Source organism: Mus caroli, unplaced genomic scaffold, assembly GCF_978045245.1.
Source record: "Mus caroli unplaced genomic scaffold, Mus_caroli_1 scaffold_13, whole genome shotgun sequence".
NCBI classification, from domain to species: Eukaryota; Metazoa; Chordata; class Mammalia; order Rodentia; family Muridae; genus Mus; species Mus caroli.
Window position 1 is genome coordinate 50531221 of NW_028227268.1, and position 50931 is coordinate 50582151.

At 48.8% G+C, this 50931-nt stretch overlaps 1 protein-coding gene across 4 annotated transcripts; it reads left to right on the top strand.

The window, feature by feature from the left end:
* Positions 1 to 3076: 3076 nt before the first annotated feature.
* On the top strand, positions 3077 to 47895 carry Smtnl2 (smoothelin like 2). Of its 4 annotated transcripts, XR_015045031.1 has the most exons (10): positions 3077 to 3559; positions 11108 to 11195; positions 11868 to 12107; positions 12617 to 12692; positions 13592 to 13771; positions 14666 to 14783; positions 15086 to 15237; positions 23733 to 24697; positions 46305 to 47044; positions 47229 to 47895. XR_015045031.1 is itself a non-coding variant. In XM_021177958.3 (8 exons), the coding sequence occupies exons 1-8, from the start codon at positions 3170 to 3172 to the stop codon at positions 23857 to 23859; spliced, it is 1371 nt and encodes a 456-aa protein (XP_021033617.1). In that variant the 5' UTR covers positions 3077 to 3169; the 3' UTR covers positions 23860 to 26249. The 4 variants fall into 4 exon arrangements, 1 of the variants encoding a protein (XP_021033617.1); XR_015045030.1 differs by lacking the exon at positions 46305 to 47044 and having other exon boundaries at positions 47229 to 47892; XR_015045032.1 differs by lacking the exons at positions 46305 to 47044; positions 47229 to 47895 and adding an exon at positions 26276 to 27380.
* The last annotated feature ends 3036 nt before the right edge of the window (positions 47896 to 50931 follow it).

A 50931-nucleotide genomic window follows, 5' to 3' on the forward strand; every position in this document is an offset into this window, starting at 1 on the left:
GGAAGCTGTGGTGGGGTGCCACCAGGCGGGTGGGCAGAGCCTGGGAAACATAAGAGGAGCAACTACTACAGGGGATTTGGGCTTTTAGTCAATCTAGAGAGAAGCATTGCTTAGAACTGGCTGAATCTGATTGTGTCCTGAGAGGTGGGAGGAAAGTTCTCCAATTAGGACAGGGCCCTTCTCAGTTCTCCTTACATCTTCAAATGTCTTGCCCAGCAGCTTTGAGCCATTCCTTGCTCCTCTCCTGGCCTCAGTTTCTCCACTAACTTCTCTAACTTTGTGTTTGGGCCTGGCATGGATTTGATTTTGTGAGGTGGCTGACAGGAGGAACTTTGATGCAGACTAGAACCTGAGCTGAGGGAGGGAGCAGCGGGCTGAGGGGTAGAAGAGGGGAGCTGGAGGGAGGGCAGGTGCCAGAACACTCCGTGGGAGGTCAGCCTTCCCCTGCTTGCTCTGACATCAGGGCTGGTGAATGCAGAGGAGTTCAGCTTGGTTGGTCTTCCCTCATCTCCCTCACAGCCTGGTACAGGCCAGAAGCTGTTGAGGGGAGGTTGAGAGAGGGGTTTCCAAGGAGGAGTTGAGAGGAGCTCAGGGCTGGGAGCAGAACTGCCCCCTCCCATCTGTGTTAGAGTTAGGGTTAGGGTGGTGTTGGTCCTCTGTCCAGGCTCAAGATGCCGGTCTCTCTCACTCCTGCTTTCCTCTTCCTCCTCACCTTCTTCACCTCACTACCATGCCAGGCTTATCTCTAATTTACAGGTGATTTGACTGCTGAGGGATAAGACTGGGGTGGGGGCAGTTGGAGGATGGGTTGAATCCTGTTCTCTCTAACCTTCTGGCCTCAGAAGAAGTCCTGTTCCACCCTCCCATGAAAGCTACTCTTAGGTCTTCTCATAATGTCTCAGGAAGGACCGGACAGCTTAGCTGAGGTTGGAGACTTTGCATCCTTGGCAGATCTCTACATCTTTGGACTTTCTACTCCTTGGGATTCCCACTTTAGAGACCCAGCTACCCACTTTCTCCAGGATGGTCAGACAGAGGGCTGGGCCCCTGATCATTTTCACTCTCAACACTACCCCCCCCCCCCAAAAAAAAAAAACATACTATGCTGGTGCCCAGAGGCCTACTCAGGAGGTCAGGGACTAACCTGTCTGGGTCCTTCTCAGGTATCCTCTGCTTCTCTGAGTTCTGAAAAGGAAAGATTGGACTTCTCTGACTCCAGGGCTCAGACCTGTAGGGTGGGCAGCGCTGTCTGGGACATAAGCCCTCCAAGTGGCCCCTCTCCAGGGCTCTATCAAAGATTCCACCCGGAGAAAGAATGCAAGGAGCGGTTTGGCTCACCCTGTCCAGACGGCTGCTTGGAACACACACACAGACATGCAACATGCACGCCTTTTGGCACTTGACTTTCCCATGAAATAATTGCTGGAAAGCTCCTTGGATTAGGTAACCCAGTGTTCCTTCCTGTCCCTACCCGGGGGAGGGGATCAGCTCTTAGCATCTGTTAGGCTAACCCAGCTCCTGGGAGAAGGAAAAGGCAATCTAGGAGGGTCTGGGGGCTCCCAGACATCCTTGGAAGCAGAACAGTATGACCAGAACAAGCCTTTGAGCCTGTTCCTATGGATCATCTCACTAGGCCGCTCCAGGCTTTGAGCCACTTTCCATAGCCCAGGCCCAGAGAAAGCGAGTTAGGAAAGCCTTTTAGCACAATGAATGAGATGGTTTTTTCTTTATTTTAAATGTTTACAACATCTATCATATTGTTATCCTGAGCAACAATTGCCTCCATCCCTCCTTCTTTGGTGGTGTTTGCGGTTTCTAGGCTGGGAAAGGGGACTTTCTGGAATAAGAGGAGTGCTGGAGAAAAAAAGAGGTTTGAAGGTTGTCAGGTGGATCGAGGTTCTTGACTGAGCTTGGGGAGGAGGGGGCAGCAGCGCACATCCTAGTGTTTGATCCCAAAGTTGCTCATAGCAAGATTTTGGAAATTGGGTCCCAACCTTCCTGTTCATCTTTAACACACACACACACACACACACACACACACACACACACACACACACACACACACAGAGCAGGCCTAGGAGGACAGGAGGGGCATTTTACCACCTACATAGCTCTTCCTGATCTCAGAACTGGTGCAAGAAATCCCAGGCAAAAGTGTCACAGGTGGGGGCTGAAGTGTGGGCTCAGCAGTTTAGAACACTTTTGCTCTTTTAGAGAAACCCCAGAGTTCGGCTCCCAGCACACACATGATGGCTCCCAACTATTGGAAACCCCAGTTCTAGAGGATCCTGACACCACTTTGTGATTTATGTGGGCACCACACATGCTGTATAGATACAGACAAGCAGGCTCACACACATAAAGTCAAATAAATATATATATTTTTAAAGATTTATTTATTTATTTATTATATGTAAGTACACTGTAGCTGTCTTCAGACACTCCAGAAGAGGGAGTCAGATCTCGTTACGGATGGTTGTGAGCCACCATGTGGTTGCTGGGAATTGAACTCCGGACCTTCGGAAGAGCAGTCGGGTGCTCTTACCCACTGAGCCATCTCACCAGCCCCAAATAAATATTTTTAAAAAAAGTCTCACAAGTGAGTATTTGCGAACTGCATGGTACCGGTGGTGACCGGAGGTGTGTGTGTGTGTGTGTGTGTGTGTGTGTGTGTGCAGTTGCTGCGGTTCCCTGAACAGGGGGAGAGTCCAACCAAAGTGGACCTACAGGGAAATGTATAACTCTTTTAGTTGTTGTTCCTAGAGTAATGTCCTTCGAGTGTCTTCTTCCCAGATCTTTCCCCGGGTCGCACACCACTCCCTGGGGTCAAGCGTGTATGGGAGTCCTTACTCCCCCAGGGATCCACATCCCCGCAAAACAGAGAAGGCGAGCTTTTCGCTAGTGCCTTCGGGGCCAGGCATCCCGCACCGACCCGGCCAGTCCCCAGGGGCGGGGTGTCCTGGAACGGGCTGTCCCGCCCCCTCGGCCCCGCCTCCTCACTCAGCGCCCAGTCCTGGGGCTCTAGGGGTCTGCCCCGCCCTGCTCCCGCCTCCTCCGGCCGCCCCTCGGGCTCAGCCAGCCGCGGCCCGCCAGTTGTCCCTAGGAGCTGCGGATCTCTCAACGTCTCCCGCGTTCTGCCCGCTGGCCGATCGGTGTACTCCACTTGGCCATGGAGCCGTCCCCCGACGCCGAGGAGGCGCACACAGTGCGCGAGGCGCTGGGCCGCTACGAGGCGGCGCTGGAGGGTGCGGTGCGTGCGCTGCACGAGGACATGCAGGGGCTGCAGCGCGGCGTGGAGCGGCGCGTAGCAGAGGCGCTGCGCCTGGCCGGCCCTTTGGCTCGCACTGTGGCCGAGCTGCAGCGGGACAACCAGCGGCTGCAGGCACAGCTCGAACGCTTGACGCGCCAGGTGGAGGCGCTGGGCTTGGCGACTGGTGTGTCCCCTGCACCCGGCACGCCCAGTCCCCCTCCGGCAGCCACAGTTACCGACCGCGCCCCCCGCTTGGGCACTGCACGCTTCTCCAGTCATGCCACCTTTTCGCTGTCCGGTCGAAGCCCGGTGAGCCCCGGGGGTGCGGCGCGAGGGATGTGAGCGACTAGGAGCGTGCCTGGGGTGTAAGGTTGGGAAGTTGGTGCCGCCCATCAGCTCCGAGTGCGTGCGCTGGCGAGCGTCCTCTAGTAAGAGAGCTATACCTCCACCTGCCGCTGGGACTTGGTAGCCGGGATTACACTTAAGCTCTCCAGAGCTGGAAAGGACAGGAGAAACATTGTTTTAGTAGGCCTGCTGCACCTGCTTTGCACTTCTTTCTTGGATCCGGGTGGTGTTTTTGCCTTGAGATCTGTCCTCTCCCATCTGTCCCATGACTTTTAAGAGTTTGGACGCCAAGGTTCAGTCTTTGATAGTTCACTGTCGTCTGGGTCCTCAACCTGCAAGTTGGAATGGTCAGCGTCCTCTACCTGCCCCCTACAACGTTTTTGTTCACGCGCACTGTGTTGCTGCTTCACTGAGGCCTGACCGTTCCGGTTGTAGATTAACCCCGACTGAGTTGCGTGTGTGTGTGTGTGTGTGTGTGTGTGTGTGTGTGCGCGCGCGTGCGTGCGCGCTTGCTTGCTTGCTTGCTTGCATGTGAGCGCACTCTGGTCTGGACTGGTCAGTAACTGGGAACTTATGTTGCAGAGGGCAGACCCTTTACTGGAAACGGAGAGGGGGAATGGGCCTTTAGCAGTGTCTAGATTTCTGGGGTCAGTGACTGGGCAGAAGCTGGTGTGGACCAGTCTTACCACTGGTCACGACCTCCTGGAGTGACAGAGCCTGGTTAGAATGTTTCTATGGTGTGTGCAGTGGCCCTTAGGTGGGATTTTCCATCCTGACCCGGAATTTGCTTGAGTGGGGGGGAGGGAAGTGGGGGATGGGGGAGAGGAGTGGGAGGGGTTGGAGGAGTGGGAGGGGTGGGAGGTGCTTTTCAAGGGCCAGGGTCTGAGTACACTGCCTCTGCCCCCTGCCTTGGTGTATTCCCAAGGCCCTTAGCTCTACTGTGGGCCTCAGCAGGAGGACATCAGATAAGTCCTTGCCCCTGGAGGTCTCAGCCTGGGTGGAGGTGACCCCAGACTTGAACAGTGGCAATAGAGTGAGCAGAGACACCTTGCTCCAGACTCTGCTCCTTTTGCATTGGGGATTTGAGGAGGGTGTGCTGTGCTTGTTGCAAATGGCAGCACGATGCATGCTGCCTCGGAGTGGCCAAAAGTGCTCACAAGCCAGAGTGCAGCCTTCAGGTGGACAAGGGAGGCTTGAGTTGTGAAGGCCCTCCGAGTTAGGCAGAGGAACTGGGCTTTGGGGATGGGGGGTTGAACTCCGGGTGTTCCAGTGTTCCAGGCGAAGTGTCTAGAAATATGGAAACACTTGACTCTGTCCTATGAGTCTGCATGTCCGTAGTCTAAAACTGCTCCTGGGAGTGTCACATGCGCCTAATAGACTGGGTCTTCATTTGCTGCTGAAGTTTTAATGTCTATTTGTAACTTGTGGAGGCAGCTGTTCAAGTTTTAAGAAAAACAATCTGAGTCCGGTGGGGATTCGAGCATGTGCAAGTGTGGGTGTGTGTACGCAGGCGTATGTGTGTGTGTATGCATGTACATGCATGAGTGTGTGCGATGTGAGTGTGTGTGTATGTGTGGGTGCGTGCTTCTCCAGCTGTGACTTTTTTTTTTTAAGATTTATTTATTATATATATAAGTACATTGTAGCTGTCTTCAGACACACCAGAAGAGGGCATCAGATCTCATTACAGATGGTTGTGAGCCACCATGTGGTTGTGAGCCACCATGTGGTTGTGAGCCACCATGTGGTTGCTGGGAATCGAACTCAGGACCTCTGGAAGAGCAGTCAGTGCCCTTAACCGCTGAGCCACCTCTCCAGCCCCCAGCTGTGACTTTTTAAAGTGGGAACTTGACCTTAGTCACCAGGTAGAGGAGTTGGGGAACTTGGTGGGGAGGAGCAGGGTCCTCCTTGATCCTAGAATCTACCCTTCCTCAGGGATGGATGGTGGGTTAGAGAGGGTGACTGGAGATGAGTTTGTGACTCTTTCCTGGGAGATGTGAAACAAACATCTCTTCACGGTACCCAAGACTGGCTCGGTGAGCCAATTAGTTTATTGGGGTTATTTACAGGAGCATGGGTAACTCAAAGGCCTCTGTAACATCAAAAGCCCACACTAGCAAGGGTGGCGCCTCCTGCAAGCTGCACCACAGGCAATCAGCTCCCCCCAGTCTTCCCTCTCCATCCGTTGTTTACTGTTCATCTAACCTCAGGGAAGGGACTTGGTGAGTCGAAACCTTCTGAATTTCCAAGCCCCCTGAGTTCAGTGAGTTTTATGAGCCCTCCCTTCCCCTCTAAGAGGGAATGTCTCAATTCTAAGGAATGAGGCCCTGTAGGCAACTTAACTGTGATGGTCTGAGCAGTAGGGACGAGTCAGGTGAGCTGCCTGGGACAGGAGCTTCAGAGAAGGAGTCTGCAGACGAGGTGCTGGTGCTCGTTGGACATGAAACAGGTGTAGAGACTTAAGCTGGGGGAGACTGATGGGAGAGAGAGAGGCTCCAGCCTCTTGGGACTGAGGACAGAGGCTCAGGAGCTGCACAGTCATCCGAGGGCCTGAGGAACGTCCTGGGGCAACAAGTAGCAACTGTAGCTGAATTTATGGGTTCAGCTCTTCTCTTAAGAGATGGCTCTTCTCCAATTGGACCAGAGGGCCTAAGGCTAATTAATGACCCTTGCCTGACCCCCAGATGTACTCCTCCCAGGAGCACCCACACAGGCTCTGAGCTGATTTGTGGTAGTGAGTACTGTTTGTCTAGGAATAAGGAGGATGGACAGAGTCCCAGATGGGTGCTTGAAAGAGGACTGTCTGGTTTCTCATATTCTGTGTATGTGGCAGGGCCCTTGGTGTGAGAGTCCCATCCTGTGACTTCAAGCCAGTGGTGGCTGCCCCCCTTGGTTTGTAGCCAGCTCTTGTGAAGATAGGTATTTTACACACCCCCCCCCCCGCCCCAATATGGGGACTAGAGGTGGGTTGAACCCAGCATGTAAATGTTCGGAAGGGGTTGATCAGCTTACTCACTTTTGAACACACAGACTTTAAAAGCATGTGCCTAGGAGGTGGTGGGATGGTCCCAGAAGCCTTGGAAGAGGAAGAGACCATCCAGGTCAGTCTGGGGAAATAGCTAGGGAGAACTCTGCAGTAGGCTTGAGGGATGAGTACTTAGCTTAGAGCCGACAGGAGATACTTTGAGATATCTACTCTCAGCTGGGCCTCAGTTTCCCTGCATTTAAACCAAGGCTCGAGGAGGCTGGGGTGATGGTGGGGGTGATGTAGAGGTGGAGAGATTGCTCAGGGATTGAGAGTGCATGCTGCTCATGCCAAGGACCTGGTTCCCATTTCCAGCACCCAGGCCAGGCCACTCACAATTGCCTGTAACTCGAGCTTGGGGAGGGAGGGGATCCAGTCCTCTGCAGGCACCTGCACCTCAACCACAAGCAGATCATTCAAAGTAAAATAATAAACCAAGGGGGGTTGTCCTGGCCCCTTTGGGCCCAGTGAGCAGGCTAGGCAATTAGTGCCCAGCTGATCCGATTAACAAAACCGTCCAAAGAGCCACTGCTGTTGTTGTCTGTCTGAGAGAAGGGAAGCAGGAGGAGGCTGGGGTCCAGGGGAGGCCGGCTGCAGCCTGAGGTCAGACCTGGGCCTGGGAGGCTGGCAGTGCATTGCTCCCTGGAGCTGTCATCCTCAGCTAAGCTGGAGCCTCTGGCTCCCCTCCGTCAAAGCAATACAGTCCCTCAGTAATAAGTGCCAAGAGCCGCCGAGTGTCAGAGGCCCCATAGTGAGAGAAAGCAGACTCACCTTATCTGCTTGCCTTTCCCAGAGCCAGTGTGATAAGGGGGCTTAATGCTTTGGGGAGAAGTTTGGATCGGAGTACTCAAAAGCTGTGGTGTGAGTGGAGATGAGCTGGCCAGCCATTTTAACCATTCTAAGGAGGGGGTTTTGCCCTGTGTGGGTTGTGCAGAGCCCACATATGAGCTCCCATGTTCCCGTAGATCAGTCTGGCAATGCTGTTCCTTCCCTCAAAAGAAAAAAAAAAACTTTCCAATAAGAGGGTCTCATCTCTCAGTCCCCAAAGCCACATTTATCTCATCCCCTGCCTCCCCCTCTGAATTCCCAGACCCCGGCTCTCTCACAAGGCACCAACCACCCTTTCTCTAAAGCAGAGCTGAGACAGGAGACTGTGGGAGGAGGAGGCCAGTGCTACAGGACCCAGCCCCAGGGCTCTACTGGTGCAAGCACAGAGTGGGCTCTCCCAGCCATACAGAGCAAGACAGTGGCTACCTGGAACAGATCAGCAGCCTCAGCGTGGGAAAGGGCTTAGGACAAGATCTTGCTCCAGCCCAGCTGGGCTCAGCCCTTTCCTTTTGTGGCTTTGCCATCTGTGAAGGTCCCACTGGGTGTTCATCTCAGGTTTTATGCCTTTTCCTTCCTGCCATCTGGTTGAGATGGGTCCAGTGGGGCTTATCCCCTGGGATATAACACTTGCTATGAGTTATCCTCTGCAGGGACAAGGTGCTTTGTGGACAGAGCCCTGGGTGGCAGGAAGAGACCTCAGGCCTCAATTGTTAACTTGATCACTGTCTTTGGCCATTGTTTAAGTTTGAGAACCTCCTTCTACTACACCAGGCATGGTTTCCTCTCTGTTTAGTGATGGGTTAGGGGTCATTTTAGAGTAGCTCCTTGGCCTGAAACCGAGCCCCTTTTCCGAACCAAAAGTGGTTGCAGTTTGGGGCTGGAGGAGTCAGAGGCAGGGGAACCTGGGTCAGGCCCTATACCTGACCCTCCTCTTTGTAGAGACCCCTTAGCAGGAATCAGGCCAATCCTGAGATCTAGGAGCTACTTGTGTCGGGTCCCCTGGGGTACTGTTGGGGGTGGGGGTGGGGAGTGGGGGCAGAGACTTGTAATGTGCAGCGACAGGTGTCTATGGGTGGCGGTGTTGTTGTAGATACTCGCATTCCTGGGAAAATGATTTCACCATCAGTTTGCCCTTTGAGGCCCTTGTCTAGACCTGTGGAACCTGTTGGACAAGAGTGGGGTGGGTCAGGGGTAGGAGGGGGGGGGGGGAACAGAGACCCCAGAGCTGCCGCTTGGGCTCTGTGACAGTGGAGGATGGGTTTCCAGCTGGAAAGGCTGCTGACTTAACACTAAGGCTTCTAGAGGTGCCCCTCCCACAAGTTCTGGAGTGTAAGAGGCATCAAATATCTTGTGAACCTGAGGGTGGGCTTGCCTCTCCCATGTCCCCTCTTATCAGAAATTGAAGGGGGGGTCTCCTGTCCAAATGCCAGGGGCCGTGGGCTCTGTCCTCTGTTGCCTTCCCGGGACCCTATCTTACAGATGGTTGCCTCACCCCACCAGAGTCTGTTAGCCTGTTGGTGTGGCCCTGCCTCTTCATACTGGGAGAACAGGGGTCCCCTTCCCTGGCTCCTCACATGATCAGGACTTGCCAGTTGGAGGAAGGGCTGCATGAGAGGCTTAGATTCCCCCCCCCCCCCCCAGCTTGTCCCTTGCCCTGTCCTCCATACCTCTGATCCAGTTTCTGCCACCATCACCAGTGACCTCTCCTTGGCTAAACACAAAGGACACATTTTCTCATCTTGACTTTCTTTTCCTTGACCTCAGGCTCCCTTTGGCCATGCTGCCTTCCCTGGCTCTCTCAGCCTCCTGCTGGGTTTCTTCCCACCTCCCTGGCTGACAGCCTTCTCTGTTCCCTGAGATGCCCGCTGCTTATCTTCAAGGCTCCCAGGAGGTGGTGGAGGCCATCCATGTTTCTTTCCTTGTTTTACACTAGGTCTCAGATATGCCACCTGATGTCCCCGGTGCCTCTTACACCATCTTCCCAAAAATGAAAACTTGGCCCACCCCTCCCCAATATTCCTTTCTTGTTACTCAGGCTTGGGTTTAGAAGAGGTTTGGCATCCTCCCTCCCTCCCTCCCTCCCTCCCTCCCTCCCCTTCCTCCCTCCCTCCCCTTCCTCCCTCCTTACCCTTCCTCCCTCTACCTTTGCTCACTCTTGCCAGCCATTTTCCTTCTTCTTCAGAGCATAGAACTCTTGCCCTTGCCCTTCTCGAGTCTTTGTACTCATAATTCCTCCCTAGTTCTCCTTCAGGGACTGTGGGCTTGACTTGTGATCTGTCTCCTTTAACCCCACCTTTGCTGGCTTCTGAAGTATGTTCCTAAATTGTGCTGCAGGCTCCTTGTTTAAGTCCAGACAGGCAGGCAGCTTGAGCTGCAGTGTCGTGTGGGATCATAATACCAGGGCCATTATGCCTATCTGCTCTTGCTGTCACCAGCTGTTCTCCTGGGAATAGCTTCTGTCATTGGGTACCTAGCACACTGAGGACCTGATGTGGGTGCATTGCTTGGAGAACTCTTTGCCCCTGGGAGGCAGACTGCCCAAGGTATCACAAGCTGACTCAGTAACCATCTCTGGACCTGCTTGCCCAATTCTCACGTTGGATGGGTGGACAGGGGCCTCCAGACCTGGCTATAGGAGGACTTGATTCACCTGGAGTCAGGGACCAACTGTCGTCTTGGAAGCTTGAATATCAGAGGCGCAGCCTGGAACGATCTGGGACAGGCACAGCCAACCAACCACTCAAGCTACCCAGGATGGACTTGTAGCAGGACTCCAGGTTACGGACAGCTCTGTCTCCCTTTGCTAGGCTGATTGTCCTAACCTTAGCATCATAGTCACTCTAAGCCCGTCCATCACACCTTTGCTGGGAAGGGGGAGGGTTCATTCTCCTCTGGCTACATGTTCTGGCTGCCTTCCCCTTCCCCCAATCACTTCCACATGCAATGGGTACCTTCTTGGAGCCCGGAGGATAGCATCTATAAAATGGGCCTGATGTTTGTTTGATGACCAAATTCCATTTGCATAACTTGCCCCTGCTCTTGATCTGAGATCCAGAGGACGTGGGCTATGACCCAGGCCACTGGGTGGGTTGGCATCTCAGCCAAGATCCCAGGATTTCCCCTGACACACCCCCTCTTGGTGTTTGTTCCTGTACCCCAGAGTTACTGTAGCCCTGGAAGATGTGTGGAGTCAGCCAGATCTGCACACACTATATGTCTAGGGAACTCTTGTGTTGCTGTGTCTGACAGAAAAGCCTCAGGGTGACTTGGCTCCATATCCCTTTTTGACCTTGCACCTCACCCTATCTGTTTCTTCCATGTGAACAGTCCTAGCTGTGGGGGACAGGGACCTAGCCTCCCACACATCATCTGGTGTGTGTGTGTGTGTGTTCTCTTCAGAACTTGCAAACATGATCTTTATCTTTAGCCTTCTTGAGCTCTGGGACGAGCCTCTCAGGGTTCGGGAGTCCCTGGCGTTAGGTTTCTCTGGACCATCGCTGACCATTCTACTTTCTATGTGATCCTTTCTTTCCCAAATGAGTGAAGTTTTTGCCACCAGAACCAGCAGAGATTTTGGGAAGTGACTTTAGGGTGGGCAGCTGATGGGATGGGCATCTGGCTCCCACCGACAGGGTTCAGTAGTGTTGGTGTCTCCACAGAGCGTGGAACATGATGAAGCCAGTGACCTTGAGGTGAGACGCGCTTCAAACTCATGCATCATGGAGAACGGACACCAGCTGGATGCAGGTAGGAGCCTACGGCAGAAGGGAGGTCGATTGGTAGATCTGAGGTTTGGGGCCTCAGCCAGGCATCTGTGGCAGCCATCTCTTGGCTTTGGGGGCGGGTGCTTGAGACTGAACTCCACCAGGAAGAGACACTTCAGGGGAGCATCCTCATTCAGTGTGTAGTAGAACTCTTAAAATACAGAGAGCCTGGTGCAATGGCACACGTCTTTAATCTCAGCACTCAGGAGGCAGAGGCAGGCAGGATTCTGTGAATTTGGAGGCAAGCCTGGTCTACATAGCGAGTTCCAGGACAACCAGAGGTACATGGTAAGACCCTGCCTTGAGAAAACAAAACAAAACAAATAAAATACACAAAGAAATGGGGGGGAGTTCAAGGTAGAGATCTTCCCTGTTTCTGGAAGAAAGCAAGCAGAGGCTGTGTAATTGTCAGTTCATAGAAGTGGGTAGAGTGGCCCAAGCTGGTGCAGGGGAAGTTGAGGAGAATCAGGTCTGAGGGGTGCAGTAAGATGTACATGGTAATGGAGGTAAGGGAGGCTGAAGTGGTCAGAAGGCTTCCTGGAGGAGCTGGGAGCAATGTTCAGAGATGCAGGAGTCCTCTTGGACTGAGTGTAGGGGAATCTGAGGCATCTGTGGCTGCCATAGCTGATGCACCCTGGTTGGTCATGTGTTACAGGTCCAGCCAACGGATCCTCTGAGGTCCAAACCTCGTCAGCCCAGGAGCCCCCGAGGCCACGCCCTGTGAGCCTCTCCTTGCGGATGCCCCACCAGCCCGTCACAGCTGTCACCCGAGTCTCCGAGAAATTCTCTGGGGAGACCTCAGCTTCAGCTCTGTCTCCCACATCTGCTGCCATTGTGGGGGGCTTCACCCCAAGCCCTAGTGAGGCCATCAGCCCTTGGACTCCCAGTCCCGCTGGTATGACAAGGGGGTGGTACAGGGGCCGACCCCCCCACTTCAGGGTGGGTGAGAGAGGACAGGGCTTGGGTGGGGGTTGGCAGGAGACTCAGGACACCCAGGTCAGACCCCAGCCCACCATATTCCCTGACCCAGGGGACCTGTCCTTACCACATTCCTTTCCAGAGATACCATTAAGTGGGAGTTCATGGCAGGTTGAGACCATGGTTTACCTTGTATATTTGATACAGTCCCCTCAGCATTAACAGATCTTTATTGGGTTTATCCTAGTATATGACTTGGGCTGGCACTATCCTGGCTTCCCAACGAGGGTTTGGGGCAGTACTTGGTCACACAGTGTTGGAGACCCTGGGCTTTGTGCCCTCAAGAGCAGGGAGGGGACAGTTGGAAGGACTTCTTGGATGTCACTGTCCTGAGATGGTGCCTACTGAGCCCTAGATCTTGTTGGTCTACAAAGTGATGCTGAGTAGAACCAAGTCTGTTGTTTCTGTCTTTCCTTGGTCTTATAGAGAAAAGTTCCTCTTTCACTCGGTCTTTGTCTGGCTCTGGGTATGGAGCAGTGACGGCTGGCAAACACAAGGACAGGTGAGTCTGTGGCTGTGAAGGCTGCTCTGCCTGGGACCTGAGCTGCAGGCCTCTCACTGGGCCGACTGTCTAGGGAGACTCTGTGGAACTAGAGCGGCGGGCTGGCTGGCAGGCGGGGTTGGAGCTGGGAAGGGAGGTGACCAAGGTTGGTATGTGGAGGCTTGGTTGCTGCTTGGCTTCTTTGACCTTCAAAACAAGTCTATTAAAAGGTGGCTTGTGTGTGTTGGGCAGGGATGGGGTGGTGTGGGGAGTGGGGGAGTCTCTCTGGGAGGAAGGTGGGCAGGATGACATTTGACTTTATGTTTTCCATTCTGGCTGGGGGACCTCCAAGTGAGGTATTTGCTGCCATGGGAAGAGCAGGTGCCTAGAGAGGCTCAGGGTTAAAAGCTAACTTTGGCTGACTAAGTAGATGTGAGGATGGGGGAGGGGTAGCAAGATGGAATTTTTTTTTTAAAATAATAAAAGGGGAATTGTGACTTCCTGGCAGATTGTTCCAGGGGGAGAACAAAGAGGGTCCTATCTAGAAGTGGTGGAGGAGGGGGCCTGGTCTGGCTCTGGGTATACCCCTTGCCCTTCCCAGGCACTGACACTTATCAAGGGGTGCTAGTTGTGCCTTGAGAGGGGCTACTCTCCCTCCCTCATTGGGCGCACTGGCCAGGTATGCTACCAACTGTAGCTCCCGTGCAGAAAACCTGCAAAACCAGTTGGGACCTGAGCAGGTGGGACTTGCTCCTCCACTGCTCCTCCAAGGTCTAGGGGTCCCCCCATAGGTATAAGCTGTCTGCCTCGCTGTCTCACGAACACTCACTCAGGGTGGGCTTTTCACCAGGGACCCAGGGGAGTGCCTAGCGAGGGCCAGTTGGTTCTGTGTTCCTGACGTCATCAATTTTTCTCCTCAGCCCTCCACTGGTGACCCCACCACAGTCACCCCCATCCTCGCAGCCCCCAGCTATGACTCAGGCCCCTCGCCAGGGAGAGCGTCGCAGGGAACTGGTGAGGTCGCAGACGCTGCCTCGTACTTCAGGGGCACAGGCTCGAAAGGCGCTGTTTGAGAAGTGGGAGCAGGATACAGCGAGCAAGTATGGATATTCCACCCTGAGTTAGCCCAATGAGCTCCTAGAGCAGGCTCAACTATGGCCATGGTCATTCAGCCATAGCGTAGGCGAGGCTGGGCCCTGACTATTTCCCAGGATCAGATTTCTCAGGCAGAGGTCAAGGTCAGGGCTGTTTTACAGAGCTGACTGAGGTTGAGGACTTCCTTTGGTAGGGAGAAGAGGGCTGTGGGGCCAGGTTACTGAGAGATGCTCCCCTCCATTTGCAGGTACCCCAGTCTTCCACTTCCTCAGTGTTCTTAGGCCATCCTTGCCTCTGAATAACTGCTTCTTCATTTTCTGGCCATGGCCTGGGAGTCTGAGAGGGGAGGCCCAGCAGTGGGGCTGGTCTTGCTTGAGGAAATGACACAATGGGACCCAGGGGCTCACCAGTCACTCCCTATTAGAGATTACAGCTCCCTTTGCAGCTCCCTTAGATTACAGCTTCCTTTGCAGATTTATGTCAGTGCATGAAATTGATGCCTGCTAAGTGCAGGTTACTGCTCATGCCTCTGGGATGATATTCAGCTCTAATGAAAGAATCAGATCCAGGAAGCTCCCACTGCCCCCCCGCAACTTGCTCTTCGGTACTACCAAAGCCAAGAAGGAGGGCGGGATGAAAAGAATGGAAAGGATATTCAAGAAGAGGGGTAGGGGTCCATGCCACCTAGGTCTTCTGTCTCAGGATTACCCAGTGATCTCTCCTTCCTGTAGGGGTACTCACAGGGGTGCTAGAAAGCTGGGTGTGGATAGGAGGCTGCATGGCTGATGGGTGTCACTGTGCTGTGACCACAGCTATAGCCTGTGGATTGAGTACTGACCAGAAGGTGTAGGAACGTTCTCTTCATTGGCTCCCTCAGCAGGCTTGCCCTCTCTCCACAGGGGCAAAGGTGAGACCAGGGCCAAACTGAAAAGGTCACAGAGTTTCGGTGTGGCCAGTGCCAGCAGCATCAAACAGATCCTGCTAGAGTGGTGCCGCAGCAAAACTGTGGGCTATCAGGTGAGTGAGCTGAGACAAGCCAGGGATAGTGCCTGCCCTGGACTTGCTAGCAGGGCAAGGTCCTGCTAGGCTGGGGGTGGGGGGATGGGAGGCAGGGAGCTTAGGTCTTCTGAGTGGTATCCAAGCTATCCACAACACATGCTTAGAAATTCTACCTGAGCAGACTGGTGTAGTGCACCTTAAGAGGTGAGCTCCAGCATGGTTGACTGTTCAGTGGGTCGGGGCTGGAGAACCCGTGCAGAGAGTTGAATTAGGTGTCAGGAGTGGGGTTCCTGTTGACCTCTACTTTTCTCCGCTTGCAGCATGTGGACCTGCAGAATTTCTCCTCCAGCTGGAGTGACGGCATGGCCTTCTGTGCCCTTGTGCACTCCTTCTTCCCTGATGCCTTCGACTACAATGCCCTGAGTCCCACACAAAGGCAGAAGAACTTCGAACTGGCCTTCACCATGGCTGAGTAAGTATGGCAGGTCCCCGCTGGCTACTGGTCCCAGCCGAGACCCTGAATACAACTTCTACCCTGGTTAGGATCGGGACACACAGACAGCTTTCCAGCGAGATTAGGGGCCTTGAGGCCATCCAGGCTGTCTTTCTCTTGTCTGAATGGGAAGACTGAGGCCGATGAAGGATGTGCCCAGAATCACACACAAACAGCTTGGGGATGGAGCTCTTTCTGCTCTTCCCGCCCCCTTGCCAGGTGCCCAGCCTTTGCTGTGCAGTCTGGGAAAGCAGCCATAGACAGAACCCAAGGAACAGTGGGGCAGGGGCACTGTGGACATACTCTCAGGCTGGTGTCAAAGTCCTCAGCAGGAAGCTGGGGTTGCCTGGTGTATTTTAAGTGTAGATTATGTTTCCCTAAATGCTGTCACAGCATGGGCCGTGGAATTACCTCGGCCTTCAGGCTTGCTTTCTGCTATTGTAACAGAACATTAGAGGTTAGGTGGTTCATAAAGAGGTTGATTTTGGCTCCTGTGTCTGTAGGCTGGACGCTCAGGAGCCAGGTGTTGGGGTCCACTTGGCTTCTCATGAGGATTACGTGAATGAAGTGTTCGTGATGGAAAGCTGAGGGCCAAGTGTCACCTGTGTCAGCGAGTGGGGGAAAGGGAGGGGGACAAAGGGTTGTTTTATAACAACCTCTTCTTGGGATAACTCACCCACTCTTGTGAGAAGCAGGTTAATCCCTTCATCAGGGTGGATTCCTGATGATCTAAGTGACTCTTAAGAGCCCCACTACCTTTCAACACTATCATAGCAGGGATCAGGCCTCAACATGTGTTTGGGTGGGGGCAAGCCATATTCAAACCATGACACTTGTCTTGTATGTCCCACTCGTAGGGAGAGGATCTGGGGGAGGGGAGCGCACTTCTGGGATCAGGCTGTGCTTGGAAAACCCGTTTGGGATCTGGTTTTTGGCTAAGAGCAACCCTCAGATCATGAGAATTGTCAGGACCCTGTGGGTCACAGGTGTGGGTATTCCAGCTGGGCAGGGCGTGTATTCCAGGTGGGCAGGGTGTGTATGAATTGCTTTTTTTTTTTTTATTGCTATGACAAAATATCTGATAAAAACAACCAAGGAAGGAAGGAAGGTTTTAAAGGGATTGTGTGTGTGTGTATGTGTGTGTGTGTGTGTATGTGTGTGTGTCTCACTCAGGGGAGCAAGGCAACAGAGTATCAGGTGGCTGATCATGTACCACAGGCAGGAAGCAGAGGTAGATGGATGGAGAGAGGGGGAGGGGGAGGGAGAGATGCTGGTTCTCCAGCATATTCTCCTTTTCATTTGGTACAGGGCTCAGCCCACAAGACAAGCCATCTGCCATCCATTCAGGATGGGTCTTCTCTTCTCAATTAAACCTCTCTGGAAACATTCTCACAGACACACCCAGAGGTGTGCTTCCATGCTGATTGTAAATCCAGTCAATTTAAGGACAGAGAAGAACAGTCATGGGGTGTGTTTCTTATAAAGACTCTGAGGGCATGGGTAGGAATGTGAGAAGGGGCAGGCACCGCTGGTGGGGTAGCACCCTCTCAATTAGCCACACTGCCTCTCAGCACCGTTATGTTAAGGACTGTACCTCCGCACAGTTTCAGTGAGTGTGGGTAAATACAAGCCATATTCAAACCCTGGCCCCTGTCTTCTTTGTATTACTCCTGGGGATGCATTGAGGCCGAGTGCTATAAGCCCTGGGCTTGCTGTCGCTGGAGCTTAGTCTGCCTGAGAGGAGCCAAGCCATGGACTGGAGGATACAGCCAGCTCACTGTGACCTGGCAGGGAGGGATGCCCAGATGTATGCTTTGACTCCATTGCCCCTCCTGTCCTTGCCCTAGGTCCATTTGTCAGACCTAGTCAGACTCTTGTCAACCTTAGTCAGAGGGTCAGGGCATTACCACACGGTGGCACATCACAGCTCCTGAAGAAGAGAGCAGGATGCAGACAGTAACACTCAGGGCTTCTGGGCGCTTTCTGAAGAGTAGAGAGAAGGAAGGCCAGCTCCAGAGTTGCTATTCGTTGTGCCTTTGTGCCTCCTCTTGCAGCCTCTGAGGACTATGATCCTCCTGGTTGTGCCCTCAGGTCCCACATCTTCACTTGACCTCAGTAATTGCGCTGGGGGAGGTCCCACCCCAGGATTTCCTTGCTATCTTCATTCTATGTCCTGTCTGAGTACCTAGTCCTGGTCTTCCACACTAGGACCTGAGCCTGGACCGAGGGGATGGAGACAAAGGGTCTCATAACCCATGCTTGGTATTGGAAGCCTGCCTGGATCCATAGCCACTGTCCTTCCTAGGGGCAGAATGGGGGCTCTGGCTTGCGGCTCCCCAACCTGAGGCTTGGGGATAGGAGTCCAAGCCTGTTGTGTTTATTGGGATTCTAGGTCCCTTTGGGGTCAGGGGAACGCCTTGTGTACTTTTCAAAGCCTTCCCTTTCTTGGCTGCTTGGGATTAGCTGTCATCCTAATAGCAGAAACAGCTTGGACGAGCGTGTTATGCAACTGGATCCAGACGATGGTGGACTCGGGCCAAGTGTCGCGGCATGATGTCGGGAGGGGTGGTTCATAGGAAGAGGCCCAGCTGCTTGAAACTCAGGAATGACGGCTGTCAAAAATCAGACAAGAATGTGTGGGATCAGGGTTCCCACTTACATACCCCCAAACTCAACTGAGTCAAAGAGGCTAGGTTTGGCTTGCAGAATTCTGTCATGAAGCCTAGAGGGCTAAGCAGTGCCAGTTTATGCTCTGGCCACCATGGTCACCTATAACCAACGATCCAACTGGGTTGAGAGGGACAGTCTTGGGCAATGTGGTGGTGGCCCTGTGCCCCATGTTCTGAGGAACATGGCTTCCCTAGGCAGTTAGGGCCGGAGTTACTCCAGGATGTGCTTGCCCAGCAGGACGGTTTGAGAGCTTGGAGTCTCCAGACTCCACACAGATGTTTCTTCTATTCTCAACCTGGGGGGAGGGTGGTGGCTGGGCTGGCTTTGGCTCCCTTCTCTCCCCAAGCAAACAGCAGGATAAGACCTTGGCCTTACCTCCCTACGGCCCAAGTCTGCTCCCGGCTGGGGAGGGGAGCAGGATGTGATGGGGCCTCTGAGCTGACTGCTGGCTTTTTTGCTGACTGCAAAGAGTAGGGAAGGCCATCAGAGGCAGGTCTGTGTTGGGAAGCTTACTCTGAGCCTGGGAAGGTACCTCCCCTTGTGACTCATCTGTGGCATTATCTCTCAGGTACAAGGGAGAGAGGGCTGTGGAGGTGGGCTTGCTTCCCAGGACCTTCTGGGAAGGCAATGTGCTTAGATGTCTGGTTTCTTGGACAGTAGCTGGCTAGAAAAGCTACATGGGACACTTGCCTGAGGATGTTGGAGTCAATGTCAGCATCTTAGGTTAGCCAGCAACAACTGAATAGATATGTGGTACCCTTGAAAGCCATTGGGAGCCACCCATGCAGAAGGTGTCTCAAAAGACAGACAGCCTGAGCTGAGAAAAGCCTGGTGTCCAACCGAGGCACAACCTTTGGAAGAAAAAGCATGCACTGAGAGTGTTCTCAAAGTATTCATCCAGGAAAGGAGTGCTTCCAGAACTTTCCACGAGCAAGTATCTTCAGGGCATAAAATATACCAGGAACCTTGAGAGTAAATGTGTATTCTGCCCCTACTCTCTAATTTCTGGGCCCTGAGGTTCCTTGTCTCCTAATCTGTGTGAGTGATGTCTTGCTGACAGCAAAATCGTCCCTCGCCTGACAGGTGTTTAGGGCCTGGAACAAGGGCAGACCAGCTCCTTTTATGGAAGGGGCAATGTAGGGTGGGTGCCTGACCCTTCTGCACCTTTCCTTCCCACTCCAGCCAACAGCACAGGAAGCCACAGGCTATGCAGCCCAAGGCTTCCCACTTGCCCTGCGCGGAATGCGCCTGCTCTCCAGTTACACAGAGCAGAAGGGGCTTGAGCGCTATTTGTAGTGCCCATGTGTCTCTGTCTAAAACCAGATGGGAGGCAGCGGTCCCACCCCTGGTCCGCTTTTAGGACAGTCTTTTTTTTTTTTTTTTTTTTTTTTAAAGATTTATCTATTTATTATATGTAAGTACACTGTAGCTGTCTTCAGACACACCAGAAGAGAGGGCATCAGATCTCATTACGGATGGTTGTGAGCCACCATGTGGTTGCTGGGATTTGAACTCTGGACCTTCGGAAGAGCAGTCGGGTGCTCTTACCCACTGAGCCATCTCACCAGCCCCTAGGACAGTCTTAAAACTTACTCCCAACCCCTCCTCCATGGCCTGGGGTAGCTGAAGATACAATAAAGAGGGAAAGTGTGTAGTAGTAAGCCATTGTCACCCCTGCTTCAGGCTGTGGGTGACACTTGAGCTTTGTGGACTTCTCCAGGTCATTTCGATTATTTAAACCAAGTTTAGATCATTGTAACAAGAGCACATTTTTTAAAGTATAAAGGCCAATTGGGGCCTCTAGTGCTTTGAGACTTATATATTTTAATAAAAGTCAGTCGTAGCTGTCACTGTCTTATAGTCTGTCTCCTGGGAGACAGATGGCTGGCAGCAAAACACACAAGCAGGTGCCCCCGTGCTTTCCTGTTTGGCAGTTCGAGGAATCTTGTTGCCGTTGTAGCTGGCCCCACAATGTCTCTGAAGGAACACATTCCATCTGCAGGGACAAACTGGGGTGAAAGCAAAGTGTCCCTAAGGGCCAGCTATGGGCCAGACAGTGGCATCAAAGGCAGGGATACTGTTGGACCTGTAGGCTGGAGAATTTGGAGCTCCATAGAGAAGGGAGCGAGTGAAGGGCACAGTCCAAGAAAGAGAGTGCTCAGAGATGTCAGCTGCATGGTGTGCAGTGATTCTCTGTCTTAGAAACTGCATTCACAACCTAGGAACAACACTGGAGTAGGGTGGGGACCAGTTCTCTGTCTGCCTGCAGGCAACACTAGCACCTTGTCCGTGATTTGCCGTCAGGGCAGTGGAGGGTGACACCAGGGGAGGCCTTTACTTCCATCTTTGTGGCTACCCTTATCTGGAAGTCTTGCTTCCTGGGCAGGGCATTGGGGAGTGTGCTGGAGCATGTCTGAAGTTTCTAGAAGTAAGGAGGGCTTTGCCTGATGTCTTCTGCACAGGTCAGGGACATCTGGGACAAGCCAGCAGTTCTGAATAACCTTGAAGTGGCCTAGAGAGGAGTCAGGATGACCTCAGGGGAGAGGATCCTCCCTACCCTGTGAGAGGACAGTGAAAAGAGCAGACTTCAGGTGAGGGAGAGACAAGGGTGCAAAGGTGTATTCTAACAGAAGGGCTTTCTTGTCGAGGGAAGTTAGCTGAGAGGAGTTAGTCTTGGGAGTGAGAGGTGAACTGTACCAGGAAGCCGAGGAACATTTGTGACCTGAGGAGCAGTTTCCTGGTGGCCAGAGGCTCCTGCAGAGCGGTCAGAATACTTCTGGACCTGGGGGAGGGAGGACAAGTGGAGGGAGAGAGCCTTCTTGGGGACAAGGTAGCGTCTGAGTTCTCTTCCAAAGATGAGGTCCTAGGCTTCTAGTGCGGTCCTCAGGATGCTTAAATGCTTCTTCTAGTGCTGTCCTTTCATGAGAGACCATCAAAGGGATCATGGAAGCTACCACTGTCAGTGATGACCCTATAGGCTCATGTGGCTGGTTTGCCTACACCTGGGGGTTTTTGAATAGCAGGCCAGAGAGAGAGAGAGAGAGAGAGAGAGGATGTGGAAGCTGAGGTTCTCCCTGCAATGTCGGGGTGGCGTACCACATGACAAGTGACAGCATCTCAAGGTGAACCCAGGTCCCCAGCCTCCAAAGGACTCAAGAATTTTTAAATCTTGGCTACAGGGCACCTTTGTATGCTGACATCTCTGACACCAAGCCCCACCTTGGTCATTTTTGGTGAGAAAGGGTGCCAAACCCACTTGTCACCATCATGTAACCTCTGGGTTCCCTTACAGGTCACCCTCTGCAGCCCCAGTGGGAGACGGGAGGCAGGAATGGGATCCGGGACAGATGTCTCCATTTCGCCTTGACATTTGGTTTCTGGCCAGCTCTCCAGAGCCGAGCCCAGCTGGTGCTAATGTTACAGTCTTTGTCTGGGGAGCAGGCAGCCCAGGGAGCTGTTCTGTAAAAGTGTTGCATGAATTGTGCTAAGCTGGCTGCAAACTCTGGGATGGGATAGGGGATCCCTGGCTTTCCTGCTGGGGTCTCCCATCTGGCTGGGCTCTGGGGAATGGAGCAAGGTGTATAAAGACAATATGAAGGCATAGCCTTTCAGCAAAGCCTCCTGGGAGTCAGGGGTGAGCAGAGGTGGATTCTGCCTGACTGCCCAGGAAATGGGTACTAACCGGTGACAAGATTGCCAGCGTTGGCATCTGAGCTAGCAGTTCATATTTCATATCCAGGCTTCTTTTTCCCATTATCTGCTCTGCAGTGTGTGTGTGTGTGTGTGTGTGTGTTGCATGGGTGCATGCACATGAGTGTGTGGGTGTGTATACCCATGTGTGTGCATGCAGATGCCAGAGGAAGATAATGAGTGACTTCCTCTATTGCTTTCTGACTTAGTGACTTGAGACAAGATCTCACAGAACTGTCAGCTCACCATCTCAGCTAGGCTGGTTAGCCATCAAACTCCTAGATCTGCCTGTCTTCACTCCTGTGGTCCTGGGGTTAAAGGTAGCCCTGGCTATCCTAGAACTTGTTTTGTAGGTAGCCCTGGCTATCCTAGAACTTGTTTTGTAGATCAGGCTGGCTTCAAACTCACAGAGATCTTCCTGCCTCTGCCTCCCAGCTACTGGGATTTAAAGGGTGCACTACCATGCCTGGCCATGCTCAGCTTTTTATGTGGGTGCTGGGGATTTGAACTCAGATCCTCAAAGCAAACACTGTTACCCACTAAGCCATTTCCCTAGAACTATTCTAATGGGTTTACATTTTTAGTTCTGAGATTTATTTTATTTTTATCTGTGTGTATGTATGTGTTTTTATGTGTGTATGCTCATATGTATGCAGGCACCCAAAGAGGACTGAAGAGGGCGACAAGTTGTTAGTACTTTTTATATGAAGTTTGTTGAATCTATGAATGCAGCATCTGTGGTTACAGAGGGTCAACAGCATGTATGTGTTTGCTGAATCATGGTTAAACTCACCCTCCTTTCTGTGGGTCATGTATGTATGCGAATGTATGTAGGTCAAAGGCCAATTCAGGTCCCTGCAGCTTATCAAGCAGGCTGGTCAGTGAGCCTCAGGGATTTGCTTGTCTCTGACTGCTCTCCCCTCCCCCTGAGACAGTGCTGGGATACCATGCCTGGCTTTTTTTTTTTTTTTTTTTTTTTGGATTTTGAGGATTTTATCAAGTCTTTGTGTTTGCAAGGCAAACACTGAATGAACTACCTCTCCAGCCCTATGAGTCATGGTTTTATTTCTGTTATTGTTATTGTTTTGTTTTTAAGACACGGTTTCATTGTGTAACTCTGGATGGCCTAGAACTCACTAGGTACACTAGGCCTGCTTTAAACTTAGGAATCTACCTATGTCTGCCCCCCAAGTGCTAGGATTAAAGTCGTGGGCCACAGTGCCTGGCTGGATCATGGTTTTTGCTTATTTGTTTCTTTGTTTTATTATGTATAGATATGTCTGTCTACATGTGTATACACATGGCTATGTGCCCATGAGTTCCAGTGTCGTAGAACTGGTCAGATTCTCTGGAGTTACATCTGGTTATGAGTCATTTGATGTGGGAACTGAGCTCGGACTCTCAGGGTAGAAGTAAATGCTCTTAACTGCTGAGCCATCTCTCCATCCCCTGTATTGTTTTGTTTGTTTGTTTGTATTTTAAGTTTAAAAACTATTTCAGAGCTGTGCATGAAGGTACATGATCATAATCCCATCATTTTATAAGACCCAGTCAGGAGAATCGTGAGTTTAGGACTATGCTGGGCTATACAGCAAATTCCCACCTCAAAAAAACAAAACTAAGCCGGGCTGTGGTGATGCACGCCTTTAATCCCAGCACTGGGAGGCAGAGGCTGTTCATCTCTGTGAGTTTGAGACTGGCTGGTCTACAGAGCAAGTACCAGGACAGACAAGGCTTCACACAGAGAACAAACAATAAAATAAAATAAAAAACAAGCATACAGTGAGAGGAAGCAGATGGGTGAAGTTATCATTTTGCCTCAATTTTACATTTGCTTTCACAGTTCTTGCCAATTGTCACAAGATATTGACTTGTGTCATCTCCTTACTTCTGTGTGAACTGCTTACGTGGTTTGTGTCTGTGGGAGTCTGGGCAACGCCCCACGGACTCAGCAGCTCTCAGGGTTCTCTTGGAGACCTTGAATTCCCTTCTGGTGTGCACTTGAGCACCACAGGCTCAAGGCGAATTGAGTTTGGGGATAGTGATAATAGAAGCTCAGTTGTGGCACTGGTTATCCATGAGGACCATGCGTTGATGGGGCTTCTGTGTTTCAGGAATCTGGCCAACTGTGAGCGCCTCATTGAAGTGGAGGATATGATGGTGATGGGCCGCAAGCCGGACCCCATGTGTGTCTTCACCTATGTGCAGTCGCTCTACAACCACCTTCGTCGCTTTGAGTAAAGCCGGCGGCCCGGAGTGGCCAGGAAGAGACTCTGAGGTCCCTCACGTTCCCCCCATGGCAGCATGATCCACACGAGGGGAGCCTGCCTCTCTGGTGTGAGCTGCTATTCGCTCTCTGGCGTGTGACCACGTGCCCCTCACACTCGGTTACCGATTAAAAGTATTGATGAGGCTAAGCTGAGCCCCACAGTCCCTCCACAGGCTGGAAGGAGAAGAAAAAACTCCAGAGTCAAAAGAAATTGGTGCTAAGTTACGATCTTCCTACAGGGAGCACTCATGGCTTCCCTCTGGTGAATTTGATATATTGGCTTGACAGGGTTCCACGGATTATCAAGTTTTCTTTCTTTTTTTCTATCAAAGTACCCAGAGGTTTTTTTGTTTTTTTAACTTCCTCACACTCTTTTTTTTTTTTTTTTTTTGGTTTTTCGAGACAGGGTTTCTCTGTATAGCCCTGGCTGTCCTGGAACTCACTCTGTAGACCAGGATGGCCTCGAACTCAGAAATCCGCCTGCTTCTGCCTCCCGAGTGCTGGGATTAAAGGCGTGCGCCACCACCGCCCGGCACTTCCTCACACTCTTGTGGTCCCTTTCTCTTCTCCCTCTGGGCCATTGCCAGGAAACAGTCTCTTGGGAAGAAACAGTTTAGTCAGCCCCCGGTCCTAGCTTCCTATCATCTCTTCTTTGTGGGGAGGCGGCAAGATTTCTACCTAGACCTGGACGGGCTCCTGGTACTCACAGGAGACCCCACAAGTGTCCAGCTAAGGAATGGTTACCTGAGCAGTAGCTGAGCAGGAGCAAGGATACGTCCTTAGGGATGAGAGAGTTCCCATTTGCTCCAGGTATTTATAGAAAAGGATTGCATCTGTACCGCTGACCTGTTTGTAAGATGTGGCGGCACTCTTCACTTGGGTTTGTTATTTCTGTGTGGGAAATGGGAGGAGGGTTGGGCAATAAGAGACTGCATAGATTTAAACAGAGATCTACTGAAAGCATACCTTAATTGTTTAGGTATTTAAAACCACTTGCCTGGGAGGCTGAAAGCGGCATTTGCTGTCTACCAATGTGCTTGTCCCTCAGCCATCTCTGTGTTGTTGAAGGATTGTGAAGAGAAAATTTACCCCCTGCCCATCTGTCACTTAGATATTGGCAAATATATTATGATAAAACGTGGCCCAAAGTTGATGACTTTGAGTGATCATTGTTTTTGGGGTGTGTGTGTGTTCGCGCGTGTTTCTTTCATTTATTTGTATACAATGCAAGGGGTTGGGAATAGAACCTATGTTCTCTAATATGCAAGCAAGCTCTCACCACTGAGGCCCACCTCCTACCCCTGCCCCTGCCCCTGGGGTGGTCCCTTTCATGGAAGTCCATCAAGGAGTGCTGGTTTAATTTCACAACTGTTTGGCAGTGGAGTTTGAATAGAAAAACCATGAGAGTCCACAAAGCTGCGGCTCTTCGCTTATTCCTCCCCAAGACTGAAGATTCATTTTAGAATTGAGTTGGATGTTAGCCAGAGACTTTTAAAACCTCCCTTGAAGGACCTAATATGGGCTCTTTATTTCATGTAACCCCCTCTGAGTGGGGTCACCCCTGTGTCCGAGGTGTTGGGCACTTAGGACAGAATGTCCTCAGGGACCCTGGGCTCTATGACAGAGCTTGCAGGTGGTTTGAGCATTTTCAGTGGCTCTGTTTGCTCAGGCTGTGGCCTTGGTCCATCTTTTGGGTTTTCCCACAGTGGGAGCCGTTCCCTTCCTGGCTCTCTCAACATTTGTAGGCTTGGAGAGCCCTATTCTTAGCAGAGACACATACTGGGGCTTAGGGTTTCAAACTTAAAGCCAATAAGGGCACACTAGGGCTCTATAAACAGCGTGCCTATATGTCACTGAGTGGTCACACATGGCAAACCATGCTCTCATGAGTGGCAGACATGGCCTTACTGGGACGAGGAATTGTTTCTCTTAAACCGTAGGAACAGTGTCCCTTGTGTCCCGCCTTCAGAACATTACAGACTAGATGTGTTTAGGGTTGGCTCTGTGGTGTTCTTGTTTACAATTGTGTGTATGAAAGTGTGTGTTTGATGTAGAATTAAAAGTAATGTTTTGGCCCGGGTGTGGTGGTACACATTTGCAATTCAGCAGTCAGGAGATGGAGAAAGAAGATTCTAGTTTCCGTCCACCTTGAGCTACAACACAAGAACATGTCTCAAAGAAGGGAAGAGGTATTTTAAAGTTGATTACATCCAAGACCAAGTGTGAAGTGTCAGGGATGGAGGGAAATGGAAAGTCTTTTGACCTCAAGACACTTTGAGATTTTATTTCTATAGAATATGTTTCTATATTGCATATTGACTACATACATATATATGTATGCATAAATATTCTAGTTCCTTTTCTCCCCCCTCCCCCCGCATCATACAGTCTCCCTTCTACTTTCATTTAACATGTACACATATGGTTTTATGTGACTATATAAAACTCAGTAAGCACAAATGAGAGAAACCAGGATACTGGAGCCAGGCATCTTCCGACCGGATTACCCGAGAGCTCTCCATTCGTGGAGTTTGAATCCTGGTTGCTCTTTTACTGTGGTGGTTGAAGGTTTTGCATCCCGTTTCCTTTCCTGAGTGATTTCCTGGAGCTGTTCATAAGAATCTTCTGGGGTTTTCCAGATAGAGCCCCTCACCTGGATTTCGTTAAAGCTTATTAAATCTCATCAAATAGCCTTATGCGTTTCCCTGACGGGACCATTTCTCCAGAGCCAAGATGGGGTTTCATTTTTCTGTCAGCTGCTGGTGTTTTTCCATGCAAGTGGGAGCCTATAAGCACTTTCTGAATATGATATAGCATGCGCTGGTCAGAGGAGACCATGCAGGCCAGGTGTGTGTGGGGAACAGTTTGTTAAAGCCAATGCGTTTCACAAATGTGTTCCATGATGAAAGGTTCTCAGCTTTCCCATTGGCGGTGGTCAGACTCCGTAACTGGAGGAGACCGAAGTGAGGGAACACTTTATTTCTGCCATTATGATCTGTTGATGTGACTGCAAGCAACTTGAGAGAGGGTGAAAACGCTGACTTGGCACGCCTGTTCAGGGCGCTGGGGTTTCTCCAGTTGGTGACAGTGGGGCTTCATCCTGGTGACATCATACCCACTCGAGTGGCCTGCTTGGTTCCCACCTTTTCTCTCCTAGCTCTACACTCATATCTTCGAGATTGACTTCTGCCCGGTGATGGATGTCTCTGATGTGGTCCTTTCTGATCTTTCTCATTTTTAATGTTTGGTTCGGACTTGCCTTTGGAGTCTTTGATCGCTTATCTCTTGCTATTTGGACACCAAATAGCCCTTGGCCTTCTTTGAAAGAGCGTGCTAAAAATCCTAAGGCTGAGGCTGAAGGGATGGCTCAGCGGTTGGGAGCACTGACTGCTCTGATAGAGGACCTGCGTTCGGTTCTCAGCACCCACATGGCAACTGACCATTGTCTGTAACTCCAAGATCTGACACCCTTACACAGACATGACGATAAAACACTAACGCACATAAAATAAATAAATTATATTTTTTAAAAAATCCTAAGGCTTGCCTTTTTTCTGGAAAGCTCCAGTGGGGGAAAAGCATCTGGGAAGAAGGAACTCGAGAGTGTTCTCATCTGTGTTCCTCAGGGCATGCGGGAGGAGGCCCCGCAGAGTGGGGACTGGTGGGACCACGCTGTGGTTGGTGGTACCTGGGACACGCCAGATATGTCACTGCCTGGGTGTCCATGCTGGCATCTTGGAGATTCCCTTGTCACCTGGGCATTTTGGTTCTGTTCTGGAGGCAGGTCACGGTTCTCTTTCCTCCCCTAAGGCTTTGCACTGCCACATAGGTTAAGGTAAAAACCTACAGTTCTCACAAACCCCATGTTTCCTTACATTTCTCTCTTGGTTTATCTTTTTTTTTTTTTTTAATCACAGCTGAGAGAAAGGAGGGTGGTCTGACAAAAACCCACGGAAATCAGTTCTCTCCTTCCACCATGCAAGTCCCAGGGATCAAACTGAGGGTGTCAGGCTTGGCTGTAGTCACCTTTACTCACTGAGCTGTCTTGCTACCCCCTAAGCTTGTGCTTCTCTAACATCAAGAGCTGATAGCACAATCCTTCTGCGGACTTTGGGGAGTTTGTGGGTGTCTGACTTGAATATTTTACTTCCTCCCCCCGCCCCTGGCTTCTCAAAGCAGTCACTGTTTCCACCACCAACAGCACCATCACTGCCTGGGTGTCCGTGATGGAACCTTGGAGGTTCTGTGTCACCTGGGCCTCTAGGTCCTGCTCCCAGGACATTCCACGCTTTCACCTCTGTGCACTGTGAAGTCCCGAAGCATCCGAGCTACCTGTGGTTTTTAAGGCTTCCTGGTGACATTTACAATTGACAGGTCTATTGGATCATGTCACAAACTTCTCTATCCATTTATTCACATCCTGCTCACAGATTTGTGTTAATTATCAATATATGGTTGTTTTGTCGTCTGTTTTTTTCTGAACTGCTTGGAGGAATCTACCTCTGGTTATCAGCAAAGATAACTTGAATTCTCTGGGATGGGGGTACTTGCCTTACATGTACAAGACCTTGGTTTTAATCTCTAGTCATACACACACACACATACACACGCACCATACACCTCCCATGCCAGCAGTCTATCCTCATAATTAAGAAACTGAGTATCTATACTTTAAAAAAAAAACCCAAGGTTTTCTTTTAATTTAAATAATCTTATTTTTAGTTATGTGCACATGCATGTGTGTATGGTTGTCTCTGGAAGCCAGAAAAGGGTAGCATTTTTTTTTTTTTATGGTTTTTCAAGACAGGGTTTCTCTTATAGCCCTGGCTGTCCTGGAACTCACTTTGTAGACCAGGCTGGCCTCGAACTCAGAAATCCGCCTGCCTCTGCCTCCCAAGTGCTGAGATTAAAGGCGTGCACCACCAGCGATCCTTTGGTTTTAAAGCCACCTGCTGTAGGTCCAGGGATTTGAACTCAGGTCTTCTGATAGAATAGTAAGCATTCTTAACTTCTGGGCCACCTCTCTAACTCCAAACACCCCATCTTTATTTTTAAATTTTTTTGTATTTTATGTATAAGGGTGTTCTTACCTTCGTGTATGTGTGTGTGTGTTTTCACCATAAACACCGAGTGACCATGGAGGGCAGAAGAGGGTGTTGCATTCCATGCAACTGGAGTTACAGATGCTTGTGAGCCACCATGTGGATCCTGGAGACGGAACAGTAAACAGAATCAAGCCCATGGTATTGGGTGTTGCTGCCACTGGTTCACAGTGCCTCGTGTAAGATGTCTTAGCTCAGTGGGTAAAGGTGCTTGCTGCCAAGCCTGACACCCTGAGTTTGATCCCTGACACTCAAATGGTGGAAAGAGAGAACTGACTCCCGTGGTTTTTCTCTGACCGCCCTTTCTCTCAGATGTGATTTAAGGGGAAAAAATGCTCTTAACCACTGAGCCATCTCTTCGGGCCAACACTTTGAATGTGCCAGCTTTTCCAGTTATTCCTACTCCCAAGTGCACTTAGGGCTTTTCCAGGATCCACATAGAGGGTATAGGATGCATTGTGTGTAGCTAATTTTAATCTGGATTAGATGCCCCCCCGATTTTGATACAGAGTCTCACTATGTAACCCTGGCTGGTTTAGAACTCAGAGTGCTGGAGTTAAAGGTATGTGACACCATGCCAGGGCTCATTGGATTCTTTTGTACAACTCCAGCCTGGCAACCTGTAGCTTGTCCATGTTGTATTTGTCTGTTTTCTGCAGATCAAAAGGACTTAGGTGACCATGTTGGATACCAGTACTGTATGGGCCGTGGGTATTTCTGTGGCAGCACATGAGGCACAGACTGGGTAGGCTTGCCTGCTGCTTGTTCACTTGGCTGTGCCAGGCCTAGCTGAACCCTTCCTACTCTGACTAGAGCTCCGACCCAGTAAGTCTCAGACCCTGTACCGTTTCTCCAAAACCTTTCACCCTAAACTTTTAGTTTTGATTATTTGCCTGAGTCTATAGTTATACTAGGGGTGTGTTTATTTTTATTATTATGAGGGTGTTTGTGTGTGAGTTGTGACATACATGTGGAGGTCAGAGGTCAGCTTTGTAGAATTGGCTTTCTCCCGTCTATGTGGGTTCTGGGGCTCAGGTCATCGGGCTCATACAGAAAGAGCCTTTCTTTTCAGGAGAGCCATTTTGCTGGCCTCATGGGTTTATTTTTCATTCACTATGTTGTATTCTCCTATAGTTATTTATTTTTTTTTTTTTGATGCTTAAACATGTTCGAAGTTTGTCCAGTGAGAGAAGACAGCTCTTGTGCTCTCACCATGTTCTCTTGATTCCATGAGCCCTTCTAAGATGTTTCAGGCTGACTTTCTCCTTGTCCCCTTCCTGGAACCAGCCACTTCATCAAGTAGTCCTAGTGTCTTGTACTGGGAATTAAGACCCAAGACCTAGGTGTGCTAGTTCCCCCGGAGTTTCATGCTGTTGGGAGAGAGAACAGAGCTAAGACGTTTTATATGAAGAGGCTTCAAGCATTATGATCCAGTGGTCACAGCACCCAAGACCATGGGCTTCATCTGTATTTTATTCTGTTTACTGTTCTATTTCTACATTGAATTCCCACAAATGTTAATATATTTATGAATTTCTGTTATGCGACAATGGTATCAGAATTTTTATTTAGTGATATTAGAGTATGGGGCCTAGGACAGGCCTATATACTTCCTAGATAAATACTCTCACTGAGCCACATAGTCAGACCTTTAAAAAGTCTTTAGTTTTAACATTTACATGTGTGTATGTGTGTATGTGCACATGAATGCACATGTACATGTGCCTGCATCCAGCCACAGTACAGTGCACATGTGGAGGGTCAGAGGACCACTTGCAAGGGTTGGCTCTTCTTCCACTGTTTTGGGATCAAACTCGGGTCACCACAAGCACCCTTACCCTCTGAGCCTTCTCAGTGGTTTGAAATTGTTTTAAATTTTGAGGTAGGGTCTTGATAAATGACCCAGGTTGGTTTTCAACTTGTTTGGTAGCCCAGGCAAGACTTGAACTCACTGTCTTCCTGCCTGAGTCTCCCGAGTCTCTGATTTATAGGCTTGCACCAACACACCTGGTTTAGTGTCAGAACTTTTAAACAGATAGACTGCTAACAGCACACCTACTATATGAAATTTGAGGCTTCTTTGCCGCCTCCCGACTCCCTTAGACTATTTACTTAAGGGTTCACAGGATAGTAGATTCAACACTTACTTTTCTTTCTCTTGGAAGTCATGAGTTTGGTATGCAGTTAAGTTCATTTGTGTCTATCTATTTTGCTGATGGATTGCCTCTATCATTTATTTTGTGTATGTGTAAATTCTTTACTCCCTCCAAGGTCTAAGTGCTATCAGAAGGACTGTGTTCACATTCCTCTGTCTGTTTCCACCCTCTCCTTTTCTCTAGTTTATTCTTTCTGTGTCTTTCTCTTCTTTCTTTTTCTTTCTTTCTTTCTTTCTTTCTTTCTTTCTTTCTTTCTTTCTTTCTTTCTCTCTCTCTCTCTCTCTCTCTCTCTCTCTCTCTCTCTCTCTCTTTCTTTCTCTTTCACCTTATTAAAAAAACAGCATAGCACATGCAATTGGCCACACCAGTGAAACCTACATCCATGTATTTAAACAAACATAGGTAGAAAATAGTTTTTAAAATTCCATCTGTATCAAGCATATTTGAGCTTTGTTTCCCCTTGCTGTTTACTGAATAATATAGTATACCTATTGTATAGCATTAGCATGATATTAGGTAGTATGAGGAATCTAGAGATAACTTAAAGTATATGGGGTATATGTAAGTCATAGGCAAATACTACCCCATTTTATATAAGAAATCATGGATCTGTAGATTTTGAGGATCTGAAGAGAACAGATCCAACCCCCCCCCCCCCCCAAGGTCACCAAGGTAGGACTGGTCTGTTTTATTTTTAATTGTGTGTATAAATATGTATCTACATGTGAGTATATGCTCATTAGAGTGGTTGCCCTAGCCAACCAGGTCAGGTCACTGGGTCCCATGAAGCCTGAGTTATAGGCGGTTGTTAGCTTTCTGACAAGGATGTTGGGAACATGCTCTTAAACACTGAATCCTCTCCAGCCCTGGCAACTAAATGCCTATCTGGAAGAGCAGCAGGTGCTCTAACCACCAGTTGTAATTGCATAGAGAAATCAACTTATAAAGTGAAAGGGATTGTTTTGCTCACAGTTTTGGAGATTTTAGCCCATGGCTAGTGCTCACAGCCGGTTTGCACTACTGTTTTTGGGTCTAGAGGGAGACAGCGTATCACAGCAGGGTAACTTGGAGAAGAAAAGAGCCCTCATCTCAGAGACTCTTTTTTTTTTTTTTTTTCTTGGTATGGCTTTTATGTCTGTGTACCACATGTATGTTTACAGAGCCCAGAAAAAGACACCAGGCCTCTTGGAACTGGAGTTACAGTTACAAGCCACTATGGGGGTGCTGGGTATATGAAGCTGGTCCTCTGGAAGAGCAGCAGGTGCTCTAACCACTGAGTCAGCTCTCCAGCCCCTGCTTCCAATGTTCTAAGAGACAAACAGTTCTGAGCTGGACAACCTCCTGAATCTGGTGTTTACATTTGTGGGGGGAAGCCTTCAGGTTTAGCTTCTAAAATTGAGTAGTTTGTTAGGTGTTGTCTAATTCCTCTCCATAGGAGTTGGACTGCTTCGGACCCTCACCAGTAGCATAGAGTCTGTTTCCCTCTGTTTCCAGGTCTGCTGCAAATGGGGGGTTAAGCGTAGTCAGATAGCTCAGTGGTTAAGAGCACTGGCTCTTCCAGAGGCATTCCTAGCACCCACATGGCGGCTCACATCTGTCTGTAGCTCCAGTTCCAGAGGATCCAACACCCTCACAACAGACATACATGCAGGCAAAACACCCATGCACCAATGCACATAAAATAAAAATAAATTGTGTGTGTGTGCTGGTTTATTGAGTGAGTTCACTGGTCCTATGAATTCAAGGCCAGGGAAGTAGCCACGGGGAGGGAGACAGAAGGGAAGGGGAAGAGAAAGAAAGAGGGTGCATAGAGAGATGGGGGGAGAGAGACCAAAATGCATGGATTGTATAGGGAAGAGCATCTGGGAGAAGGGCAACCCTGCCCCTGGGCTGGAAAGTTCAGGGTTGGGGACAGGGTATGCCAGGTAAGGACTGAGGGCTGCTGGGAAAACCTAGCGGCCCTGTTTACTTTGGTATGTAAAACACGCACCTCAACTTCTTGTTCTGGATCTGAAACCCAACATTCATATATGAGATATTCGTGGGGTTTGTTTTGTTTTTTAAATGACTCATTTGCTTTTGTCCGTGGTTTTGATATCCAAGGCTCTTTTATTTTGGAAAGTTCTGTACTTCTTGAGCTCAGCTCCCTCCCTCTCTGCTGCCTGTCCTAGTTAGCTTCAGTTAAGTTGATACAAACCTGGAATCGCATGGCAAGGAGTCTCAACTGAGGGCTTACCTGGGTCACTGGCCTGTGTGTGTGTGTGTGTGTGTGTGTGTGTGTGTGTGTGTGCCCTTTTCTGATTACTGGTAGATGTGGGAAGGACCCGTCCCCCGCCCACTGTGGGTGGTACCATTCCCAGGCAGGTAGGTCTGGGCTATGTAAAAAAGTGTGAGTGTGGAAACAAGCATTCCTCTCTGGTCTCTGCTCTGGTTGCTGCACACCCCTACCCCATGTTCCCACCTTGAGTTCTTGCCTTGCCTTTCTTGGGTGATACAATGTAACCTGTAAGCAGAATAATCCTCTCCTCACTCAACCTGCTTTTTGGTTAGTGTTTTATCACAGCAACAGAAAGCCAAATAAGACACTGCCTGTCACCTGATCTGGCTCGTACCACCCTCAGACTGAAGAACAATTATCTCTTCCTCTTGGTCTCCTGTTCTTTATTCTTGACCCCTTGTTTGTGTTAGGGTCACAGCAAGCGATCTTATTTATTTATTTATTTATTTATTTATTTTAACATTTATTTGGGAGGGGGTGCTCATGTCTTGACTCGTGTATAGAGAAGGTTAGAGGACAGCTTGTGGGAGTCCCTTGTATCTTTCTACCAGGTGGGTTCCTGGGATTGAATTTAGTCTGTCAGGCTTGATGACAAGTGCCTTTACCTGCTCATCCATATAAATATCATCAAAAATGAGCTCAAGATGCTAAGCTGTGCATCATCTCCACTAGATAGATGTCCATTGCCCTAGGGGTAAGGATTTCTTTAGCAGAGTGTTAAAGTCCTCTTGCTAACCAGGAGTCTCCAATCCCCAGCTCCCACCCACCCCCTTTCTTCAATCTTCCCACTTCAGGCTGTCTAGACATCTCAGTCCTTAGGAATGTCTTTGTTGAGATCTCTCTCTCACTTGTTTCCAGGTGCCATGGGCTTTTCTATTCCAGGATTTGAAGCTCCCTGAGGGCCCAATGTGGCATAGTTCTCTACCAAGTCTAGCAAGGGATTCTAAGATTTTTTTTTCTCAAATTTAAAAAAATTAACGCTTATTTTAAAATATTATAGTTACACAAGGTGGATGGTATTCCCCTTTAATCCTAACACTTTGGAGGCAGAGACAGCAGAATCTCTGTGAGTTTGAGGTCAGCCTGGTCTACATAGTGAGTTCCAGAACAGGCAGGACTACATAGATTATGTCTTAAAACAAAACACAAGAGGTTGGAGAGATGGCTCAGTGCTTAAGAGCACTGGCCCTTCTTCCAGAGGACTCAGGTTTAATTCCCAGCACCCACATGATGGCTCACAGCCATCTGCAGCTCCAGTTCTAGGAGATCTGGCACTTTCTTCTGGCCAGGCATGAATGGACATATATTTAGCCATACACTCATATGTTAAAATATTTTAAAAATGTGCTTGCTTTGGCAGCACATATACTAAAAAAATTTTAAAATGACATTTATTTATTGTGTTTGCATATGTGTGTGCCTGTGTACCACAGTGAACACGTGGAGGTCAGAGGGCAGCCCGAGGGAGCCAGTTTTCTACTATGTGGGTTCAGGGTCATCATGCTTCAGCAGCCTTTACCCACTGAGCCATCATACTGGCCTCTTAAGCACTTTTCATTCATTCATTCATTCATTCATTCACTCATTCATTCTTCTGTGTGTGTGGGTGTGTGTGTGTGTGTGTATGTGTGTGTGTGTACTCACATGTGTGAGTGAGTTCATCTGGAGGTCAGAGGACAACTTGTGGGAGTTGTTCTTTCCTCCTACCATGTGAGTCCTGGGGATCTAGTTTAGGTCAGCTGGCTTGGTGGCAAGACCTATCCTTGCTTAGTTCTCTAACCCATGGGTAATGGATGGCCAGTGCTTTCACTTGGCCATTCCTTTCCCCTCTGCCAATGCTTCCCCCCCTGGCAGGTTGCTGGGTGCCAGGCAGCAGCAGGAGGAAGGGTGAATGAATGGGGTGTCTTTGACCATCCCAGACCCCAGCTGGTATTTCTGAAAGTTAAATGCTCGTTTTCAGAACTGATCAGGTGCCACCTAGTTTCTTTTTGGTGAGACCGTCTCATTCAATATCGCTTCCATCCCAATTGCCGGAGAGTTTTGAGACGCTCTTGGGATCAGAGTGATGGTGGCAAAGACAGGAGAGTGGAGTTGAGGCTGAGTAGCTGCGATGTAGCTGCTGAGTGCTTGAACGGAAGCCCCACTGGCCAAGTGGTTCAGATTTCAGCTCCAAAGTGCAGCATCACTGCTGTGGACAGGAGGTACAATTAGTGTCACCATAGAAACCACCAGCCCTGCTCCCATCAATCATTATTATGAGGTTGGATGAGGGAATGAGAATCAAATTCAGTTTAGAACAGAAGCATGGTAAGAGATCTTTCTGAAAGCCCCTACAGTGTGCCAGAAAACAGACCCCCCACACACACACCTTAATGAACCACAGAATCTTCTCTCTCTCTCTCTCTCTCTCTCTTCCTCCCTTCCTTTTTCCTTCCTTTCTTTTTCTTTTTTTCTTTCCTTACGTTTTTTGAGTGTTTGTCTTAATGTATGCCCATGTGCCACATGCCTGTAGTGTCTGAGGAGATCAGAAAATGGCATCAGACCCCAGAGCCTGGAGTTACAGATGATTGTGAGCTGTCGTGTGGATGCTGGGAATTGAACCAAGGTCCTCTTAGAATACCAGCCATTGCTTTCCACCCCTGAGTCATCTCTTTAGCCCCAGTATTTTCTCATGAACAGAACATTGCCTAGCCCAGTAAACAAGCTGGGTCACATGACAGACTCAGAGCACACACCTGGAACCCCTGCCTTGTAGATGGCGCCTCATTCTATAGAGTCTACAGCATGTGGAGAGGGCATGGACTTTGCTCATGTCTGCCCACTGGGGCCTTGAACACAGTGTGTTCAGAGGGTCTGCTTAGTGGAGCCCATGGCCTGCACTATAGTGTGATAAGATGCCCCACTTGGCAACAGTGAGACACCATTTGCTAGGTCACCGAAGTCACTTTAAATGGGCTTTGTTGGTACTAGAACAGGATTTGTGGGTAGGGCTAACTACAAATCAGAGAGTGAGTTGGCTCGGTGGTGTGACTCCTGGTTTGTTAAGGGTTAATGGCACTGGGATAATCTTTTCTCAGACACAAGGTTTCCCTTTTGCCCTCCCAGGCTACCCCCAATAGTGTCTGGTTCTCTAGACCTCAGAGCTGTGTCATACCGAGGGCAAGAGAAAAACTCTAGGCTCTGTGCAGATCCCACCCACTTGCACCCCACCCCTCCCAAAGTCCCCCTTAGCCAAGGCCTTTCATTCCACGGGACATCTGCTGGGCTCTGTCTGTTACTTTATCCAGCAGACTTATGCCACTTGGAGAGGGTGACTAAGGGAAACGGGAGTATTTTCAGCCAGGGGCCATCATCCCTGCTGGATCAAGTGTCTTTTTGGTGCCCTGGATTTCAGGACAGGTGTGTTTTTATTCAGGAGAAACAGATCACTGAAATTAGAAGGCTAGATTTCCCTTCCCAAACATCACCCTCGCCAGCCCTCCTGGCCTGTCCCACTGGTGATGACAGTCACCGTTTTGGTTGTAGAAGAACCATAAAACCCTAAACCGGGAGGTCAGGCTTCTGATCTTTTCCTCAGCTTCTCTCTCTCTCTCTGTCTCTCTGTCTCTCTGTCTCTCTGTCTCTCTGTCTCTCTCTTTACTTATTATATATAAGTACACTGTAGCTGTCTTCAGACACACCAGAAGAGGGCATCAGATCTCATCTGGTTGTGAGTCAACATGTGGTTGCTGGGATTTGAACTCAGGACCTTTGGAAGAGCAGTCAGTACTCTTAACCGCTGAACCATCTCTCCAGCCCTCTTCCTCAGCTTCTAATGGAGGTGTAAACTCATGGAGCCAATGTTCCCTCCTCTTTGTGATGAGTCTCAGCCCTGACTTACCAGGCTGGAGCCGCAGCCCTGCCTGAACAGCCTCCAGGACTGGCTGGAGGTATTTGTGAGATGCTCGGGGGCTTGGAAAGGCACCAGTCCTCACTGGAAGATCACATGGTTATTGGGTCCCTGGTGTGTGCAGGGTGGCCTCCCTGTGTTCCCAGACCTCTTTCAGGCCAGAGATGCAAAAGCAAGTTCAGAGTTGGAAAGGAGGCCAGGCTCAGCTGTCTCCAAACATTACACCTGTCCAATGGGCGGGGCACCATTTCCGCTTATACTTTTTTCCCCTAGTGCTGGGAAACAAGTCCAAGGCCTCACACATGCCTTGTGCTCTATCCTTAAAACTCTTCCCAACTACAGCATCAATGCATAGACAAAATTTACATCCTTTTAAGAACTAATTATTTGGGAGCTGGAGAGATGTCTTAGGGGTTAAGAGCACTGGCTGCTTTTCCAGAGGTCCAGATTTCAATTCCCAGCACCCATACAATGGCTCTCAACCAACTGTAACTTCTTCTGACCCCTTTCTGATCTCCCTTGGGCACCAAGCATACACATGTACATGTAGATAAAACACCCATACACATCAAACAAATTAAACGGTTTTTGTTTTGTTTTGTTTTGTTTTGAGACAGGGTCTCTCTGTGTAGCCCCTGGCTGTCCTGGAACTCACTCTGTAGACCAGGCTGGCCTTGAAATCAGAAATCTGCCTGTCTGCCTCCCAAGTGCTGGGATTAAAGGCCACCACTGCCTGGCTACAAGGTTCTTTTATCAAAGTTACAGAGAGCATAGATGGAGTCAAATAGTACCAGAAGACATTGAACAGTACTAATGTGTTCTCTTTTCTTCACCATCTCCCATCTTGGTCCTAGAAACACCTTTTCTATGTGTTTCCCTTTGTAGTTAATAGTGTGCCCAGCTGATGTTGTTTATTGGTGTTTCTCAGGTTTTCCTTTGTAGATACCCATTGGTTTCCTGCTGTGGGGGATGAGAGCTTGGCTCTGCTGCACTGTGACTCCATCACTTCCTTCCGTTCAGCTTCCCACGGTGTGGGCCTATCAGGACACTGGTTCACTTGATAGTGTTTGCTTTATCCTGAGTTTGCAAAATATCCTACAACTGAACTCTTATCGTCTTCCCCAAACCTGCTGCTGCTGGTTTAAAAACATATTCTGTGCCTGCTCTCCATCTGGAGGGGGTGGGGTGGGGATCTGTTCCCCTCCTTTCAACAGAGACACCGGATTCTGAGGGACAGAATCTCCCTGTAGTAATGCTGTTCTGATGGGCACCAGGTCAAAAAAAAGGTTTGGAGTTCCAAGCCAATGGGAAGAAGTCTGGTTCTCTGGAAGTCATCAGACTGGAGATGTGATGATGCAAGTCACACAAAGATACAGAGATGCTCCAGGAGCCTGGCCTACCTTTGGCTCTCGATTCCCTGGTGGAGGCACCAGATATGGGATTGAGAAAGGTTCTGAGAGGACCCGGTCAGCCCCACTTCCTCTGACAAGTGCCCAGCTGAACTCCATCATCTGGCATGACCACTAGAACTAACTGCTAACATTTATTCCATTACGTGCCAGCCAGTTTTGATTGGTTCATCCACAGGTAACAGGAACAGCAAGTCTAACCATTGCACTTGACTGGGGTGGCATCCTTCTCTTTGCTCATACCGTCTTTGGTTTCTTTCTTTCATACTCTCCCTCATTTCTCTCTTTCATACTCTTCCCTCCTTCGATACGTTAAGAAGTACCCTGGTTCTGACTCTAAGGTCAATGGACAATCGACTGCTCTCACTCGCTCTAATGCTGGCACTTCCTCTGACGCCAGCTAGTCCAAGGCGGCCATGGCCATCGTCCGACTAAAATAGTGTTACCACCTTTCATCTAACTGCATTAGCAGCCACTGCATCCCAGCCTCTCTCAGAGTCCATTCTAAACACACCAGGGATGTCTATCCTGCTAACCGGTGAGTTAGCTACGTCACTGCACACAACTGTGATAGCTCCCATCTCAGAGAAAATGTCTCACGAGGGTCTGCAGGGCCTCCACAACCGGCCCCTCAGATCTCTGACTTTACTGCCTCATCTCACCTCCCCAGTTATCCCAGCCTTTCCCCCTTGGCAGTCGTTCAATGCACTAGGCTTGTTTCATTAGGTCCGATGTTATGAGTTAGTCTCAGCCTGCACTTCCCAAATTATTTACTGCTTTGACAAATTACCTAGAAATCTATTGTCAGTTGCTCATTCTACCCCAGGTTATTTAGACATTTCTGGATACGATTTTTCTATACCTCAAACAGGCCATTTTCTTGGATCCCTTGGACGCTGCCCCCCTGGCATTTGCTATCTTCTTGCCCCTCTGGACTTGTTGCTTGGCTGTCATCCTAGGAGTTCAATGCTCTCTGGTGTGATAGCCCAGAAATCCTTCACCCATCTAATCTTTCTTAGTTTATGTTCTCCTTTTGTTGGTGCATGTCCTTGATGAAATTTTTTACGTACTAATTTCTATTTATTAGCATATTTATATGCTTATTTGTATGTATGCCATGTGCAGGCAGTGCCGGCAAGGCCAGAAGAGAGCATCAGATCCCCCTGGAAATGGAGTTTCCAGCACTTTTGAGCTGCCTAGCATTGGTGCTGGGAAACTGAACAGAGGTCTTCTGCTAGAGCAGCAATTTCCATTAACTAACCACTGAGCCAGCTTTCCAGCTTCCTAAAAATGCTGCGTTCCTTCAGATTATGTTAGAAAACACCTATGCTCAGCCTGATGCCACAGGTGTGCACTTCACTTTACACTGATCATTTGGCTAAGAGTATTCTAAGATTGAAATCATTTTCACACTTGAGTGTGGGGAATTGCAGGCTGGTCTCCGGTTGAGCTGAGGTCTGAACCCTGCGAATGGTGATAATTCACCTTCATGACATGGTAGGCGTTCTTTCATGCTCTTGGAACTCTGGCTCTTGCCTAAGTTACCACCCCCCTCCACAGCCCCCCCCCAAAGAAGCATGGTCAGTAGTCACATAGGCAATGGCCCAAGCTTCTGACCTTCAGGCTAAACTCCTCCCCAGTTACGTAGCAACACTGAAGACCATAAAAAGGGCTGTTCAGCCCCACCTCGCTCTCTTACTTGTTTCCCTCTTACCCCTCATTCTCACCCCCCTCACCTCTCTGTCTTCTCCTCTCTCCTCTCCTCTCCTCTCTCTCTCCTCTCCTCTCTCTCTCTCTCTCTCTCTCTCCTCTCCTCTCCTCTCCTCTCCTCTCCTCTCCTCTCCTCTCCTCTCCTCTCCTCTCCTCTCCTCTCCTCTCCTCTCTCCTCTCTCTTTGTCTTCTCCTCTCCTCTCCCTCTCCCTCTCCCCCTCTCCCTTCTCTCTTTACCCCTGCATTTCTATAATAAAGCTCTAAAACCATAGAGTCTCTGCTCCATCAAGGCTGCTCGCACTCTCGCAGGAGTTGGGAACCTCTTCCCTCATCCCTCTCTCCTATAACCCTGGTGGCTTTAGCAAAGTAGCTCTGGGCCCCTGGCCACCCCCCTAAAGAGTGGGTCAGAGGCTTGGATGCCCACCCAGGGATGAGTGGAAGGTAGTTAGCAGCCCTCCCACACCTGACTGACCAGAGAATAGGTAAAACTCTGGCGGGGTGTGGGCTTCTGCCACCTTCCCCTCTACCCCCCTTTTTAGTTCCCAACACTTGAGTTTCTTGAGAGGATAAATGTCTAGCTCCTGTGTGACCATGGAGAAGTGCAGCCGCACCCGGCTTCCGGTTGTTCACAGGCTCCTTTTCTCTGGGTGCGCTAGAATCCTCTCTTCACTCTGAGTACTCTGAGGTTTGTGCTGATGTCTCTTGACCTTTATTTGAGTCTCCATTTAGATGTGCCAGACACACAGTGGGGCCTTTCAGTCTGTAGGTGCTTGGGTTTTCTTTTGGGAAATGATACTTTAACAGGCCTTCAGTCCTTAGCACAACTGGAGGTATTATTTTGATCAGACCCCAGCACACAGACCCAGTAACTATCAAAATGGGAACAAGGAAGGAATCCATCAAAGACATAGATGGACTAGTTTCAGGATCCAAGGAAGTCCCTAAATAAAATAAATCTTTACCTTTTGCCTTCCATAGTTCTGCTTCTCATTAAGTATTCTGTTTTTGTTTTTGTTTTTCGAGACAGGGTTTCTCTGTGTAGCCCTGCCTGTCCTGGAACTCACTTTGTAGACCAGGCTGGCCTCGAACTCAGAAATCTGCCTGCCTCTGCCTCCCAACTGCTGGGATTAAAGGTATGTGCCACCACTGCCCAGCCTCATTAAGTATTCTTACTAATCAAAGTGTATCAATCAAGATGTGGGTTTTGTGTACGTAAAATACAAAGGGCAGTGAGGGTCCAGACTACGTGATTTGGGCAAGTACTCTGTGCAAAGTCACTGGCCGGCAATACAGACTTTCTATTTACCTTTAAGAGTGTCTATGTGTGTTCTCTGTTGGAATTACTGCACAATAATGCTGTTTTTATTATAATTTCCTTCATTTTTACCTCTGCTCTTTACTAAAATATTTTTAGTTGGGAACTGGGTTTTTTGGGGGGCAGTTCTTTATTTTTATCTTTCTTCAGTTGTAACAAGTTGAATATCCCTAACCTGGAAGTCTCAAATCTGGCATTAGAGCCCCCGTGACACTGACATTAGAGCATTTCATAATTTAGAAATTCAGATTAAGGATTTTTAATCAATGCAAATATTCCAAAATAGGAAAGCCCCCACCCTGAAACACTCAGCCTAAGCATTTGGAATAGTAACGCTGCCACTGTGAAATGTCGCCACTGTGTTGATCAGATCTCTGTTATTGTGACAAAATACTGGAGATAATCACTTATAATGAGCAAAGGTTTATTTTGGTTCACTGTATCAAAAGTTTCAGTCTGTGGTCATTGGGCCTTGGTACTTTGGGTCTGGAGCAACACAGTGTGCTCTGACAGCAGTGAGGGAGGGAGGGGTGATACAGTGTGTTATGATGGGGATGCATGGTAAAGGTGCATGGAAGAGTGGAGGAGAGAGAGAGAGAGAGAGAGAGAGAGAGAGAGAGAGAGAGAGAGAGAGAGAGAGAGAGAAGAGAGGAGAGAGGAGCTAGAGTTCTAGTATCACCTGCAAGCAGTATGTCTTCAGTGTCCTATTTTCTGCCATTAAATCCCACGTCCTAAAGGTCTCATGCTTCTCAATAGTGCACAGAGTAGTCTTTGGGGAAACATTATGAACCAAACCAAAATTGGCTCCTCCTCCTCCTCCTCCTTCTTCCTTCTTCCTCCTCCTCCTCCTCTTCTTTTTTCTTTCTTCTTTCCTCCTCCTCCTCCTCCTCCTCCTCCTCCTCCTCCTCCTCCTCCTCCTCCTCCTCTTCTTCTTCTTCTTCTTCTTCTTCTTCTTCTTCTTCTTCTTCTTCTTCTTCTTCTTCTTCTTCTTCTTCTTCTTCTTCTTCTTCTTCTTCTTCCTTCTCCTCCTTCTCCCCTCCCCCTCCCCGTCCCCCTCCCCCTCCCTCCCTCTCCCCCTCCTCTTCTTCTTCTTCTTCTTCTTCTTCTTCTTCTTCTTCTTCTTCTTCTTCTTCTTCTTCTTCTTCTTCTTCTTCCTTCTCCTTCTCCCCTCCTCCTCCCCCTCCCCCTCCCCCTCCCTCCCCCTCCCCCTCCCCCTCTTCTTCTTCTTCTTCTTCTTCTTCTTCTTCTTCTTCTTCTTCTTCTTCTTCTTCTTCTTCTTCTTCTTCTTCTTCACTTTTTGAGATGATAATATCATTACATCATTTACCCCTTCCATTTCTTCCCTCTAACCCTTTCCATCTCAAATTCATGGCCTCCTTTTGTTTTTCTACAAATGTGTATGTGTGTGTAGGTGTGTGTGTATGTGTATTCACAAATAAATAAATACAGCCATCTCAGTTCATATAATGCTACGTGTATGTATATTTTCAGAGATGCTCATTGGGTCTCGGTAACTAAGTGGTGTGAGCTGTAGTGTCAGGCCCTTGGCCAGACTCATCACTTCCCTCATTTTGTTCTCTTATGGGTTCATGTTTCCTTCATGCCTTTATTTGCCACTTATCAGGGTTCTAGAAGGATTCTAGACAGTGAGCAGCCCACCAGGCTAACTCAGGGAGAGTTGCATTCCAAAAACAGATTTGACTGTTTTGCTTGAAGAAGGATGGGCAAGATATACCTTCTCAATCAATTCTGCACATGCCTTCCATGGTAAAGTTCCCAGGAGATGAGTCAACCCATGACACTCCCAGGGACAGACACTATACCCACTACATAGAGTTGTCACGAACTAACCCAAATGAAATGCTTTGCGTAGCGCCTGGCATCTGATTGTTGTAGTGACAGTAATTATAAGGATTCTTAAAATACTGGGATGAACATAAGAACTCTGGGAACTTGGGCAAAATTCTGTGTATCCTAGACTCAGCCCTGACGTCAGCCAGAAGCAGCCTTTTGAAGGGTTGGGTTTTTGTTTTGTTTTGTTTTTGTTGTCTGTTTGTTTATTTTGGAAGCCAACCAGTCGGTGAAGCTCAGGGCTCTGAGGATTCCACAGTGAAGAAGAAAGTCCATTCTCACAGAGTGTTGGTTGCTGTTACATTGTTTCACGTCTAATTGGCTTAAGCTTCACCTGGAATAGTCCCACTCCCTGACTCGAACCTGTCTCTGCAATTCATCAGTTAGTGTCCTTTCAAAATTTCCACCCTTAAATTTTTCTCTACTCATCTCAGCTCATCTTTTTACAAGGTAAAAACCTCTCTAACTTGTAACAAAGGTAACTGGGCTATTCTGTTTTTGTTACGAATTGCCTAGAAATATCCACTGTTCATCCAGCCAGGTTCCCCATTCCTCCTATTCTCCTCCAGACAGGGTTTCTCTGCAGCCCTGCCTGTCCTGGAACTCAGTTGGTAGACCAGGTTGGTCTCAAACTCAGAGATCCGCCTGCCTCTGTCTTCTGAGTGCTATGGTCAAAGGCATAAACCACACCTTGCTTCACCCTGCTGGTTTAAAAAAATTATTTAGAAATGTGGGGGGTGGGGCGGAGTGAGGGTGGGGTATGTGCACACGAATGCAGGTGCCCACGGAGACCAGAGGGGACACTGGATCCCCTAGGAGTTGGAGTTCCAGGAGACTGGTAACTCTTGATGTGGATGCCTGAAATCGAATTCTGATGTTTTGTAAGAATAGTATGTGCTCTTCACTGCTGAGTCATTTCTTCAGCTTCCAGCAGACCAGTTTAAATCTCAACCCCGCCAGCAAAGATCTCTGTGTCCAGCGGGCCAACAGTCCTCTAGGCGCTCAGTTCCTCATCTGTCAAATGAAGATAACACCAATAACATCTAAACACACTGAGCTGTTCTCAGGATTGATGAGGTAACTGGTCCTGCACAGAGTTCATGAAAGCTGACCACCACAGTCGTCCTCTTTCCCAATTTAGCCCCCCTGCCCCCTGTAAACCTCGGAGTTCCAGGCACTGCAGGAGGTGATGCTCCGTACGTGTGGGAAGCTCTTCCAACGGCTGAGGCAGAGGAAATATGATCTTGATTTTGTTTGTAGCTTCTACTACACTGCATAGCAACAGACCAACAACCAAATACAGCTGGCCTGCCTTCAGAGGCTGGCAGCTTGCTTTTTAAACAACCTGTCGGAGAGACTTAAAAACCATTCCTGAAACGTCTAGTTTTATATCACACCGAGACACCTGTTATAGTGAGGGTGGTATTTGATGCTCGTTTTTCTCAGAGTGGCTTTCATCACAAAAATACTGATTACAAATTTCCTTCCTCCCTGCTCCTGAAAGGGGATTAGAAACTAGTCACCATAGTGCCCTCTAGTGAATTGTAGTGATTTCCTAGCATTTGAAGAAGCGTCCCGTCCGTCCCCTCATCCTCTTCTGGATCATTAATTAGCACAACCAGCGGGAAAGAAGCTAGCTTGGCCCAAAAGGATGGTTTGGGACATTTTTGTTGGTGCTTACAGAAACCCTTGGAGGGATTGCTCTTCTCACACTTGACTGATAGAGACTAATGAGGAAGCGTGTGACTGACCAGAACTCCGTGTGACTGATCGGGACTCCGTTCATTATTTGTTATTGATATTATTGGGCTCTCTGGAAGATACAACGTTGCTACATAAACAAGACTCTTTAAATGACCTCATTTTCAGCCGCTTGAACTGTGATGTCTGAGTGTCACTAATATGCCGGTCTTAGAGAAGTAGTTCTTGGATGTGCTAAAGTTCCAGAAGAGAGCCAGGATCCACCCTCGCCTCTCTACCCCATCATGGCAGGTTATTTTGAGCCACAAGCTGTGGAGGAGCTTTAGTTCAGGAAACTTCCATGTCTCTCTTTTCTCCTGGATAACAGGAGGATTTCTCCTGACCTGCCAGTCAGAACTCTCCCTGCTGGTGCAGGGAAGTCATCCTGAGATGTGTCTGCATAAACAGAGCCAAATGACAGAGCTCTTGCTTTCCCCAGTATGTGTCCCAGAACATCTGAGGTCCCTAACCCTTCCCCTGGGGCTAGTCACTTTGTAACAGTGCCTTCTGTGAAAAAGATATGTAAGCTCCCCCTGCCCTCAGTTTAAGTGCTATTTGCTAAAGTGTGTGTGTGTGTGTGTGTGTGTGTATGTGTCTGTCTGTCTGTCTCTGTCAGAGAAAGAGAGAGAGAAAGAGAGGGAGACACACACACACACAGAGAGAGAGAGAGAGAGAGAGAGAGAGAGAGAGAGAGAGAGAGAGAGAGAGAGAGAGAGAGAGACAAGGTCTTGATTCACTGATTTATTTTTTAAGACAAGTGTCACTATGTAGCTTAGACTGGATGGGACCTTGCTCTGTAGTCCAGGCAGGCCCTTGAACTCGGGATTCTCCTGCTTGAGCCTCTTAAGTGCTAAGATTCATGTCTGGCTTTGACTTTGTGTGGGTGAAGCTTCCAGGCATGCTAATATTACATTAGCATTAATACCAACAAACTATACGGTTCTCTTTTTACTAATATAATTTCCAGGTTCCCCAGTCACTGAGGGAAGGAGATGAACTTCCTTCTCTATGATCCCATGTGTGGAGCTGACTATGAGAGGGACAGTGGCCTCCACTCTCCAGGGAAACTCCTCTCCGTGGCTTCTGCTTTTTGGCTGTTTGATCTTCATCAGCCTCAGCTGCTGTGCCCCATGAATGGCAAAAGACAAACTAACCACACAACAGCCCAATGCATCGTTACCCTGCCTCCTCTTGACTTTCAGGCAGCTTTATGTGCCTCTGAGATGTTAATCCCCAAGGCTGAAATCCAAGCTGGTTTCCCCTCAGAGCTGCCAGGGCCAGCAATGGTGATGAGCAACCAGGCACTGCGATTCTTCTAGAACACAAGGGATCTATTCACCGGGCACTCAGGCACAGCACAAAACACCATTCTTGAATCTCATCAGCAAAGGAAATGGGTGTAAGCGCAAAGACAACCTTAGAATCATGTTCTGCTCCCTGCTGCAAAGGGAAACCCAAGGAAGGGAGGCCACAGGAAGGAGAGAGCGAGTACCCGTTCTGGAGATAGACTGGGCAGGTGTGCAGTGGAGTCTGGGACAAGCAGCCTGTGGCTGGGATGCAGATCTCCCGCCTCCTTTAGGAGAGATGTTGCCAAGGTTCAGCAGCAGGCCCTTCAAGGCTGTCAGGAGACACGAGACAGTGCCAAAAAGCACAAGAAGACGCATATTTGTATTTTCCATGGTCTGGACCACAGACTGCCTGTCCCACGTGAGTGCCAGGAGACAAGTATTTACTAAGAGCATGTGTTCAACATCCTGAGCAGTACTTTAAAATAGAACATCACAGACAGTCCTGATTCACTCAGCTAGTGCATCTATAATTACTGGCTAAGGTGACTGGCAATAGTTAACATGTAACCTTTACTAATAAGTTTTGATTTTACCTTTCACAGCTCTAAAGACCACGCTATGGCTGAACCTTGGAGGAGAGGCTGATTCACACCAGGATTCACTACCATCTCGATCTGCTGGAAACCTGGTCTTTGGGTCTGGTCAATGTGCCAGAGAGAATATCTTCATAAAGAATGAGGATAATTCAATGTCCAGCACACTTCTGAGTGTGGATTATTTTTAAAGGATTTTTAGACACAAACTTTATGGGGAAAACATTCTTCAAGGGGGGGTAAAAGCTCTCACATTTTTTTCCTGAAAGATTCAGTTATCTGCATTATAAAATACAGCCCAGAGCTGGGTGTGGTAGCACATACCTGAAACCCTAATACTTGAGAGGTAGAGGCAGGTGCATCTCCCTGAGTTCAAGACCACCCTCATATACACCAAAAGCTCAGCCAGTCAAGAAAGCATGATGAAGCTTTATTTTAAAAAACAAGAAAACAAAAAGATGGGCTGGGGAGATGACTCAGTGCTTAAGAGTACTTACTGCTCTCGCAGAGGTCTTGGGTTCCGTTCCCAGGACTCACATTAAGCAGTTCATAATTGCTTGTAACTCCAGTTCTACAGGGTCTCTGATGCTCTCTTCTGGCCTCCAAGGGTACCTTCACAATCATGGTGCATGTAAGGTTATGCGGGCACACACACACATTACACATTAAACAATCTTTAGCTGGTAGGTGGTGGTCCATGCCTTCCATACTAGCACTCAGAAGGCAGAAACAGACAGATCTCTGAGTTCAAGGCCAGCCTGGTTTACATTTCCAGTTACAGGACAGCTAGGACTACACAGAGAAATCTTGTCTCAAAAAAAAAAAAAAAGCCTTTAAAAATCTCCAACTATAGTTGCTTAACTCTCTCTCTCTCTCTCTCTCTCTCTCTCTCTCTCTCTCTCTCTCTCTGTGTGTATGTGTGTGCGTGCATGTGTTTAAAATTGGCTCATTCATTTAAAAACAATACAAGTTGTCTATTTTATGCCAGGTACTCTTGTCAGTATTGGCCTAATTACCATCTCCAAGGCAATGTTCAGTGAGTATAATGATGTATTAATTTATTTACATTAATAAATTAATTTCATTGATTTATTAATCAATATATTTTATCTAATAATTAGATTTATAGGATTATATAAAATAATAATATATTGACTGTATGTGATATAGTTCCCTATGACTAATCAAAGGTAGATTCATTTCAGAAGAAATCTCCCCCAGCCCCCAAGACAGAGTTTCACTGTGTAGCCCTGGCTATCCTAGAACTTGCTCTTATAGACTAGGCTAGCCTCAAACTCAGAGATCTGCTTGCCTCTGCCTCCCAAGTGCAGGGATTAACGGTGCACACCACCACCACTACCATAGGCCTTAGAAGGAGTTCTTGCCTTTCTTTTCTTTCTTCCTCTATAGAACTAGAAGGGAAAGTTCTTTGCCTTGGGCTGGAGCGTTGGCTGGGTGGTTAAGAGCTCCAGGTTCAGTGAGAGATCCTGTCTCAAAAAATAAGTCAAGGTCCTCAACAGCACCGTGTGAAGCCAGCCAGAGGCGAAGGAACTTGCCCTTCAACTCGGCACAGCTGTGGCAGCGATCCCCTCATAAGAATTATGTTTATTTCCTACCATTTATCTTTCGCTCTTGCATGCGTGTGTCATGCTGGGTTTGCTCTTGTTTGTGTGTGGCTCATCTAGATGGCAGGACTGTCGCTTATGTTTCTTTACACAGCTTACTGAAACACAGTTTCTCTCTACTCAACCCGTCTTGCAAATTCCCCCCCTCGTATTTGATTTTTTTAAAACTTATTTTCCTTTATGTGTAGGAGTATTTGGCCCGCGTATATGTCTGAGCATCACCTGTGTGTGGTGCCTGTGGAGGCCTGAAGAGAGCAACAGATTCCCTAGTACTGGAGTTACAGACAGCTGTGAGCCACTGTGTGGGTGCTGGGAATCGAACCCGGATCTTCTCTTAACTGCTGAGCCATCTTTCCAGGTTCATTACCCCCTTTCTTATTACTGGGTCTTTTCTTTCTCTCATCCACACACCCTCATAGTTTTACTTCTCAATTACAAATGTCCATGGGTTTAATAATCCTGAAACTCTGTGAACCATAACGGCATTTCAACTTTCCCTCCTGGCTACATTATCACTTCAATTATTTGCTTTTAAAATTTGGTTAGATCCTTCATATTTCTTCCCCACTCTTCTTCCTCTCACTCCTAATCTAATTAGTTAAATTTAGATGAGCATAAGCCATCTTATCCTTGTTTGTTTATCCTCCAACAGTTATTGGAGGGGCTGACGTTATTAACTTGCTAGGATAACACTCATATAGTGTGGTTGCTCTCACAATTAATATCCCACTCAGGGAACAAATGTAGAGTTTGCAACAGGCACCCCGAGTTTCCAGATCTAGGAACTATTTTCTGAACCACATAAACCAACTCTACCACATTCAAGTCCCATTTGCACACTGCAAATACTTGAACTGAAAGACAATAGTTGACTGGGGCTGGAGAGATGGCTCAGCGGTTAAGAGCTCTGACTGCTCTTACAGAGGTCCTGAGTTCAATTCCCAGCAACCACATGGTGGTTCACAACCATCTGCAATGGGATCTGATGCCCTCTTCTGGTGTGTCTGAAGACAACAACAGTATACTCATATAAAATAAATAAATAGATAGATAAATCTTTAAAAAAGAAACTGTAGCTGACTATAAAGTAAATCAAGCAAAGAAATAACAGTAGATTTTCTTATTCCTTGTAAGTTTAGGGATGCAGCCTGAGAGTGAGTAATCCCTTTGGTCATTGTCCCTGGGTGTCCCTGGCCCAATTTCCTAACTAGCTTTTCAGTAGACTGAGATAGCATGGTGTGGAACACTGTGTGGCTGGCCCTGGCACCAAGAACCTGCTTAGACATTTTGATGTTAGTTTAAATCACATTCGCTGCAGCTTGGATGAAAGTCACTTTGCCCTGACTACAAGATAAACCCCCTCCCTCTAATTGCCACCAATCTTGCCACAACCCTTCACCATCCCTCTGTCAGCAAGTCGCTAGTAATCTTCACTGTGCACGGTCCGGTCCCAGATCTGTCTGCTGCTGCTTCAGGCTGATCTCACCTCGAAGTCTCCTGCTCAAGATTTTCCAGAAATAAAGCTCAAATAGGAATGATAACTAACCACGACTACTCTTCGAGTCAAAGGTAAATCACCTCTCTTGGAAGGGCTAATGGTCAGGTCTAATACTGGTCTATTGAGCAAATTTGAAAAGGCCCCCTTCACTTTCCAACACTTCTGACTCAAATTATGAAATGTACTAAGAACTGAGAGTTGAGAAATACTTAGCCAAGTACTTGGGAAACAAGTGTTTCACATTGTTATCATAGACTCTAGTGGACAGTTGGAATCGGCTCAGCTGTCCTAGCATTCAGTTACAAAGACAGCCATTCTGATTTCTTATTTTCCCCTTTGAATGAGAAGACTATTTGGGAATTCAAGTGTACAGAGTGAAAGGGAAGAAAACTAGGAACACCCCTCCCACCACCGTCTGTGTGTTTGTGTGTCTGTTCATGTTCAGTAGAGTGCACATGTGTGCATGTGGAGACCTGAAGTTGATATCTGGTCTCTTCCTTCATGGAGATAGAGTCTCAGCTGAACTCAGAACTTGCTGACTGGGCTAGTCTAGCTACCCAGCGTGCTCTGGAGATCCTCCATCTTCGCC

What these genes read in the sequence shown, in the direction of transcription:
- Smtnl2 (XM_021177958.3), top strand. Translation starts at nt 3,170, where the DNA reads ATGGAGCCGTCCCCCGACGCCGAGGAGGCGCACACAGTGCGCGAGGCG. An exon ending in CGCTGTCCGGTCGAAGCCCG is followed by an intron (nt 3,560 to 11,107) that starts GTGAGCCCCGGG and finishes GTGTCTCCACAG; the next exon opens with AGCGTGGAACATGATGAAGC. An exon ending in TTGGACTCCCAGTCCCGCTG is followed by an intron (nt 12,108 to 12,616) that starts GTATGACAAGGG and finishes TTGGTCTTATAG; the next exon opens with AGAAAAGTTCCTCTTTCACT.